At 36.7% G+C, this 72,089-nt stretch overlaps 4 protein-coding genes and 1 long non-coding RNA gene across 5 annotated transcripts in view; 2 read left to right on the top strand and 3 right to left on the bottom strand.

Moving 5' to 3' along the window:
- The first annotated feature begins 12,674 nt into the window (after nt 1-12,674).
- On the top strand, nt 12,675-13,928 carry LOC125498813 (uncharacterized). The gene has a single exon (XM_048647101.1). The coding sequence runs from the start codon at nt 12,675-12,677 to the stop codon at nt 13,926-13,928; it is 1,254 nt and encodes a 417-aa protein (XP_048503058.1).
- A 3,840-nt stretch (nt 13,929-17,768) lies between these two features.
- On the top strand, nt 17,769-18,498 carry LOC125498440 (uncharacterized). Its single transcript, XR_007275430.2, has 2 exons — nt 17,769-18,073; nt 18,207-18,498. It is a non-coding gene; the product is annotated as an uncharacterized LOC125498440 (long non-coding RNA).
- Nucleotides 18,499-27,879: 9,381 nt separating this feature from the next.
- Nucleotides 27,880-29,738, bottom strand: LOC125498932 (jasmonate-induced protein homolog). Its single transcript, XM_048647269.2, has 3 exons — nt 29,715-29,738; nt 28,457-28,862; nt 27,880-28,262 (listed from the first exon to the last, which is right to left on the bottom strand). Exons 2-3 carry the CDS (start codon nt 28,856-28,858, stop codon nt 28,065-28,067), a joined length of 600 nt encoding a protein of 199 aa, XP_048503226.2. The 5' UTR covers nt 28,859-28,862; nt 29,715-29,738; the 3' UTR covers nt 27,880-28,064.
- Nucleotides 29,739-37,095: 7,357 nt separating this feature from the next.
- LOC125498419 (jasmonate-induced protein homolog) lies at nt 37,096-39,031 on the bottom strand. Its single transcript, XM_048646598.2, has 3 exons — nt 38,958-39,031; nt 37,696-38,108; nt 37,096-37,502 (listed from the first exon to the last, which is right to left on the bottom strand). Exons 2-3 carry the CDS (start codon nt 38,095-38,097, stop codon nt 37,338-37,340), a joined length of 567 nt encoding a protein of 188 aa, XP_048502555.2. The 5' UTR covers nt 38,098-38,108; nt 38,958-39,031; the 3' UTR covers nt 37,096-37,337.
- Nucleotides 39,032-58,145: 19,114 nt separating this feature from the next.
- The window catches only part of LOC125498366 (uncharacterized), a 13,968-nt gene continuing 24 nt past the window's right edge, over nt 58,146-72,089 (bottom strand). The window contains exons 1-4 of the mRNA XM_048646521.2: nt 71,834-72,089; nt 70,940-70,996; nt 58,744-59,092; nt 58,146-58,549 (exon numbers count right to left, since the gene is read on the bottom strand). The exon at nt 71,834-72,089 is cut by the window's right edge and continues 24 nt beyond it. Of these exons, the coding sequence (XP_048502478.2) occupies nt 58,352-58,549; nt 58,744-59,092; nt 70,940-70,996; nt 71,834-71,994 (765 nt within the window). The 5' untranslated portion in view covers nt 71,995-72,089 and the 3' untranslated portion in view covers nt 58,146-58,351. The remainder of the gene's footprint in view (nt 58,550-58,743; nt 59,093-70,939; nt 70,997-71,833) is intronic.

Raw genomic sequence — 72,089 nt, 5'->3', positions numbered from 1 at the left:
TTTTTTCTTTATTCAAATTTTCAATCTCAGATCTGTATCCTTTCAAAGGGTTGATCTTATATCAAAGGAACTCAGAAAGGGACAAACTCCTTCAAGTGTGAAATCTCTAAATTAATTAGATAATTTTCATTTTTCAAACTTTCATAATATTCTTTGATTTTTAAGTTTTTCAAATAAATCAAAGAATCTTGTTTCAACATCTGTTCTCATTTTCTTAAGCCATTCTATGTGTTCTTGCAGACCTTTGGCTTGTTCGTTTGTTCACGTTTTTCACGTTCATCTCTACATTCAAGAATTGCATCATAAAGAAGATCATATATTTCAGGCCTAGTTTTACAATCTAAGTCTGACTCAAGACCATGTTGACTTACCTCAACTTTTTCATCTTCTTTTTCATCATGTTTGCCATGAGGCAAAGGTTTGCTTTTTTTCAGTTTGTTGTTCCTCTTCTTCTTCCGTCTCTGAATCTCCCCAAGCAGCTATCATAGCTTTGCGACATTTGCCTTAGAGAAAGGTGCTTTGATTCTTTGTTCCTTTCAGCAAAGCGTTCCTTGTTCCTTTCTTTGGTTTTTCATTTTCCCAAAGGGACATTCCTTGATGAAGTGATCTGTACTACCACATTTATGACAAGCAGCTTTGTTAGAAAATTTCTTAGTTTTACCTTTGAAGTTTCCTTCTTCATGTTCCTATACATCTTTCGAAATTTTCGAACCATGAGGGCTTCTTCTTCTTCTTCTAAGTCCGAATCATCTTCATCATCTGCTTTGAGAGCAATTGATTTTGATTTGGAGCTTTCACCATATTAGTATCAAGGTGAAGCTCATGAGTCATAAGTGACCCGCCAGCTGTTCTAAGTTGAACTTAGTGAAGTCTTTTGTTTCTTGAAAAGCAGTGACTTTAGCCATCCATCTGTCCTTAGGAAGACTCCTAAGAACCTTTCGAACCTGTTCCTCAGATGAAATAAACTTTCCAAGAGAAGCCAACTCATTAATAATGTTAGTAAAACGAGTAAACATTCTCGAATGCTTTCCTTAGTTTCATGCAGAACAGTTCATATTGATTCATAAGTAAATCAATTTTGATCTTTTGACTTCATTAGTTCCTTCATGGGTTACTTCTAGTAAATCCCATATTTGCTTTGCGATTTGCATCCCATGATCCTATTATGTTCATGGGGTCCAAGTCCACAATGCAACAGTTTAATAGCCATGGCATTTACTTCCATTTTTTCAAAATCAGATTTGTCATAATCAGAGAGGGGTTTTAGAGTTACCTCATTTTTGTCATTTGTAGTTGTGACTTCGAAATCACCAACTTCAATGACTCTCCATACCTGATAGTTTTCAGCTTTGATGAATATCTCCATGCGGTTCTTCCAGTAGTTGTAGTACTTCCCATTGAACATAGGAGGCCTTTGAGTGGAATAACCTTCTTCAAGTTTCTCGGGGGTATTCATTGTTCCTTGGATCTTTTTCTCAATAGGGTTTCCTATCTTCGTGAGTTCTGCTCTGATACCAATTGTTATTTCCCTAGGAACACTACAAGAGGGGGGTGAATTGTAGTGTAGAAATAAATGTAACTTTTTGCGGAAATTAAAACTTAAAGAATAAACAAGCTAGAGGAACACAAGGGATTTTTACGAGGAAAAACTTCTTGGGCCCAACAAGAAGAAACAACCTCGACCACTAGGGATTTTAAACTCAACTCTTTCACTAATTAGGCCAAACAACTTTGTTACAACCTAATTCTAACTCGAGCCACACCTTGAGTTCCTAAACTCAAGTTCCTGAGCCACTGTTCCCTTAACAGCAGTTCCTCTCAACTTCACTCGAAGTTTTCTCACTCTACTAGCTTCTCAAAGCTCTCTCTTACAGAACTTCACTCAAAGTTCCCTTACCCAAAAACCAAAATACAATTGATCGAAATAAGCTTAGTGGAATTAGAGTAAGAAGCAAAGAACAAATGGCTATTATGAGAGAATGAAGGCACTGACACTTAATTAGTTAAACTCACTTAATTACTTAGTCAGACACACTTTGGAACTTATTTAGACTTCAATATTTATAGTGACAATCATGTAGAACATGGGAATTAAAATCGTGTTCATGTCAAAAACCATTTTCCCATGATGTTCCTTCCCTAAAGGAACACGTTTCTTAACACATCCCATGATCCCATAATCACTGCTTGGACGTGGACATGTTGTAGTTACTGCTCCTAGATTATAGGAGTCACTTGAGCTTTATCCGAAAACCAGTTTAATTTAAAACAAATTTAATATTAAAACTAAAATTAAATCTCTAAGAAAAATATTATCTTTTAAATAAAATCCTTTATGTATATAAAGAAACCGAATAATATTTTTCTTATCTTTTTCGAAAAACAAAATCTTTTCCTTAAAAAGATTTTCCATAAAACGGAATTTTCTTTTAGATTGAAAAACGGTTACCTATTATTTAGGCATGACTTACACATTTATTTAGTGCCAATTTGTCTAGTTCCTTACAGATTGTTTAGTGAACCATTATAGTGCTTCAAGCCTAAGTGTAGTTCCTTACAAATTGTTAAGTTCCTTTAACTCATTATAGTGCCAATTCGTCTGTTCCTTAGAAAGGAACAAACTATCATTCTCAAATAAAACTGCCAATGTTCCTTTCCAGCATTACTTGTTCCTTTACAATGGAACTAGAAAATAAAAACGCCTTGCTTTGTTCTTCTTGTTCCAATCACTACAAAAAAAATTGGCTATAGAGGCACATCATATAAACATGGTTGCCTCTAAATTATATGATTTTTAGTGTCAAGTATATTCAGGTACCTCTAAAGATACATTTCAGCATCAGATGAATGTTGGTTGCCTCTAAAATCATGTTTTTAGCATCACATGAATATTGGTTGTCTCTAAATCCATATTTTTAGCATCACATGAATTTTGTTGTCTCTAAAGCCATTTGTTTTAGCATCGATTGTAGTTAGTTGTCTCTAAAGCCATGTATTTAGCGTCACATGACTTTAGTTGTCTCTAAAGCCATTTCTTTTCAGCATCAACTGTAGTTAGTTGTCTCTAAAGCGATGTATTTAACGTCACATGAATTTAGTTGTCTCTAAAGCCAATTTTTTTAGCATCAAATTTAGTTAGTTGTCTCTAAAGCCATGTATTTAGTGTCATATAATATTTCATAGCGATACACTCACAAGTTCCACAAATAAACAATAGTGTATTCTAGATATTAAAATTCCAATAATAATCTACCGTTTTTTTATTAAAAATTTAATAATGTAAGGTTAAAAAAAAATATGTTAAATTCACCCATTTACATTGACGGGTCTTATTGTATAAACGATTGTTACGAGTTGATATTATTTTGATTTCGGATAGTCTTTTTTCTGGCAACTCGGATTTCGGATCTTTCAATATCAGATTGTGGCGGATTCTGATTATATCAGATGTCGGGTGTAGGTACTATTGGAATTATATCAAGTTGAATCAGATTGGTTTTAGATTAAAATATCTGAACTGAATTGAATTGAACTGAACTAAATGAGTTGAAAATAATTTTTTATGAGAACATAAAATTGAGAACTAATAAACTGAATTTTCATAAAAGACAATTTTCACAATTTCACTACTATAAAAGTCAGAGAAAAGAAATTGAAGAAAGTTGAATCTTCCATAAAATTCAAGGTTAGGTAACGACTAATTTCACTACTATAAGTTTATAAATTTCAATTTTGTAGCTTACACATACTTTAATTTGAGTTCGAATATAATTTTTTAGGCATTTGATGAATTACTTAAGTTTTTTTTTTTTGAAATTTAAATATTACATTAATTCTTAACAAAAATTACAACACAAAAATAACTCCAATAAACTATCCATTAAATTCATATATTCAATAAACATCATAGTCTTACAATAATTACCAAAAAATACAACAAACTTAAAAGAAATGACAAATAACAATCTGAAACAACTCCTAACAAATCTAAAAACCAAAACAAAACAATCTGAAAACCAAAACAAAAAATTCTGAAAGAACTCCAAAAAAACAAAAATTCCGACCTCCTAAAAAAAATTTTGAAAAACAAAACAATGGAAAATTCTGAAAACCAATACAGCAATAGGTGCAAGCAAAACAAAAAAACCAAAAAATCTGAAGAAACTCCTAAAATCTGAAGAACAAAAAAATCTGAACTTCTGAAAATCTGACCGCTGACCTCACCAACGTACAAAATCGAACTGTCGACTTGACCAACCAAATCGAACCTCCAACCTCACCATGGAAATCCTCGAAAATCCTTCTCAAAATCCTTCTCAAAATCGAACTTCAGGTGCGGCGGCGTTTGTCATTACCTTTTGAAACGTCGTTGATACGGTCAACTTCAATTTTTTTCCCAAGAAAAAACTATGAAACCCATATTCCCCTTCATCCCTTCTGACGACAGTGCCAACTGCCACAATTAGACTCCGCACACCATAGAAGGTCAGTGCTGGTAACTCAATGATTTTACGACATCAATAGACACCCAGCTATAGCAGCCCAACCCCAGTATCTAATCCCAAAGATCAGAAGAAAATATCCGAGACAGTGTCACTTAAAAAATTCAAACCTTTTCCTCGACATTTTCAAGTTGATCCTTAATAGCATCCACTTTAGCTGAAAGCCGAAGTAGGGTGCATCCACCGCCAACAACAATTCCTTCTTCAACAGCTGCCTGAAATACTATAAGATAAATAGATGTTACACAATCCTAAATGCCAATTCATCCAAGCCCAGCCTTCTTTTAACGGGATGCATCAAAATAAAAATATTAGCTTTCTTAATAGAAAAACTAATATGATACCTTTGTGGCATTAAGAGCATCTTCTACTCTCAGATTCTTTTCCTTTAGCTTTGTTCCAGTTTGGGCTCCAACCTGACTCAGCAAATAGAACAGATTATACGTAATAAAAAAAGCTCAAAATATATTGCACACTATGTAATTGTGCATCCTATCTAATACATAGAATATGATGAGAGGAAAAGGAAGACAGCATACCTGAATCACAGCTACTCCACCAGAAAGTTTTGCAATTCTCTCATTAAGCTTTTCCTTTTCATACTCTTGCTCAGCAACCTGCACCAACATGAGTGAAAATCATAAAACAACACTCACAAAGAAACCATGTCATTGATAAAAAAAACTATGGCATCGTTGAAGGTCATCTTTTGATTCAATTATGGCATCGTTGTTCGACCACCATCATCATCACTGAAGAAACATCGGGCCTACGTGGTGGTGGATAAAATCCGACGGTGGCAGTGGCAGGGAAGCAGCGAGAGAAGACTGTCGGTGGTGGTGGTGTAGAAAGAGGAGAAGACAAGAGAGATTGAAGAGGATTGAGGATGATGGTGAAGGAGGCTATTACTGAAGAATGAGGTTGGGAGGAAAGTGTGTAGGTCTAGGGATAGAGAGGGATTTAATTCAATGGTTGGATTTTGATCTTTCTTAAATCAATGGACTTAATTCATAATCTTTGATATTATATTTTGACCAATGAGAATTGAGAGTGGTCAGTTACATGGTTTGCTAACTTAATCAATGGTTGGATATTCATCTTTCTAAAATTAATGGTCTTTTCCTCAAAAAAAATACATAGCCTAAACTACTAATAAACTAATATTGTATTTTGATATTATTATGGTTTGAGTATTCTAATTTCTAGTTGTAATATATTAGTTTAGTAACTTTAGAAATTTGTAGTATTACTAGAAATTAATAGAAATTAGAAACTTTCGAAATTAAATTAGTATTATTGATTTTTAAGAAATTATTATTCTAAATTTATAAAATCAAAAATATGTGAACATGTTACATGCGGTGATTAAGGATTAATATAATGCTAACATGTAACACGTAACACAGTAGCAATTAGTCGATTATTGTCGATGGCCCGATATTATGATCTAGGACTTATTGTCTTAATAATTACATTTACAATTTGACTTATGTCTTATTGTTGACACTTGTTAACCCAAAATAAATAGCAGATTTACTTATATAGCCAATAATCGAGTCATTTACGTGAAATATAATATAACAGTATACTTATATTGATGTATTATTGTATCAATGAGGTTTAAGCCATAGGTTTTCTTGATCGATACTTATAGGCTTCATATCAAGATCTTGTTAATAAGCAATAAGATTTAATCAATTAAGATAGAAAAATGACGATTTGCGTCGCACTGAAACGGAAACGATGCAATAACGTAATTTGCGTCGCACATAGAGAGGAGTGCGACACACAACATGAGTACATAAGCACTAGATACGCCCCATTTGCGTTGTACATGCCTTAGGTGCGTTGCAAAAGCCTAATGTGCGTCGGATTCCCTGACTCATGCGACGCAAATTGTCTCTAGCTTGAAAAAAAAAATCAAACTATCTGCGTCGCACATGTTTTAGGTGCGTTGCGAAAGACCCAATTTGCATCACTCCCTATTTACTTATTTAGTATGCGACGCATATATTAAGGAGGCCCACAGCACACTACCTTTTTTTTCAGAAACTCTATACACGCACATTTCATTTCTCCCTCTCTCTCCCTCACTCAACCCTAATTTTGCTGAACACACCTTTCATTTCTTAGTCGCTTCTCTTCAATACAATCCATGTTTCTTCACTTCTCCATAACCATAATAACGCTAATGCATGAAGAGGTCCCGGCGAACGAAAGACGATGGCAACGAACGAAAACGAAAAAAACTTCGCTGCTTCTCACTCTCACTCTCAAATTCTCCTCTCTCACTCCTTTTCGTTCGAGAGAGACAGAGAGAGATTCATCAGTAAGCTTTTTCCACCCTAAAATTTCAACTTTTTTATACTATGCGTTTTCGGCTTTTTTTTTGCTGTTATTTGTTTCATGTTTCCAGAAATCTTGCCATTTGGTTTCTCCTTCACTTTAAATCTAACGCCCATCTTCGATCTGTTCGTTCTCTCAGGCAACTCCCGATCTCCATTCTTCTCTCCGACGCGCCTCTCAAACACGAAAATTCACTCTTAACGCCGACGGTGATTGCATGGCGGTATACGGTAATTTGGCCGACGATGCTTCTATTTTGGTGAATGTCTCGATTGTTCTTTTTTTTGAATCCCAGGTAGTAAGTTCTCGAATATTTTTGTATATTTTACATTTTTTTAGATATTTCTTCAATACAATCCATGTAAGATCTTGTGTATTTTCATTTTCAATTTTAGATCTGGAAACTTAGAGGATTTTTTCTTTTTTTTTTTTAAGTTGTAAATTCTAAATAGATAATAGTGGTTTGTTCTCTGTAAAATTAGTTTGTTCTCTTTGTCTCTCTTAGTTTTCTTGATAATAGAACTTTCCGCCATTGTTTTTTGTTTGTGTTTGTAGATTTTGTGAGTTATTTGAGTGTGAGTTCCGTTGATAAGATGATTATTTGAGGTTTTGGGTATCTGTTTGCTTCAGATCTATTAATAAATGATTCGACATTTGTTCTATATGTATTGATGCTTATGAATTTATATTTTTTTTAATAAAAAAGCGACAATTTGCTTCGAATGATGAGTTACATGCGATGCATATGGTTGCTCATATGCGTCGCATGTAGCTCAGGATACGACGCAAAAGACAAAATGTTGGTGCTGTTTTGGCGCCTTGTGCGTCGCACTTCGTGTTTCACGCGACGCAAATATCTTAAATCTGCGTCGTGTTCTTGTCCGACGCATATGCTAACTCTTAAATTTGCGTCGAGACCTGTGCCGTCGGACCGATGTCCGATGCAAATGGTGGTCCAAGGTCCGACGCAAATCACTAATTTTGTACTAGTGATTGTTAATGTGCAAAATGATACAGGAATTTAACAAACCTCCTTATATGTTATGATTAACTTAAATGGAGCATTGTTATGTTGAACTAATCTATTAAGTTACAATGTTCTACATCTGTTGCAACTGAATTAGATGTTTTTGGTTCCATGACGAATTTAACTTAAATATGGTATTGTTATTATCTTGAATTAAACGTAGGGTACTGTCAAAGTAGTCGTTTTGAGTTTCAATATAAATTCAACTTAGAGACGACTAACGTAAACGGAGTATTGTTATATTGAACCGATCTGCTAAGTTACATTGTTCCACATTTGTTGCAATTGAATTAGATGCTTTCGTTCCGAAATGAATGCAACTTAAAGATGATTAACTTAAGTATAAAACTGCTGTTATTATCTTGAAATAGTTTATCGCTTTACATGTTGATACATCTAATGTAACATCAATTTCTTTCAATTTGACTAAGACACATGAGTTTCAAATTGAATATAACTTGTTAACGATTAACTTAAATGGAGTATTGTTGTCTTGATTTAACTTATCGATTCACATAGATCACTACAAGAATCTGTGTAATTACCTACAGAAATTACCTACCGCATTGCAATCGGTAGGTAATTTTTAGTGTAGCTACTGCACCGTAAAATTACCTACTGCTTATTAGTCGGTAGATAATTTACCTACTGCTCATATATTTTACCTACAGTTTTTAATAATCGGTAGGTAATTTACGTACTGTTAATGTATAATACCTACCGTTTTCAATAATTGGTAGATAATTTACCTACTGTTCATATTTAATACCTACTGGTTTTAATAATACTCCCTCCGTCCCATAATATAGTGCTTATATTCCTTTTTTGGTGTCCCAAATGTTGTGCCTATTTTCTTTTTTGTCAATTTATTTGGACTAAATTATCCTGAATTTCTACACAAACTTTCCAAAATACCCCTACTACTCTCAAAACATGTGACCCCATTTGTTGCTTTACACCATTCCAAGGAACATTTATTGTCTTTTGATTTTATTAAAAGGAAAAAGAAAATAAATAACTAGTTTCAATACAAAAGTATCAAAACAACACTTTATTAAATATATTTTTTTGGAAATCCTACCACTCATTTCATTTTCCTTAATTCCCGTGAAAAATGAGAAGTAAGCACTATATTATGGGACGGAGGGAGTAGAAGCTATTGACCTACCACTTATCTCCTATTACCTACCCTTTACTTCGTATTAAAGTTGAACCCCAACCCATTAGAAACCCTACCAATTTGAGCCTTACACTATCGCTTTTTGAACCTCCGCCAAGCCATCACACCGGCCATTACACCGGCGTTAAGCCAGCCCGTCGCTTTCCTATTTTCAGCCAACAATCGCCACTACCAACAGGCCCTCCTTTTTAATTCTCCTACCACCCCTCTCTATCTCCTCCTAATCTAACCTTCTCAATCTCTCTCAAATCTGGAATTGGTATTTATGTCTTCCCTCATGATTGCCCTTTCTCATTCGCTGCTAATTTCAAACCTAACTCGTTGACAAACTTGACACCCACTTTTTCTCCAATCGTAAAACCCCAAATTGGGAATTTTTCGCCTTTAAAATCGGCTTCTTTTGGTGACAATGGGGGAATTAAGCTTGATGGGGTATCACAAAATGGGAAATTTTCAAATGGGTCAGTTCCAGATTTTGAAACTAAGGCTGGTTTGGGTTATGTCTAGGGTTAGAGGGGTATGGGTAAGGGGTTAGGTTAGTGTGGAGGGATTTGAAGAGGGACGTGTCGATTTTGTCCGAGGTTTTGGTTGCAACGAGGATGTCGGTGTCGGTTACGAAGAGGGCGGTGGTTAATATGCCGTAAAGGGGTTGTGCTGTTGCGGACTGCTAGACCATACGAGCTGCTGCCAGCGTTGCTTGCTTCCACCGCCCTTGCTGCCGCCGTTCAGGTGTGAGGTACTGTTATTTTCCTTTTCTTTTCTTTAAAATCTATGAATTATTGTTTGCTGTGAACGAATTATTATTGGAATTATTTAATGTTGAGTGAATTAATTGTAGTTGTTATGATTTAACTATTGATATGATTCAATTGTTGTGGTTGTGAAATTAAGTATAGCAACTGTAAATTGTTGTTGAGTAAATTATTGAAGTATTTTTTATGGACTTTCCTCCATCTATATCATCTCCTCATTAAGGGAGAGAGCAGAGAGCTAATTTCGCTAAAGTATGAGCACAATTATTACAATAACGTGGCAAGTAGTTGAAGTAACAATAACTTAAAAAGTTTAGCTCTTTTCTTACTTTTGCTATTAACTTAAAAGCCTTTCTAATGATCCACGTCAATGCTCTATGGCATACCTACACAAAACAACATATATTTGATACCTTGTTCGGGCATTCTGACTTATGTAGGTATCTTATTCTGCTTGATTGTATTCGAGGTCAGTTCTTGATCTGAAGATACTTGGTTGCAAAGTTGTGTAAGTTGTGACTATCAGTTAATATCTTAGTTAAGCCATGTCTTTGTAACTTGTTATTTGTTATTGACTTATTACAAAGGAAATTGGAAATGAAGGACTTGTCCTGTTATGACTATATTAAAGCGCGCTACTATATTTAGCGACTTAGGACTAAATGTAGTCAATTTGGCTTTCTTCTCAAATATATAAATTGTTTTGGTTGAGCTCCATTAGGTTGCGTAGTTTAGACCTAAAGACCGTGAGATAATTATAGAGCTAGATTTAGTGTGTCAGTGTGGCAGTGTGTACATGTGTGTTATAATACATATATATATATATATATATATATATATATATATATATATCTATATATATATACATATATATATATATATTTATATATCTATATATATATACATATATATATATATATTATATATATATATATCTATATATACATATATATATGTATATATACATATATATATATGTATATATGTATACATATATACATATATAGATATATATATATATGTATATATGTATATATATGTGTATATATATGTGTATATATATACATATACATATGTGTATATATATACATATATATATGTATATATATATATATATATGTATATATGTATATATATGTGTATATATATATGTATATATATGTGTATATATATATATATATATATATATATATATATATATATATATATATATATATATGTATATATGTATATATATATATTATATATATATGTATATATGTTATATTATATGTATATATATATATAAATATATATATATATATATATATATATATATATAAAGTTTTTTTAGTATTAACATGTTATAAATTTTGATCGGAGGGTTTCCCGCGGTTTTTGATTTCTCTCTCGGCGCACGATAAGAGACCCTCTCTTATCTAGCACCGTCGCCATGGCAGGACGATCAAAAGCAAAAAGGAAGGCCTCTCAGATGAAAAGCAAGGATGGACCTACAAGTGAAATTGAAGGTCAGAAACATAAATCAATGGCGGAACTCCACGGAATTGCGGATTTGGTGATTCAAACCCCCGAACTGAATACTCATCTTTCACCACGAAGCTCTTTATTGGAGTTACAACAACAACAGAAGGACAAACATCAGTTGTCGGAATGGCTTACGATCATGGAGCAGAACAAAAATCCAGGAATTGAAACCTCAGGAGGTAAACTCTCTTCTCGGAACCTTTTGCGTGATTTTGAGAATGTGCAAACATCTGTGAATACTGAACCTAAGGTTTCAATTAAAATTGACATTGATGATGTTAGAGATGAGATTACATATTGGGAATCTGCAATAGTATGCTATGTTCTTGGCTCGAATCCACCATTTCCAGTGCTGGATGGTTATGTGCGTAGGATTTGGGATAAAAAAGGAATAGATAAAGTGGTAATGGCGAATAGAGGTGTTTTTCTTGTTAGATTTCATAACAATGAACAGAGGGATGCTATACTAGCTGAAGGACACCAATTCTTTGATCGAAAACCATTCATTGTGAAGAAATGGCATGCTGATATGGATTTCACGAAAGAGGAGGTGAAATGTGTACCAATATGGGTTCAATTGCGAGGGCTTGAACTCAAATACTGGGGTGAACGATGCTTGTTTAAGTTGGTGGCAGGGATAGGGACACCGATTAAACTAGATCAATACACTCAACCCAAGGAACGTTTGATGTATGCTAGAATAATGGTAGAATGCAGTATACAGGGAGAGCTTCCTAATCAGATTGAATTTGAAAATGAAAAAGGGGATCTAAAACAGCAGAAGATAGTCTATGAATGGCGCCCTACATTTTGTAATAAGTGTAAAGGATTTGGCCATAACATAGATGAATGTAAGAAAGAGACTCAGAAAATAGTGAAGAAGAAATGGATACCTAAAGGACCAATTCCTAAGGATGATGAGGGTTTTCAATTGGTCCAGGGAGGTGCTACTGAGGGTAATGGTCCCAATAGTGCAAAAAGACAAGAAATCTTAATCCAGAATGGGTTTGAAATACTAGGTGAACTGCAGAATGAAGGAGGGAAAGAAGACAAGGATGTGAGTCCAAAATTGGGTGTTCATGGTGAGGAGGGGGAGCCTCCTACCATGAATGGATAATATGGTGTGTTGGAATGTGAGGGGGCTGAATAGCAGGAAAAAACAACAAGAGGTGAGGAACTTCTTAGTTTCCCACAACATAAGGCTGTTCAGTTTCCTAGAAACAAAGGTTAAAGCTCACTCCTTAGGTGAGTTTTACCTTAATGTATGCCCTGGATGGTGTATTACAACTAATAACCCTTGGCATGGCAAAGGAAGGATTATTTTGGGATGGTACCCTACTGCTATGGCTGTGAATATTATCAAGTGTTCAAGTCAGTTGATACATACTGAGGTAGAGGTGCTTAATGGTGGAAAGAAGTTCTTCTGCTCTTTCATTTATGGCTTAAATAGTATACAGGAGAGAATGGACTTATGGAAGGATTTGAAGGATATAAAAATAGATGATGCTCCATGGATGATTATGGGAGACTTCAACTCAATAATGAGAACAGATGAAAGAGTAGGGCAACCTGTTAGAACAAGAGAGATCATGGATATGCTGCAATGTATGGAAGAATGTAATTTGAATGAACTGAAAACTTCTGGACAATTCTATACCTGGAACAATAAACAAGAGGGAATTGACAGAGTGTTCTGCAAACTGGATAGAGCTTTGGGGAATGATAGCTGGTTTGATCAGTGGCCTAACACTGAAATCATCACTATGCCTAAAGGGGAATATGACCATTGTCCACTCTTGGTCAAATCATTTCAGAATGAGCTAAAGAAGAAACCCTTTAGATTTTTTAATATGTGGTGTCAAGCTCCTGAGTTTCAGGACATTGTGAAGAAGGTGTGGCAGCAACCAGTGAGGGGGTGTAAAATGTATCAAATTGTGAGTAAGCTTAAAGCTTTGAAGAAGGATCTGAGGGTGTTAAATAGCACTCAGTTTGGTGATGTTTCAGTAAAGCATACTCAAGCTTATCACAATATGACCAACTGGCAGAAAGAATTACAGCTCAATCCTCATGATCTTGAACTGAGGCATAAAGAACAAGAAGCAAGGAAGGACTATAATGCAGCTCACAAGCATTACAGTGCTTTCCTCAGTCAGAAAGCAAAGCTGAGATGGATAACTGAGGGAGATGATAATACTAGAGCTTTCCATCAGAGTATTAAACAAAGAAGAATGCAGAATAGAATAAATACAATAAGAAGAGTAGATGGAACTTGGGCTACAAATTCTGGGGAAGTTGTGGAGGCTATCCTAGAATTTTATCAAGGTTTATTGGGGAGCAATAGTGCTACCAGGAAGATAGAACCTAGCATAATTGCTAAAGGAAAAATTCTGGATAACAGACAACAGCAAGCTCTCAACATGAAGTTTAACAATGAGGAAATCAAGGCAGCTCTCTTTTCTATTCCTGATGATAAGGTGCCTGGGTTAGATGGGTATTCAAGTTGCTTCTATAAGAAGAGCTGGGATATAGTTGGGAGAGACATTGTGGAAGCTGTGCAAGATTTTTTTCAGAAATGGGAAGATTCTAAAAGAAATTAATGTGACTGCCATCACATTGATCCCAAAGAGTTCAAGCCCTGCAGATGTGGGTGACTATAGACCAATTGCTTGTTGCTCTATCCTCTATAAGATCATCACTAAGCTTATTTGCACACAGCTTGGGAATATCTTACCAGAAATAGTGTCACATACACAGAGTGCCTTTATTACTGGAAGGAATATCATAAGCAACATCCTCTTGTGCCAAGACTTGGTTAAAAGATTTGGCAATAAACATAACCAAGTGAAGGGTTTGATGATGAAGATTGATTTAAAAAAGGCATATGACTCTGTTGAGTGGACATTTGTCAAAGAGCTTCTGGAGGCTCTGAACTTTCCTCTTCAGTTCATCAAGTGTGTCATGGCTTGTATAACAACCCCAAAGTTTACACTATTGATGAATGGCAGTGCAGAAGGGTTCTTTGAAGCAAAATGGGGGTTAAGACAGGGTGACCCTATGTCACCCATGCTCTTTGTACTATGCATGGACTACTTGTCAAGGATCCTTGACTATGTAGGAGAGCAACCAGATTTCAAATACTTTAAGGGTTGTGCTGATCTGAAGATAAATCATCTATGCTTTGCAGATGATTTAATCCTCTTCTGCAAAGGAGAAGCCAAATCTGCTTACCTCATGATGCAAGGGTTGAAGTTATTTACTGAGTCTTCTGGATTACAAGCAAATAAACACAAATCATCCTTGTATTGCTCAGCAGTAGAGGAGAGTGAAGTCAACAGAATAGCAAGCTTTTCAGGGTTTGTTAAGGAAGAACTTCCTTTTAGGTACCTTGGGGTACCTATAAGCACTAAGAAGCTAAAAATAGCTGATTGTGAAAAGCTGATTGAGAAAATGGTGCTTAAAATCAGATGGTGGAGCACTAGAAATTTGTCTTTTGCAGGAAGAGCTCAGTTGGTGAATGTTGTCTTGATGAGCTTGCATAGTTATTGGGCACAAATCTTTATTTTGCCCAAGGCTATTCTGAATAGAGTGAATGATATTTGCAGGAATTATCTTTGGTGTGGAAATGCAGTGGGTGGGAAGAGTGGCCATATTAAATGGTCCACTGTTTGTACACAAAAGAAGTATGGGGGTCTGAGTTTCAGGAATATCAATGTGTGGAATAAAGCAGCAGTAGGCAAGCTTGTGTGGCATATTGGGTGTAAAAAAGAGGAGCTATGGGTTAAGTGGGTTCACTCAATATATATTAAAGATGGCAGCTGGTGGGATTACAAAGCACCAGCAAGTGCCAGTTGGATCATGAAATGTCTATGCAAGGTGAAGGATCAAATGCAGCAAATTGCAATGAGGACATGGATAGCTGATCACAAATATGTCATAAGTAATGTCTATGACATGCTGATGGAGGAACCTAGCAGAGTTCATTGGGCTACAGGTGTTTGGAATAGGATGTCTCTTCCTAAACACAGGTTTATTACATGGATCTGTATCCAGAATAAACTCAGAACCAAGGATAGGCTATACCAGTATGGTGTCAGTAATGACAATCTATGCTGCCTATGTGGAATTGAAGTTGAAACTCATGGGCACTTATTCTTCCTGTGTGAATTTAGCAAGCAACTCTTGACTAAGATATGTGGCTGGCTCGGAATAACAGCACATAACAAGACACTTCAGCAATGGATGCAATGGATTAGAAGAAGCTACAATGGCACAAAAATGAGAAGGCAGGTTCTATACACAGTGATGGCTGCTGTAGTTTACCATATATGGAGGGCTAGAAATGATGCTTTATGGCAGTTAAAAGTCAATAGAATAGAAAGTGTATATAAGGAGATACAATGTATAGTACATTACAGGAGCAACATGTGTCAGTCCACCAAGTGGAGTGACAGAGATAGGGCTTGGTTAGCTAATCTGTAAGTAGAGGCTTTTCTGGCCTGTGTTTCTTTTCCCTATTTGGGAAGATAGGTTGTATGGAGTGAAGCATCAATATACTTTCTTTACTTACCAAAATATATATATATATATATATATATATATATATATATTATATATATATATATATATATATTATATATATATATATATATATATATATATATAATGTATCAAAGATATTGAAGCAGCTCTAGTTCAAGGTTAATTAATTCTCACAGCCAAGGTGTGTAAGGGGCTTGAAGATTCACTGAAGGTTGAATATCGGTTGAAGATGGAATTTCTACATATTTTTTATTTTTTATATTTCCTGTTTTGAATGTTTGTATCAATTCGTCAAAATTGTTAGTAATAAGATTATACTTCTAGTTTCCTTTATTAATTTATAATGTTATTTTTTTTGTTGATGTAAGAATGTGCTTGTAACTGTTACTGTACTAATAACACAATGTTGACGCTTACAAGTGTCTATATAGTAGCTTCAAATTGCAACATTTTCAAATTGCAATGATGCTAAAAAGCCTCAACATTTTCGAAGCCTATGAGTGTCGTTAATTATTGGTGGCTAAATGTTCGCTGCTCCTTTAGGGAGTCGATAATTTTTTATTTCGATGGTTATAAACGTCAAAAAATCCCAAAAAAATGTCGAAAATGTGGAAATATAGTTGTGATTGCATCTAAAAACATCCTTTAGCGACATACTTATGGTTGCATTAGATGCAACTTAAAATTAGAGACGAACTTATGGTTGCCTCTAAATATAAATGGCCTTATCACCAATGTAACATGTGTGCCCCAAAAAAGTGGCATTAGGGGTAACCTATAATTACCGACTGGCTTATGGTCGCCTCTAAATGTAAGTGGCTTTAGCAGCACTATAAGTTTTGTGCCTAAAACAGGTGGCATTAGGGGTAACCAACAATTAGCGACAGCATATGGTTGCCTCTAAATAGAAGTGTCTTTAGCGGAACCATAACTTGTCTGCCTCTAAAAGGTGGCATTAGGGGCAACCTATAATTAGCGACGGACTAATTAGAGGCAGCGAGAAAATTGCTTCTAATCACCATTAGAGGCTACAAATATATATTTAGATTCAATTTTAGATTGCCTCTATATGTAGTTTTTTTTTGTAGTGAATGTTGCTCCAGTATCAACTTTGGGAAACATCTTCACTTAGTCTTCGAAATCCTCACTTGACTTCTTCCTTGACTTAGTATTCTCTTTGTTCCTTTCAATGATACCTTAAAAATCATACACTTAAATAACTCATTAGTTCACTACTTAGTTTGCATATTTGTTCCTTTGTCATCATCAAAACTAGGGTTCAACAAAGATTTACCCCATATACAACTTCAAATGGTGAGTGTTTGGTTGCAAAAGTTGGAGTTCTATTGTATGCAAACTCCGCATGACATAGCTTCACGTCCCAATCTTTTCCTGTCTTGCTTACTAAGCCCCTTAATAAGGTGCCTAGTGTTCAATTGGTCATTTCTGTTTGACCATCAGTTTGCGGGTGGTCTGAAGTACTAAACAGCAACTTAGTACCCATCATCCTCCATAAGGACCTCCAAAAGTGACTCAAAAACTTACTATCACTAGTAGAAAAAGGTCAATTTGCGTCGCCCCATTTGCGTCGCACAAACACGGAAACGATGCAAATATACTATTTGCGTCGCATGCAACAATGAATCGACGCATAAGACGAATTATGTGCGTCGTATCTAAATAACGTGCGATGCAAATCATCTATGTGCGTCGCATGAAGCCCATCATGCGACGCACATAACAAAGTAATCTGCGTCGCATGAAGCCCATGGTGCGACGCAGTATACAAGCCCACCCGTGTTTTATATCTTCAAACCCTAAAAAACTTCATTTGCAGCGAAGAAACCAGCGCCTCTTTCTCATCACCCTCTCTTTCTCTCTCACCCTCACACCTCTCTCTCTCTCTCTCACCCTCAACCTCACCCTTTCTCTCTCTTAACCTTCATCTCTCTTTCGAATCTCAATAACGAAAGCATAAATCTTCTTAATTTCGTGTTTTCGGGTCTCTGGCATACAAATTTCGACAAGTTCTTCTTCAATTCTTCTTAATTTCGTGTTTTCGGATCTCTGGCATACAAATTTCGACAAGTTCTTCTTCAATTTCGAAGAGTTCTTCAATTCCGACAAGTTATTCTTCAATTTCGAAGAGTTCTTCAATTTCGACAAGTTCTTCTTCAATTTCGAAGAGTTCTTCGATTTTCAGGTATTTTTATATTTCTGTTGTTTAAGCATAAATCTCCTTCAATTCTGTACTAGTGTTTGCTAAAGATGAATTCTTGGTTTTTTTTCTTTTTAATTTCTCGTATATATTATAATGAAATTCATTGAATTTCCAGATCTGAAGGAGGAAGAGAAGAAATTGCAGACAAGATCTTACATTTCGGTTGTTTCATTATTTTCAGATTTTTATATTTCTGTTGTTTAAGCGTAGGATTTTCAGATTTTTTTATATTTCGATTGTTTTAGGATTTCGCTGAACACTTCATATTATTCCAGATTTTTTTCATTCTATACTGGATGTACAAGTGATATAATTTTTTGGTTCGTTTCATCGACCTCGCTGTATAATTTCATTGTTTAATTTCAGATTTTTATATTTCGATTGTTTAATTTATTTTATTTTGATGATTTGTACTGTATAATTTTCATTTTGAGATTTTCGTCATGTTAATTGCAATATTCATGTCCCATAACTTAAATTATGGTTCACGAAATAAATTTCTTTGTTAGTTTCATCGACCTCGCTGAACAATTCAATTCCCCTCCTCATACACTCGAAAGGTTCACCTTCATTCCAAGTTTTTTTAATTTTAAAAAAAAAAAATTTTTTTTTTTTTAAAAATTGCAATTTGCGTCGCACGTAGCCCAAGGTGCGACGCAAATCACTCATATGCGTCGCACCCTAGGCGATGTGCGACGCACATTACCCTTTGAACTTGGTGTTGGGTTGTGGTAGCCATCTGCGTCGCACCGTATACAACGTGCGACGCAAATAACTAACTAATCTGCGTCGTTTCCAAACGACGCAGATTGTTTCTGAGTCATTTGCGTCGAGGGCTTTGGCGTCGCACCATAGTCCGACGCAAATAGGCGCCTCACATCCGACGCAAATTGCCTTTTTTGTACTAGTGTATCTTGATCTGAGACAATAGTTCTTTGTACTCCATGTAAACGCACAATTTCCCTGAAATACTAACATGAAACATTAATAGCATCTTCTGTTTTATGGCAAGGCACAAAGTGTGCCATCTTTGAGAAACGGTCCACCACCACCATGATTGAGTCTTTCCCTCTTTGTGTTCTAGGAAGTGCTACAATGAAATCCATGCTAATATCCTCCCATGGTCTCTCCGGCACCGGTAAAGGAGTGTATAACCCCTTATGGAATGTACTCTTTGCTCTTTGACAAACACCACAACGAGCCAAAACATCATGTACTTCCTTGATCATATGAGGCCATGAAAAGTGTTCTTGTAATAGCTCCATGGTTTTGCTAACACCAAAATGACCAGCCAACCCACCTCCATGAGCTTCTCTAATCAACAAGTCACGAATAGGACACTTAGAAACACAAAGTTTGTTCCCCTTGAATAAGAACCCCTCCATTTGATGATAATGGTCTTTTGGACCATCTTTGGTAGCCACGAACAGTTCACGCATTTCTTCATCAAGAACATAGAACTGTTTAATCAACTCGAACCCAAGTACCTTGGAATCCTCCATGTTAAGCAATAGGTGCCTCCGAGATAGTGCATCTGCTATAATGTTAGCTTTTCCAGCTTTGTATTTAGTAACAAAATTGAATTATTGCAAGAATTCTACCCACTTAGCATGACGAGCACTAAGCTTATGTTGTCCATGAATGTATTTAAATGATTCATGATCAGAATCAAGAACAAAATCTTGTGGTCGTAAATAATGACTCCAATGCTTAAGAGCTCTAACCATAGCATAAAACTCTTTATTATAGGTAGAATAGTTCAATTTGGCATTGTTAAGCTTTTCGCTAAAATAAGCAATAGGCTTGCCACATTGAATCAAAACAGCTCCAATACCTGTTCCACTTGCATCACACTTAGCTTCAAATAGTTTAGTAAAATCAGGTAAAGCTAGAATAGGTGTGTTACACATCTTTTCTTTTACAAGTTCAAACGCCCTTTGAGCTGCATAACTCCATACAAATCTTCCATGTTTAGTGCATTCAGTTATAGGAGCTAATAAAGTACTGAAATTATTTATAAACCTCCTATAAAATGAAGCTAAACCATGAAAAGATCTCACCTCGGTGATAGTCTTTGGAACCGGCCAAGAGGAAATGTCTTCCACTTTGGATGGATCCACCTTCACACCTTCATCTGAAATAATGAAACCAAGAAAGCCAATCTCCCTTTGCATAAACGTGCACTTCTCAATCTTTCCATAGAGCTTTTGCATTCTTAGAACCTCGAACAATTGTTGCAAATGATTCAAATGAACATCATTGTTAGAACTATAAACAAGAATGTCATCCAAATAAACAACCACGAACATTCCCAATAATGCCTAAGTACTTCATTCATCAATGTCATGAACGTACTAGGGGCATTTGTGAGACCAAATGGCATAACCAGCCATTCATTCAACCCATACTTCGTTTTGAAAGTCGTCTTCCACTCATCTCCTTCTCTCATGCATATTTGATGATACCCACTCCTCAAATCAATCTTCGAAAACACCTTGGAGCCACTCAACTCATCGAACATGTCATCTAATAAGGATGGGAAATCTGTATTTTATGGTGATGTTATTCACAACACGACTATCAATACACATTCTCCAAGTTCCATCCTTTTTTGGAACAAGTAGAGCCGGAACAGCACATGGGCTCTTACTCTCCCTCACGTAGCCTCTTCTCATCAACTCACTGATTTCTTCTCATCAACTCACTGATTTGGCTTTGTAATTCCTCACTTTCCTTGGGATTGCATCTATAGGAAGGCTTATTTGGAATTGGTGCTCCGGGAATGAGATCAATTTGATGCTCAATTCCATGTTTTGGGGGTAGGCCAGTTAGTAGTTCACAAGGAAACACATCCTTAAACTCCTCCTACAACTCCCTCAAATTCGGATCTTCCACCTCCATTCCTTCATTCACCTCCTTAACAACCAGTACATACACAACATGATTAGCCTCTAACTCCCTCTTGAATCTTTTTCTCCCCAAAAACACACTTCCGCACACTAGGTTCTCCTTTGGTTTAGGTTTTGTGTTTCGGATTTTTGAAGGGGGTAATGGTAGTAGGGTTTTGATTTTTTCATCCTTATTCACCTTGTACACATTAGTAGCACCATCATGCATAACTTTTCGATCAAATTGCCAAGGTCTACCAAGTAAAATGTGACAAGCAGTCATAGGGATTACATCACATAGAATTCATCTTCATAATTTCCAATTGAAAACGTGAGTAAAACTCTATTTTTCACCCTTACTTCACTATCATCATCTAACCATTTAAGTTTATAAGGATGTGGATGTTTAGTAGTAGGTAGTGCTAATTTCTCTACAAGTTCAGTTGAAGCAACATTAGTACAACTACCACCATCTATGATCAAAGTGCATAGCTTTTCATTCACTAAGCATTTAGATTGAAAAAGGGTTTCTCTTTGTTCCTAATTTTCAGCCACATCATTAGAATACAAGGACCTTCTAAGAACCAAAGTTTCACCCTCCATTTCTGGATTACATACATCCTCCTCTTCACTTTTGGTTTTATCATGTTCCATCTCTAAAAGAGATGCTTTTTCCAATTCATCTATCTCCTCTACATCCCTTATAGTCATGACTCTTTTAGTAGGACAAGCAGATTGGTAATGACCATAACCTTGACACTTAAAACACTTCACTTTTAAGGTTTTAATATCTACAATCTTCTCCTTATCTTTCTTAGTGAAATCTGATTTTTTGTTCTTATCGAAGTTGCCAGTACTAGGATTAGCTTTAAAAGTACTAAATGGCTTTGAATAAGACTTACTTACAACTGATTTCTTCTTTTGGCCATCAATTTTGAGAGCCACTTTGCAAGCTTCATCGAAAGTAAGGTATGGATACACCACCACTTTCTCTCTTACATCCTCATTTAGGCCTCCTATAGGAATCGACCTAGCTTTTGCTCCTCCATCTCTTCTATTTCACACACAATGGAAAGCTTCTCAAACTCCTTGATATACTCCTCCATAGACATGGGGCCTTGCTTGAGTGTAGACCATCTAACATACTGATATTTTGCTTGTAGTTAGTTGGTACAAAACGTTTACTCAATTGCTTCTTTAATTTCTCCCATGTAGCAATCTTGGATTTGTTCTCCTTCACCCTTTGCCTCTTCACACCTTCTAACCATATTGATGCATATTTGGTTAACTTCAAAACAGTTACCTTATATTTCTTCTCATTTGGAGTATCTTTGTATTCAAAGAAACGTTCTAATGATCGTTCCCATTCAAGGTATACTTCTGGATCACTTGTTCGATCAAACTCCAGAACTTCTATCTTTAACCCTCTATCATCAGCCTTAGAACTCCTTTATTCATCAGTACTTTTCTTCTTAAAAATTTATAAGGTAAATTGGGTCATCATCTCTTGTAATGCTTTATTTTGCCTAGCTAGAGCTTCTAATAACATGGCATCTCTCCTAGCATCATTATTCAACTTGTCTCCCATTTCAGAACTAAGCTCTGATACCACTTGAAACAAACACACCTCTTATGAAGAGTAGTGTTTAGAATAGAATGAATCACAATCTAAAAGACTCCTCTTTAAGCTTATAATTCGGTTTTAGCTAAGGAAGTGAATCTCCACTCTCTACCTTAACTACGATTTTAATTAACAAAATAAGTGAATCACTCTCAAATATTGTTGATTGGATTGAACACTTGTAGTTTTACCTCCCAAGTAATTCGTGCAAGTTAGATTAAAAACACTCGATTTTTAGTCTTTAAACACAACGGTTTTTCTAAGCTTGTTTGCAACTTCAAATATGGTTTTGTTTCATGTCTCAAGTTACATATATATAGTACATGGACTAAAAGACTTAACACAAAAGAAACTAAGTCTAATACACTAAGGAGATTAAACAAAGTACAAATATTACAAAACATCTCCTAAGTAGTCGAAATCAGCACACCTGGGACTAGGGTGCTTCATTACTCCTTGGTACGTGCTTTCATGGAAAGGAACCAATGAAAACCTTTACTTCATATGAATATATCTCCAACTTGCAAAGAGCTCATCATTTGGCTGCCCAAAACATCAGATGTGGCGCCTAAAAAGAGTTAAACCAATAAGGATTCTTAGCTAGGAGGGAAAGCTTGTAATTGGCTTCAATGCTGCAAGTGGGGTTAAGCTTCTTCATGAATGAGCTAAGAGCTTGATGTATCACATGTTGCATGTCTATTACAACCTAAGCTAAGAAAAATAATACTAGAACCGGTTTACAACAAAATGTTACAAAAATCGATTTTAAAGCGAAGTACTTTAACTAATACAATTAGTGAACATAAAGCATGTTTAGGACTTAATTAAAGCTAATCAATCATAAGCACCTTAAGCACACACCTCACTAACACCCTTGGGCAGCTGCTTGCTTCCTTACTTAGCTTCTCCTCCTTCGTTGCTTAGCATGATCACGTTAGCACTAATCTTTAAACCATGAATCTCTCCTTTGTTGTAATTGAGATTAGTACTTAGTAATACCTCTTAGAAATAAATGAAGTCTGTCACATATCACCTTATCTTTATATGTTGACATGACGCTACGTTATATATATATAAGATACTTTATTTTAAAAATGTTTTTCCATTTTAAACAAGTTAATTAAAGCTACCAGCCTCCTTCAATAGTATTGTCTTGAATTCTTTTTATAGATTTTTTGTTTAGAGGGTACTACTTTCTGCACATATATGTCATGTTGGTGAAATTAATCTTAATTAGATTTTTCAATGTAGTTAACTATAATAGTAATTAGTAAAAAGGTCCTAATAAGTTTTATAAATCTTCATAATACTTTACAATGATAATGTTATAATCACAGTCAAAAGAAATAAGAATAAGAATAATTCAGAGCTATAGCAAAGTTAGATTTGTTTAATAAATAGGTTGAATATCCTAATCATTAAGAAAAGTGATATGAACTTTAATTTCTCCCAATTTTACTTTCTTTCTTTTTTAATTTTTGGGATGTAATCCTATTTAACTTTTGAAAGAATGGAATCACTTTCTCTTGATGGGAAAGTACAGAACCATATAATTTTGTTTGCGTACGTGGAATGACCTTCTTTAAAGGAATATATGCAATTACTTTAAGAAAAGTTTGGAATATATTTTTTTTAAACATTAATTCTTCATGTGATGCTCTTGGTCCAAGTCAATTCTTCCATTATTGACACTTTGAAATTGGCCCTAAATATATAATCTCTACTCTCAATTATACACGCTAAAATAATATACATAAAAAGTGATTGTGAAATAAATATTGAGTGCCTCATATTTGAACAAGAAATTGAACTTTTATATATTCCCTTAGTTCTTTCTTTTTTGAATGTTAGCGGTCAATATCTAAAGTTTTATTTTATCTTATATCGTGACCACTCAAGTTTAAGAATCGATTGGCTCCTGAATAAGTGTTAATGGAATTTTCGATTAAATCTTCAAACCTATTCCAGTTTTTACTAGAATAATGGAGTTAATGAATTAATTCACATCACAGTCTCTAAAAAGGTACTATGTTGAGTAAATAGACACTATTCTTGAACTAATTGTGAATCCATTTGCTCACTGTTACATAAAGATTAAAAAATGGTCAACTAGAATAGATGTGGTTAGCATTGTCTCAATGCATGCCTTCAAAATTATCAACTTCTTGTAATTTTACTTGTGCACCATTAAAGATATTAATGACCCTATAGGAGTATTAGGTTACGTAAAAAGTGAATCTAATACTTATTTAGGAAAGAGAAAGTATAAAATCTTAAGAAAATTAGTAATTGCAAAACATTTACTTGTGTCAAATCATTAAGAATGGCAAAAAGGATAGTATTTTTTTATATTTTTTTTTGGGGTGGGACACTATCTAAAAATTGATAATATAGAATCACTTTCTCTTTATTAGATAACCAGTTCACTTTGCGTGTATGTGGAATGACCTTTATTAGACGATTATATGGAATTATTTCATCAAAAGTGCAAAATAATTTTTTTTATGATTAGCAATTAACTCTTCATATGATTTTCTTGGTCTAAGTGAGACCTTCCATGAAAACAGTTGGATAGTGAGCCTACGTATATCTTTTTTTATTATTAATTATACATTGTAATTTAATATACATAAATTGTGATGTGACATATAGATTGAGTGCCTTATGATTTAAACAAGAAATTGAAGTTTTAAATATCGACTAGTCATATTCTTTTTTTTTAATGCTACTCCATCCATTTCCTAAAGATATTCCTTGTTACCGTTCCTACAAATATCAAAGAGGATGCACTTGTGTGGGATGGGTAATATAGAAGAGAAAAAGGGTTTAAGATAAATAAACAAATAAAAATGGGTTAAAGTAGGAGAGAGAAGGGGAGTAAAATTGAATTAATAATGTAATGGTGGACCATATGATAGCGACATGAGAGGGTAAAAAGGGGAAAACAAATTCCAACTAAGGAATAAAGTAAAAGAGGGAAGATCATTTAGAAACGCACTTAAACGGAAAGCAGGAAGATCTTTAGGAAACTGAGGGAGTATTGGTCAATATTCTAAATTTTATTTTACTCTATATCTCGACAATTACCCAATATTTGTTAAAAAAGTTAATTGATATCATAAGTTCGTTTACCCTATATCCTCAAGCTTTGATATTTCCTCTTTTTTCTAGAATAACGTAACTATTTAATTAATGTATTTCCTTCGTTCCTAAGTAAATAAGTATTACGTTGAGTTAATCGACAATATTCAACCCTTTTTAATTCCCATTTTTATTTTATTTTTTAAATTCTAAGATCTACTAAGTATGTGTTTTGTTATATTTCGATTTATCTCTCTTCAATTTGGTATTAGTCCCTTTTTTTGTCTCATGCAAATGTTTTAACTAAAGTGCTTTCCAGATATGTCAATTGCAAATCCTCGATAGAATTTTTCGTAAGATTTTAATCTTCTATTTAAGTTTTCCATAGACATAGATTTTATGATCTCATTCTCTAGTTTTTCTCTATTTTTGATTGCTAATATTTGAGTGGCACATGTTCGTCAAAACCTGAAACTATTAAATTTTGATATCCTTATTTTTTATGTATTTAAAATTTTCGACTGGTTTTATGAGATTATTTTTTGATATTAAGTATTAAATAGAGAAGCCTAATACGAGGACTATTAACTTCCTTTAACTAGTTGTAATTTTTAGCATTATATTTTAATGTATTTTTAGTTAGTGGGACATTTAATGATAATGGTTGCAGCAATTGCATCCTAATTCTTAAAAGGCCACACATGTTGAATTAAAGCCTTTTGTGTCCTAGAATGTTCCACTTGGAGGTTCTCCAATAAGCATTTGTTACCTGTGGGGCATATATTGTTGCATTTAAACTTTATTTTAAAGACTATTCTAAACTAGACTTAAGATTGTACTTATTATCGTATTAAGGAATTCCTTATATTAAATTTTTGACACACATTGTTACTACAAGAAGCCAATGTTTTGAGGCCTAGGTAATGATGATTGTTCAAAAACATTTTAGCTTAACTCGTGGAGCGATGTATACTCACACAAAATTGTAGGTTCAAGTCCCATATAAATTGAACTATAAATTAAAGGAAAAAGCTATATGCAGCCCTAAGGGCTGTATATAAGAAGCTACTAATGAAAATAAGTTACATTAATTGATCATTTATTAGATCGATTAATGCAAATTTTTTTCATATATTCACAACTTATTTCCATTTTAACTAGTGTATTTATGTCTTATATGTAACCCTAAGGCCTGCATATAGCATAAGCCTAAATTAAAAGTAAAGAGGGATATAATTAACAAAAGAAGGGGTAAGTTATTCTTAAATGAGTTCAAAATTTAAAAAATCTAGTTAAAACCGTCTTTAAAACATATAAAGTTATTCTTTGATTATTAACTTTAAACTATTATGAGCTACTCTGAAAATCATTGAACCATATATTTTTTTTTTTTGCGAACAATCCCAGGACAATAGAAAGTTTAGACGAGAGCAAAAAAATAACCTTATAAATCCTAATGCGTCAAAATTGAAACCAATATAGATGATGTTCAAACAACCGACCCAAACTATTATTTTACTACTAGTTCTATACATGATCTATATTGTATTAACTTATATATTTATAGAAAAATATTTAGCATCAAAACTATAGAAATTTTTGAACATGAGACTTCCTCTCATTAATTAATTACCTTTGTTTTCTTTAGTTGCGCTATGGAAAAGGGTGAAATATATCAACTATATTTTACATGTGGTAATTATAATTAATATATTTTACCAGTTGCTTAGCATTTGGTTATGAGGAAAGGTTATGGCAAGGTTATAGCGGAATGTTATCTAAAATTCCTGGTATTCACACGTAAACGATTGTCCAAGTGTTCAACTGGTCTACCTTGTAGAAAACAGTAAACTCTTTTGTTTAAAATAAAGTATCTAAGTGTTGTGTCCTGTCATATCGTGACGGACACAACACGATAAACAATCGATGAGGAAAATAATGTAGGTGTCAAAGTAACATAGGTTTTACTCCACAATTACCTACGACTATCTTTATGCAATACATATAACTCCTGCTCATCTTTTACCTAATAATTATGACATACACCAAGGTAGGAACTTATTATGTGGTATTGACTGATTTTTATCATCAGCATTGTAATCGATGTTGAAGAATCAAATTTATAAATGAAAAGAAATAAAAACTTGTAGACTTTAAGAAACAATGACACAAAAATATAATTGTATACAAGTAGTATATAGATTAAAAACTCGAAGTGACGAGCATAAGTTACAAGCTCATGAACTAAGGGTATTAAATCCTTATTATTTTATTGCGTGGTTATAAGAAATAGAAAAAAAAAAGTGGTTGCATGCACCCAAGTTTACCTCTGTGCATGTAAGGAGCTGGACCTTAGTTCTTAAGATGATTCATTATTAGTAATTTAAACAAGGGTGACATCAAAGATTGCAGCAGCTACAGGATTATTGCCATTTTTCGCAATTTGAGCTGACACCTCACTTTGGCTGTCTTCGTCAAAATAATGACTTTCATTGCTTGAGTTTTGCAGACTAGATTTGATTGTGTCCCAATCAATAGAGCCAGAAGGATACTTGGTACTAGGTCCAGTTTCTACATAGATCTGAAACGCATAGAATTACATTAACATTCTTTAATCTAAAAACTTAAGCATACATGTAACTATTAAGCATGCGTGTATTATACACTTGGGCAAATATATTTTTGATTGGATTAGGAATATCCTAAGTTACGCGATGACAGTGACTATAATTAAGATGAAATATGATAACACAAAGATCGATGAAAAGAATTTGCCTTGTTTTCGGTGCCATCACCAGGAGTGCTCCAAGCCATGATCCAGGCACAATTATCCGGCCCACCTTGCACATTGGGACCAACGTACACCACAGCTCCCATGGATCCATTTGAGTCCTTAGGAGGGCTGCCTCTGTGAGAAAACTTACCAGACCTGTTTCTTTGAATAGTCGAAGGGATAGATCCGACGATCGAACCAGACCAATCTTTCTTCTCCTGGAATTTTATGGTTCCCACGCCATTATTCAACATAGAGGCCTTTGTGGTAGCCTGAGTTTTTGCATTTCGCGCATCGCTTAAGGGGCTTTCATTCGCCCCGAGCTCCTTCTTCAGCTCATCTATTGCAGCCCTGTGCTTCTCATTGATTCGTGATGATGATTTTGGTGCTTGGTAGGATGCCATTTTCCTAACAACTAAGAAAAGTAAGCGAAAGGATAATCCAATAATAATATAAGTAATTTTTCCCTATCATTGATAAGAATTTGGACAGACTTACTTTGATCCGGTTTTATGGTGGCTTTCATAATATATACACACGAATATTAAGACAACAAACATGGGAGGCAGTGTAAACCTATTGTGCACGTTATAAGGACAAATATAGTATTGTGTAGATAGAAAAATAGAGATATAATAATGACAGTGATGTACAAGATTTAGCTAATCAACTAATTATTAATAAAAGACTGCAAATATTTTGGAAAAAATATACTTTCTCTGTATTTTTTTTATTTTTCCTAATTTGACAATTTTTCCAATACACTTATTCAACCTTAAATATCTTTCACTACATATTAGTAAAAATTATGATGATTATATATTAATAAAATACTCATTAAGACGAATCAAATAACACCCGACATTACGATAATTTTTTCCTTAAACATTAAAAAAATTTAAAAGATTATCTCTAATTGTTAATAGTGTCAAGATCTCAATTTTAAAAGATAAAAGATATAGATAGAGTTTAAGTGTAATCATAAGAATACGGTAGTACATAATTAGAATGTACCCATTTACCGTTAAACGAAACTAAATTCTTACTTTGCACTATGATTATGTACCATATATGCCAATCATTTTGCTTATTAAAGAAACTCAATGGTAAATATTTATTATGACACTTCAATTTGGACTAGTATCAACGAATAAGAATACTTGTAAAAGATATGAGCAATATTATGAGAGACAAGTCATTTGAATATCATTTCATGGTACGACAGAATTACAAATATTAATTTAAATATTATATACTTACCTTATTCTGGTGATACCGAGCCTATAAAATGATGTTGCAGTTGATGATTCAAAAATATCCTCCTACTCTTTCCTTATTTATAGGACACCAAAGTAGCAAATAAGGGGACACATAGTCGATCCATGTGGCCATGCTCATCCTCAATTCAACCATTAGCATCTGATGCTTTCAAATTTCTGGTTTTCTTTTTCTTTGTGAAATTCACATGTGATGCTTTCTTATCCGTATTTTCTTTTTCTTTCTATCAAAGTATGCTTAGAGACCAATTACAATGTATAAAATATAAAAGCTAACAAAGCTTAGAATCTTTGTGGCGTATTATATTGAAAGATAGTGGAGTAATACTATAGTAACAAGTCCATAAAAAATATGTCTATAACTATTATTAAAACGTGTAAGAAATAAATGAAGTCCGCACATTCACCTTATCTTATATGTTGACATGGCGCTACGTCAGATAAGATACCTTATTTTAGAAATGTTTTAGCAATTTTAAACAAGTTAATTAAGCTACCAATCTCCTTCAATAGTATTGTCTTAAATTCTTATAGATTTTTGGTTTAGAGGGTATTGCTTTTCTGCACATATATGTCATGTTGGAGAAATTAATCTTAATTAGATTTTTCAATGTAATTAACTATTGTAGTAATTAGTAAAAAGGTCCTAAAAAGTTTTATAAATCTTCATAATACTTTACAATTATAATATTATAGTCAGAAACAAAAGAAATAATAGTAAGAAAATTTAGACTAGATTTCTTTAATAATAGGTTGAATATGCTAATTATTAAGAAAAGTGGTACGAACTTTAATTTTTCCCTATTTTACTTTTGTTCTTATTTAATTTGTTGGGGTGTAACCCTATTTTACTTTTGAGAGAATGGAATCACTTTCTCTTGATGGAAAAGTACAGAACCATTTCATTCTTTTGTGTATGTGGAATGACCTTTTTTAAAAGGAATATATGCAATTACTTTATGAAAAGTTTAGAATAATAATTTTTTTAATTATTAATTAATTCTTCATGTGATGCTCTTGCTCCAAGTCAATTCTCCCATTAGGGACAGTTGGAAAGCGGCCCTAAATATATACTCTACTATTAATTATACACGTTGAAATAATATACATCAAATGTGATTGTGAAATAAATATTTTGTGCCTCATATTTGAAAAAGAGATTGAAGTTTTATATATTGGTCCTTATATATATAATCTCTATTATTAATTATACACGCTAAAATAAAAAATGTCTTTCTCTTTAGAGAAAATACATAACCATTTCATTTCTGTGTGTATGTTGAATGACCTTTATTAGACAATCATATGAAATTATTTCATCAAAAATGCGAAATAATTTTTTTATGATTAATAATTAATTCGTCATATGATTTTCTTGGTCCAAGTGAGACTTTCCACCAAAAAAGTTAGAGTGAACCTAAGTATATCTTTTTTACTATAATTATACTTGGTAAGTTGATATACACGAATTGTGATGTGACACATAGATTGAGTGCGTTGAGATTTAAAAAAGAAATTAGACTTTTAAATATCGACCATTCATATTCTTTTTTTTAAATGTAATTGGTCAATATCCTAAATGTTATTTTACCCTATATCTCCGCAATTACTCAATAAGTATTAATAAAGTTAATTGATATCATAAATTTTCTTCTATCCTATATCCTCAAGCTTTTTTATTTACTCTTTTTTCAGAACAATGTAGTTATTTAATTAATTTACTTCCCTCATTCCTAAGTAAATAAGTATTAAAGTTTAGTTGATCGACAATATTCAACCCTTTTTAATTCCCATTTTTATTTTATTTTTTCAATTCAAAGATGTACTGAGCATTTTTATACTTTGATTTATCTCTTTTCAATTAGGTATTAGTCCCTTTTTTCTGATCATGCGAAATTTTAGCTAAAGTACTTTCCAGATATGTGAAAATGCAAATCCTTGATAGAATATTTCGTAAGATTTAAATCTTCTATTAAAGTTATTCATAGACATAGATATTATGATCTCATTCTCTTATTTTCTCTGTTTTTGATTGCTAATATTTGAGTGGCATATGTTCGTAAAAACACGAAACAATCAAATTTTGATATCCTTATTTTTTATGTATCGCAAAATTTGGATTATCTTTATTAGATGATTTTTTGATACTAAGTATTAAATAGAGAAGCCTAAGACAAGGACTATTACCTTGCTTTAACTAGTCTTAATTTTTACCATTACATATTTTTTTATTTTTAGTTAGTGGGACATTAAATGATAATGGTTGCAGTTGCATCCTAATTCCTAACAGGCCACTCATGTTGATTGAAAGCCTTCCATGTCCCAGAATGTTCCACTTTGAGGTTGCCCAATAAGCTCTTGTTACCTATAGGGCTTGCATTGTTGCATTTAAACTTTATTTTAAAGACTATTCTAAACTAGACTTAAGTTTGTACTTGTTATTGTATTAAGAAATTCCTTATATTAATTATTTGACATACATTGTTACTACAAGAAGCCCAATTTTGAGGCCTAGGTAAGATGATTGTTCAAAAACTTAATATCTCAACACGTGGACCACTCTATACTAGCACAAAAACTTAGGTTCAAATCTCATGTACGCTGAACTACATATTTAAAGTTAATTAAAAGGGATCTAATTAACAAAACAAGGGGTAAGTTATTCTTAAATGAGTTAAAGTTACACAAAATCTAGTTAAAATCACCTTTAGAACATATAAAGTTATTCTTTGATTAGTAACTTTAAACTATTACGAGCTACTTTTAAAATATCGAACCCTTTTTTTTTTGCAAATGATCCCTTGGGCAAACAACCGACCCAAACTATTATTTTGCTACTAGTTCTATAGATGATCTATATTGTATTAACATATATATGTTTTTATAGGAAAACATTTAGCATCACAACTATCGAAAATTTTGAACATGAGACTTCCTCTCATTAATTAATTCCTTTTGTTACGTTAGCTGCACTATGAAATTCACCATGTGATGCTTTCTTATATGTATTATCTTTTCCTTTCTATCAAAGTATGCTCAGAGGACCAATTATAATGTATAGAAAATGGTAATAGGCTAATAGCTAACGGAGCTTAGAATCTTTGTGGCGTATTATATTCAAAGATAAATGAGAAATACTCTAGTATATAAGTCCCATCAAATAAGATGTCTGTAACTATTATTAAAACGTGTAAGAAATAAATGAAGTTCGTCACATATCACCTTATCTTTATATGTTGACATGACGCTACGTCATATAAGATACTTTATTTTAAAAATGTTTTCGCATTTGAAACAAGTTAATTAAAGCTACCAGCCTCCTTCAATAGTATTGTCTTGAATTCTTTTTATAGATTCTTCATTTAGAGGGTACTACTTTCTGCACATATATGTCATGTTGGTGAAATTAATCTTAATTAGATTTTTCAATGTAATTAACTATAGTAGTAATTAGTAAAAAGGTCCTAATAAGTTTTATAAATCTTCATAATACTTTACAATTATAATGTTATAATCACAGTCAAAAGAAAAAAGAATAAGAATAATTTAGAGCTATGGAAAAGTAAGATTTGTTTAATAAATAGGTTGAATATGCTAATCATTAAGAAAAGTGATATAACTTAATTTTTCCCTATTTTACTTTCTTTCTTTTTTAATTTTTGGGATGTAATCCTATTTTACTTTTGAGAGAATGGAATCACTTTCTCTTGATGGGAAAGTATGGAACCATATCATTTTGTTTGCGTATATGGAATGACCTTTTTTAAAGGAATATATGCAATTACTTTATGAAAAGTTTGGAATATATTTTTTAAAACATTAATTCTTCATGTGATGCTCTGGGTCCAAGTCAATTCTTCCATTATGGACTTTTTGAAACTGGCCCTAAATATATAATATCTACTATCAATTATACACGCTAAGATAATATACATAAAAAGTGATTGTGAAATAAATATTGAGTGCCTCATATTTGAACAAGAAATTGAATTTTTATATATTGGTCGCTTATGTTCTTTCTTTTTTGAATGTTAGCGGTCAATATCTAAAGTTTTTTTATATTTATATCGTGACCACTCAAGTTTAAGAATCGATTGGCTCCTGAATACTCCCTCCGTTTCCTAAAGATCTTCCCTTTTCCGTTTAAGTGTGTTTCCAAAAGATCTTCCCTCTTTTACTTTATTCCTTATTTGGAATATTTTTTCCCCTTTTTACCCTCTCATGTCGCTATCATATGGTCCACCATTACATTTTTAATTCAATTTTACTCCCTTTCCCTCTCCTACTTTAACCCCTTTTGTTTTGTTTATTTATCTTAGCCCCTTTATCTCTCCTACTTTACCCACCCCACACAAATGGATCCTCCATGGTATCTGTATGAATAGTAACAAGGAAGATCTTTAGGAAATGTGGAGTAAGTTTAATGGAATTTTGATTAAATCTTAAAGCCTATTCCTGTTTTTGCTAGAATAATGGAGTTAATGAATTAATTTACATCACAGTCTTAAAAAGATACTATGTTGAGTAAATAGACACTATTCTTCAACTAATTGTGAATCCATTTGCTCACTGTTACATAAAGATAAAAAAATGTCAAGTGGAATAGATGTGGTTAGCTTTGTCTCACTGCATGCTTTCAAAATTATCAACTTCTTGTAATTTTACTTGTGCACCATTAAAGATATTAATGACCCTATAGGAGTATTAGGTTACGTAAAAAGTGAATCTAATCTATTAGGAAAGAGAAAGTATAAAATCTTAAGAAAATTAATAATTGCAAAACATTTACAAGTATCAAATCACTAAGAATTGCAAAAAGGATGGTTACCTTTTTTTATTTTCTTTTTGGGGGTGGGACACTATCTAAAAATTGATAATATAGAATCACTTTCTCTTTATGAGAAAATAAATAACCAGTTCATTTTGTGTGTATGTGAAATGACCTTTATTAGACGATTATATGGAATTATTTAATCAAAAGTGAAAAACAATTTTGTTTTATGATTAGTAATTAACTCTTCATATGATTTTCTTTGTCCAAGTGAGACCTTCCATGAAAAAAGTTGGATAGTGACCCTCAGTATATCTTTTTTTATTATTAATTATACATGGTAATTTAATATACATAAATTGTGATGTGACATATAGATTGAGTGCCTTATGATTTGAATAAGAAATTGAAGTTTTAAATATCGACTAGTCATATTCTTTTTTTTTAATGCTATTGGTCAATATTATAAATTTTATTTTACTCTATATCTCAACAGTTACTCAATAAGTGTTAATAAAACATTGATATCAAAAGTTATTTTACCCTATATCGTCAAGCTTTGATATTTCCTATTTTTTCTAGAATAACATAATTATTATTTAATTAATTTATTTCCCTCATTCCTAAGTAAATAAGTATTACGTTGCATTAATCGACAATATTCAACCCTTTTTAATTCCCATTTTTATTTTATTTTTTAAATTCTAAGATCTATTAAGTATGTTTTTTGTTATTCTTTGATTTATCTCTCTTTAGTTTAGTATTAGTCCCTTTTTTTCTCTCATACAAATGTTATAACTAAAGTGCTTTCCAGATATCTCAATTGCAAATCCTCGCTAGAAATTTTCGTAAGATTTTAATCTTCTATTTAAGTTTTCCATAGACATAGATCTTATGATCGCATTATCTAGTTTTCTCTATTTTTGATTGTTAATATTTGAGTGGCATATGAATTTTGATATCCTTATTTTTTATGTACTTAAAATTTTGGATTGGTTTTATTAGATTATTTTTGGATATTAAGTATTAAATAGAGAAGCTAATAGGAGGACTATTAACTTCCTTTAACTAGTTGTAACTTTTAGCATTATATTTTAATGAATTTTTAGTTAGTGGGACATTTAATGATAATGGTTGCAATTGCATCCTATTTCTTAAAAGACCACACATCTGGAATTCAAGCCTTCCGTGTCCTAGAATGTTCCACTTGGAGGTTGCCCAATAAGCACTTGTTACCTGTGGGGCTTGTATTGTTGCATTTAAACTTTATTTTAAAGACTATTCTAATCTAGACTTAAGATTGTACTTATTATCATATTAAGGAATTCCTTATATTATATTTTTGACACAAATTGTTACTACAAGGAGCCAATGTTTTGAGGCCTAGGTAATGATGATTGTTCAAAAACATTTTAGCTCAACTCGTGGAGCTATGTATACTAGCACAAAATTGTAGGTTCAAGTCCCATATAGGTTGAACTATAAATTAAAGGAAAAAGCTATATACAGCTCTAAGGGCTGTATATAAGAAGCTCAAAATGAAAATAAGTTACATTAATTGATCATTTATTACATCGATTGATGCAAATTTTTTTCATATATTCACAACTTATTTCCATTTCAACTAGTGTATTTATGTCTTATATGCAACCCTAAGGGTTGCATATAGCATAAGCCTAAATTAAAAGTAAAGAGGGATATAATTAACAAAATAAGGGGTAAGTTATTCTTAAATGAGTTGAAATTAAAAAAATCTAGTTCAAACGGTCTTTAAAACATATAAAGTTATTCTTTGATTAGTAACTTAAAACTATTATGAGCTACTCTGAAAATCATCGAACCATTTTTTTTTGCGAACGATCCCAGGGCAATAGAAAGTTCGGACGAGAGAAAAAAAATAACCTTATAAATCCTAATGCGTTGAAATTGAAACCAATATAGATGATGTTCAAACAACCGACCAAACTATTATTTTACTACTAGTTCTATAGATGATCTATATTGTATTAACATATATTTTTATAGAAAAACATTTAGCATCAAAACTATAGAAATTTTGAACATGAGACTTCCTCTCATGGAAAAGGGGTGAAATATATCAACTATATTTTACATGTGGTAATGATAATTAATACATTTTACCAGCTGCTTAGCATTTGGCTATGAGGTAAGGTTATTGCAAGGTTATAGTGTGATATTATCTAAAATTCATGGTATTCACAGATATACGATTGTCCAAGTGTGCAACTGGCCTACCTTGTAGAAAACAGTAAAATCTTTTGTTTAAATTGAAGTATCCAAGTGTTGTGTCCTGTTATATCGTAATGGACACAACACAACAAACAATCGATGAGGAAAATAATGTAGGTGTGAAAGTAACACATGTTTTACTCCACAATTACTTATGACTATCTTTATGCAATACATATAACTCTTGCTCATCTTCTACCTAATTAATTATGACATACACCTAGGTAGGAACTTATTCTGTGGTATTGGCTGATTTTTATCATCAGCATTGTAATCGAGCTGAAGAATCAAATTTATAAATGAAAAGAAATAAAAATTATAGACTTTAAGAAACAATGACACAAAAATATAACTGCATACAAGTAGTATATAGATTAAAAACTCGAAGTGACGAGCATAAGTTACAAGCTCATGAACTAAGGGTATCAAGTCCTTATTTATTTTATTGCGTGGTTATAAGAAATAGAAAAAAAAAAGTGGTTGCATGCACCCAACCTTACCTCTGTGCAAGTAAGGAGCTGGACCTTAGTTCTTAAGATGATACATTAGTAATTTAAACAAGGGTGACATCAAAGACTGCAGCAGCTAGAGGATTATTGCCATTTTTAGCAATTTGAGCTGACACCTCAGTTTGGCTGTCTTCGTCAAAATAATGACTTTCTTGCTTGAGTTTTGCAGACTAGATTTGATTGTGTCCCAATTAATAGAGCCAGAAGGATACTTAGTACTAGGTCCAGTTTCTACATAGATCTGAAACACATAGAATTACATTAACATTCTTTAATCTAAAAAGTTGACATACGTGTAAATATTAAGCATGTTTGTATTATACACTTGGGCACATATATTTATGATTGGATTTGGAATACCTTATGTTATGCGATGACAGTGACTATAATTAAGATGAAATATGATAACACAAAGATGGATGAAGAGAATTTGCCTTGTTTTCGGTGCCATCACCAGGAGTGCTCCAAGCCATGATCCAGGCACAATTATCTGGCCCACCTTGCACATTGGGACCAACGTACACCACAGCTCCCATGGATCCATTTGAGTCCTTAGGAGGGGTGCCTCTGTGAGAAAACTTACCAGACTTGTTTATTTGAATAGTAGGAGGGATAGATCCGACGATCGAACCAGACCAATCTTTCTTCTCCTGGAATTTTATGGTTCCCACGCCATTATTCAACATAGAGGCCTTTGTGGTAGCCTGAGCTTTTGCATTTCGCGCATCGCTTAAGGGGCTTTCATTTGCCCCGAGCTCCTTCTTCAGCTCATCTATTGCAGCCCTGTGCTTCTCATTGATTCGTGATAATGATTTTGGTGCTTGGTAGGATGCCATTTTCCTAACAACTAGGAAAGGTAAAAGAGAGATAATCAAATAATAATATAAGTAATTTTTCCCTATCATTGATTTGAATTTGGACAGACTTACTTTGATCCGCTTTTATGGTGGCTTTCATAATATATAGACACGAATATTAAGACAACAAACATGGGAGGCAGTGTGAACCTATTGTGCATGTTATAAGGAAAAATGTAGTGTTGTGTAGATAGAAAAATAGAGACATATTAATGACAGTGATGTACAAGATTTAGCTAATCAACTAATTATTAACAAAAGTTTGCAAATATTTTGGAAAAAAATTACTTTTTCTTTATTTTTTTTTATTTTTCCTAATTTGACTATTTTTCCAATACACTTATTCAACCTTAAATATCATTCACTACATATTAGTAAAAATTATGATGATTATATATTAATAAAATACTCATTACGGCAAATCAAATAAGACCCGACATTACTATAATTTTTCCTTAAACATTAAAGAAAATTAAAAGATTCTCTCTAATTGTTAATAGTGTCAAGATCTCATTTATAAAAGATAAAAGATATAGATAGAGTTCAAGTGTAATCAAAAGAATACGGTAGTACATAATTAGAATGTACCCATTTACCGTTAAACGAAACTAAATTCTTACTTTGCACTATGATTATATACCATATATATATGCCAATCATTTTGCTTATTAAAGAAACTCAATGGTAAATATTTATTATGACACTTCAATTTGGACTAGTATTAACGAATAAGAATACTTGTAAAAGATATGAGACAATATTATGAGAGACAAGTCATTTGAATATCATTTCTTGGTATGGAAAAATTACAAATATTAATTTAAATATTATAGACTTACCTTATTCTAGTGATACTGAGCCTATAAAATTGATGTTGCAGTTGATGATTGAAAAAATATCCTCCTACTCTTTCCTTATTTATAGGACACCAAAGTAGCAAATAAGGGGACACATAGTCGATCCATGTGGCCATGCTCATCCTCAATTCAACCATTAGCATCTGATGCTTTCAAATTTCTGGTTTTCTTTTTCTTTATGAAATTCGCATGTGATGCTTTCTTATCCGTATTCTCTTTTTCTTTCTATTAAAGTATGCTCAGAGACCAATTACAATGTATAGAATATGATAAAAGCTAATAAAGCTTAGAATCTTTGTGGCATATTATATTGAAAGATAGTGGTAGTGATACTATAGTATACAAGTCCCATAAAAAAAGATGTCTATAACTATTATTAAAACGTGTAAGAGATAAATGAAGTCCTTCACATATCACCTTATCTTTATATGTTGACATGGCGCTACGTCAGATAAGATACCTTATTTTAGAAATGTTTTAGCAATTTTAAATAAGTTAATTAAGCTACCAATCTCCTTCAATAGTATTGTCTTGAATTCTTATAGATTTTTGGTTTAGAGGGTACTGCTTTTCTACACATATATGTCATGTTGGAGAAATTAATCTTAATTAGATTTTTAAATGTAATTAACTATTATAGTAATTAGTAAAAAGCTCCTAATAAGTTTTATAAATCTTCATAATACTTTACAATTATAATATTATAATCAGAAATAATAGTAAGAATAATTTAGAGCTAGATTTCTTTAATAAATAGGTTGAATATGCTAATTATTAAGAAAAGTGATACGAACATTAATTTTTCCCTATTTATTTCTTTCTTATTTAATTTTTTGGGGTGTAACCCTATTTTACTTTTGAGAGAATGGAATCACTTTCTCTTGATGGGAAAGTACAAAACCATTTCATTTTTTTGTGTATGTAGAATGACCTTTTTTAAATGGAATATATGCAATTACTTTATGAAAAGTTTATAATAACAATTTATTAATTATTAATTAATTCTTCATGTGATGCTCTTGGCCCAAGTCAATTCTCCCATTAGGGACGGTTGGAAAGCGGCCCTAAATATATAATCTCTACTATTAATTAAACACGCTGAAATAATATACATAAAATGTGATTGTGAAATAAATGTTTTGTGCCTCATATTTGAACAAGAAATTGAAGTTTTATATATTGGTCCTTAAATATATAATCTCTATTATTAATTATACACGCTAAATTATAAAATCTCTTTCTCTTTATGAGAAATTACATAAAAATATCATTTTTGTGTGTATGTTGAATGACCTTTATTAGACAATCATATGAAATTATTTTCGCAAAATAATTTTTTTATAATTAATAATTAATTCGTCATATGATTTTCTTCGTCCAAGTGAGACTTTCCACCAAAAAAGTTAGACTGTGAACCTAAGTATATCTTTTTTACTATTAATTATACTTAGTAAGTTGATATACACGAATTGTGATGTGACACATAGATTGAGTGTGTAGAGATTTAAAAAAGAAATTAGACTTTTAAATATCGACCATTCATATTCTTTTTTTTTTTTATGTAATTGGTCAATATCCTAAATGTTATTTTACCCTATATCTCGGCAATTACTCAATTAGTATTAATAAAGTTAATTGATATCATAATTTTTCTTCTATCCTATATCCTCATGCTTTTTTATTTACTCTTTTTTCAGAATAATGTAGTTATTTAATTAATTTACTTCCCTCGTTGCTAACTGAATAACTATTAAAGTTTAGTTGATCGAGAATATTCAACCCTTTTTAATTTCCATTTTTATTTTATTTTTTAATTCAAAGATGTACTGAGTATTTTTATACTTTGATTTATCTCATTTCAATTAGGTATTAGTCCCTTTTTTCTCTCGATCCTGCAAAAGTTTTAGCTAAAGTACTTTCCAGATATGCCAAAATGCAAATCCTTGATAGAATATTTCGTAAGATTTTAATCTTCTATTAAAGTTATTCATAGACATAGATATTATGATCATTCTCTTATTTTCTCTGGTTTTTATTGCTAATTTTTGAGTGGCATATGTTCGTCAAAACACGAAACAATCAAATTTTGATATCCTTATTTTTTATGTATCGCAATATTTGGATTAACTTTATTAGATGATTTTTTGATACTAAGTATTAAATAGAGAAGCCTAAGACAAGGACTATTACCTTGCTTTAACTAGTCTTAATTTTTAGCATTACATAATATTTTATTTTTAGTTAGTGGGACATTTAATGATAATGGTTGCAGTTGCATCCTAATTCCTAAAAGGCCACACATGTTGACTGAAAGCCTTCCATATTCCAGAATGTTCCACTTGGAGGTTGCCCAATAAGCACTTGTTACCTATAGGACTTGCATTGTTGCATTTAAACTTTATTTTAAAGACTATTCTAAACCAGACTTAAGTTTGTACTTTTTATTGTATTAAGAAATTGCATTTAAACTTTATTTTAAAGACTATTCTAAACCAGACTTAAGTTTGTACTTTTTATTGTATTAAGAAATTCCTTATATTAATTATTTGACATACATTGTTACTACAAGAAGCCAATTTTTGAGGCCTAGGTAAAGATGATTGTCCAAAAACTTATTATCTCAACGTACACGTGGAGCACTCTATACTAGCACAAAAATGTAGGTTCAAATCTCATATACGCTGAACTATATATTAAAAGTTAATTAAAAGGGATCTAATTAACAAAACAAGGTGTAAGTTATTCTTAAACTAGTTAACGTTACACAAAATCTAGTTTAAATCGCCTTTCGAACATATAAAGTTATTCTTTGATTAGTAACTTTAAACTATTACGAGCTGCTTTTAAAATAATCGAACGCTTTTTTTTTGCAAATGATCCCTTGGGCAAACAACCGACCCAAACTATTATTTTACTACTAGTTCTATAGATGATCTATATTGTATTAACATATATATGTTTTTATAGGAAAACATTTAACATCACAACTATCGAAAATTTTAAACATGAGACTTCCTCTCATTAATTAATTCCATTTGTTTCTGTTGTAGCCTAAAAATCAAGGGCTACCAAGATGACATGTGGCTTCATCCTAGCCATACATGTGGCACATGTTTATGAAAGTAAAGTACATGGGTAAGAAGATTATGTGGGCTAAAGTACACTTTTCTGAGGAAAAAGTTGTAATAAAACCACTCTTATGGCCCAAATCTGTACTTAGGCCCAACTAAAACCTCTTATACTCCTGTATAAAGGAGAGGTGTACTAACTAATCAGTACTTGTCACCATTTTACTGCTCAGCCAATCAGATGCTCTCAAATTAGGGTGACATCAAGGTACAACAATCATTTCAAACAGTATAAATAGTTCTTGAAATCAGGGGAAAGGTACGTTTTTTCAGAGCATAGTACTGTTATTCTGCCATAAATTCTCTCTCTCTACTTTCTCTCTCTAAAAGTTCCTTCATATCCCTGATATCTGACTTAAGCATCGGAGGGGGAAATACCACCCAAACCTCCATGGTGGTCCCTTTTTGCAGGTTGTTGATCGGAGTTCAGAATCCGGATCCGGGTCCAATCATTGTTGCACAATGCAAGCCTCCAAATTAAGAACCTGAAGTTGGGAGTTGTTGTATTTAATTACTAGTTTCATACTACGTAACATTGGGCGCCATCTGTGGGGAGACGCAACAATGATGGATTGTCACTCATCAAACGTGGCAAGGAATAGAAGTTTCAGGATTCAAGTAGAGGATACTATGGATGACGAGAGGCCACCCCGAGGACGGGACATGCATCATGCTGCCGTTCATCTTGAGGGAAGGACTATGACACCTATCATCCAGGAAAACTTTGATCGTCCAGTGACAGCTGGTCACTTGGAGAATGTCTTAAACGACTTCCAGACCAGAATGGCCGCTATCATGGAAGAGCAGATTAAGAACAATATGTTGTTCTTTCAGATAAGTCCAGGAGGAGAGGCTGCAGAGCCGCTCAAAGGAAGGTCTCAAGACGGTCTTCCAGGGACTAGCCGGCCACCTTGGCCAGAGTTGTCCAGGCCGCCTTCTAAAGGAAAGCAACTAGTTGTTATTGAGTCAAGGAAGAAGATGGACTGGAAGCTAGTTGTCCGTCCATGAGATAATATTCCTCCCATTGGTCACAAGATGGAGACAGACGCTAGAGAGTACCTGGAGGCCAAGAGAGCTGCCGCTCTTCAGCGTTCAGCCTCCGGGTCTACTCCTTACATGAAGGATCCGTCATTAAGAATTCCATCCAAAACAGCAGGAAGAAGTCATGGACCTTCGGCTTTTCAGCCAAGGCAAGAGAAGACAGTTTTCCAACCAATGGTGTATAGGCGTCAGGCCTTAGCTAACACCTCTTCAAATCCAGTATTGAAGGAGTACCGCAGGGAGTTCATACCCATTGAGGGTCAGGCTGGGGCACTCCAGATTAATTGCCCGACTCCCTTTTCGGTCAGCATCATGGTGTCTCCTCCGTTCCCAATGGTTAAACTACCGACTATTGAGCCTTTTGATGGTACAACAGATCAAAATGATCATTTGTCAGCTTACAAGCACCAGATATATGTTCAGGGTGTTGACGATGCTACTTGGTGTAAGAACTTTCCAGCGACATTGAAGGGCGTGGCATAGAAGTGGTTCAATAATTTACCTCCTAACTTAGTGAACAATTTCACTGAGCTTAGTATCTTGTTCACCAGCCATTTTGTAGCAAACCGTCAAGAGCAATAGAGAAGCATGCATTTAGGGAAAGTGGTGCAGGGGCCTAAGGAAGCCTTGAGAATTTATGTGAAGAGGTTCAACCTGGAAGCATTGCAGATCCAAGATCTGAATGTTGGAGTGGTGTTTGACGCCTTCATCCGAGGTTTAAGACCAGGCAGCTTCAAGTTTGATTTGGTGAAGAAGAAAATAACAACCTTAATAGAAGCTTTGAAGGAAGCCGGAGCATTCATTCATGCCACGGAAGTTTGTGCAGAAGTAAAATAGCCGGAGGTAAAGAAAGCTAAAGAGGCAGTTCAGCCAAAAAAGAGTCTCCCTAAGAAAGCTGAAACTTGGGCGATGACTTCAGTGACCACCTCATCCAAGAGGAGCAGGAGGACAGAGCCGGCAGCCTTAGTTGAGCCCATAGAGTTCAACAAAGATCAGTATTCCATTCTCATGGATATTAAAGATCAGCATGAATTGAAGGCGCCGGCGGAGATGAAGACACCCTACAAAAATAGGGACAAAAGTAAACATTGTCATTTCCACAAGGATTGTGGTCATGAGACGAATGAGTGCAAGAATTTGAAGAGAGCATTAAAAGATCTGGCCCGAAAGGGAAAAATGAACTCTTATCTACCTTTGTCAGGAAGGAAATTCCAAAAGAAATATAACTATTAGGCAAGAAGGAAGGATGATGAAAGCACAGATGATGATGTAGTAATGGTCATCTCAGGGGGATTCGCAGCCGGAGGTCCAACAAATCGCGGCCACAAGAACTATTTAAGGGAACTCAATCAAGTTATGCTCACTAACCAGGACGAGTCTGATCCTTTCCCTAAAATAGTGGTCAGCGAGTTGGACCGAGGAAAGATAAGAACGCCGCATGATGACCCTCTAGTTGTGGAAATGAAGATTGCCAACCTCAGGGTTAGGCGAATTCTGATTGATACCGAAAGCTATACTGATATAATCAGTGCTGTTTGTTTATCTCGGTTGAAGTTTGATGAAAATGATCTGGTGCCTGTAAATCATCCTATAATTGGGTTCGGCGGAGGAATCATCCATCCCATGGGGACCGTCACCCTACCCGTCAGAGTCCGGGAAAAAGATGCTGCTCGGACGCTTTTTGTGAAATTTATGGTACTACGGGACTTGACTGCTTATAATGTCATTCTCGGACGACCTACCTTAAATCACATCAAGGCTGTTATTGTGACGCATCTAATGCTGATGAAGTTTGAGTGTGATGGGGGGAAGATTGGATCTCTTTATGAAGACCAGCAAGCCGCTAGAGAATGCTACCTTACCACCCTCAAACCATCATCATGGAAAGAAAAGGCAAAGCGTCCGAAGATCAGGGAAGATGATTCGGCCGAGAAGGTGAAGGGTCAGAGAACTGAGTTGAAGCACGAGCTAGAGAAAGCACAGGCAAAGCCTCTTCAAGAGGGCAAGCCGTCAATGCTCTTACCCAGCAAGAAAAGGAGGTGTTTGGCTATTAAAGAAGAAAGAATTCATCTGACAAGTTATGGCAATTATGAGCTTGGGACTAGAACGTCCAGAGCCAGTAGAAAGCCCGGTGGAAATCTGTTAAGCCTGAGCGTCCGGAGAGGACATTGAAGATTGGGTCCGTCCTGAATTCTGAAATCAAGGAGGCCTTTGTCGCATTGCTAAAAGAATTTGAAGATGATTTTGCCTATACGGTGGAGGAAATGCCAGGGATAGATCCTGAAGTTGCGGTGCATAAGCTGAACATTGAGCCGGGGCAGAAGCCAGTCCGGCAAAAGAGGAGGCATCTTGGGCCGGCCAGGAATCAGGCCGTTGACCAAGAGGTCCACAAGCTGCTCAAATCTAAGTTTATCCGTGAAACCTATTATCCAGATTGGGTGGCAAATGTAGTAATGGTTCCCAAGCCGAATGGTTCTTGGAGGATGTGTGTTGATTACACGGATTTGAACAAGGCTTGTCCTAAAGACAGCTTTCCACTGCCCAAGATTGACTGGCTGGTTGATTCTACTATAGGGCATGCACTGCTTAGTTTCATGGACGCCTACTCAGGCTTCCACCAGATTCCATGTGGCCGGACGATCAGGATAAAACCTCTTCATTACGAAAAAGGGTTATATGGCTGGCTTCGGATGCCCTTCGGCTTAGGAAACGCCGCCACCTTTCAAAGGCTCATCAACACTGTTTTTCAGCCGCAGCTTGGCAAAATATGGAGGCTTATATTGACGATATGATCGTCAAAAGGCGAGAAGAAAAGGATCACTTGGAAGATTTAAGAGAAACCTTCTCACTTTGAGAAAGTACAAGTTAAAGCTCAATCCGCAGAAATGCGTATTCGGCGTAGTGCGGGAAGTTTCTAGGGTTTTTGGTGATCAACGAGGGATTGAGGCCAACCCTAACAAGATTCAAGCAATTTTAGATATGACCTCGCCGTCCAAGGTCAAGGAGGTTCAGCGTCTGACGGGATGTCTGGCTACCCTTGGACGGTTTCTTTCAAAATCAGGAGATAAGTGTCATCACTTCTTTACGACTATAAAAAAGAATGCAAAGTTTGAATGGACGGAGGAAACTGAGAAAGCACTTCAGCAAGTTAAAGACTATCTTCGGCAATTGCCTAGGCTAATCAGCCCGGTCGAGGGAGAAAAACTGTATGTTTACCTGGCCATGTCCCCATTCGCGGTAAGCGTTGTTCTCCTCGCTGAGAGAGATTCTGTACAAATACCCTTTTATTTTGTTAGCCATGTGCTAAAGGACGCAGAAGTCAGGTATTCGTCCATTGAGAAGTTTGGCCTGGCGCTGTTAATGGCCAGTCGAAGCTTGAGGCCTTATTTTCTTGTTCACAGTATTCTTGTCTACACGAATCAGCCGTTGAGGCAGGTATTGCATAAGATGGACGCATCCGGCCGAATGTTGAAGTGGGTCGTTGAGCTCAATATGTTTGACATGACGTTCGAGCCCCGAAAAGCAATCAAGGGGCAAGCTCTAGCGGACTTTATTGTAGAGCTCACCCGGCCTACAGTAGAATGCGTCCAGGACCCAGCAGAGGAAAAGAGACATTGGACTCTAATGGTGGACGGATCATCCACTGCTAATGGATGTGGTGCCGAGATCATTTTCCAGTCGCCAAAAGGGGACAAGTTTGAGTATGCAATAAAGTTCCAATTCCAGGCTTCAAACAAAGAAGCAGAGTATGAAGCTCTCTTAGCCGGCATTAGGATGTGCAAAGCGGCTGGAGCCCTGGAAATTGAAGTTAAAACTGATTCTCTGCTGGTAGTCAACCAAGTGAATGGAGACTTCGAATGCAAGGAGCCCTGGAAATATGAACTTGATAAAAGAGGAGATCAAGTCTTTGAAACATTTCGTCCTAGATCAAGTGCCAAGATCTGAAAACCATCAGGCTGATGCCCTCTCTAAGCTAGCCAGTTCGGCTAAAGGGGATGTACCTAGAACAGTCTTCTGGGAGGTCAATGCGGCCAAGAGCATTGATGCCGAGGAAGTTCTGTTTCTTAGCCGAGAAGATAAGTGGATGAGCCCATTATTGAGTACAGGAAGACATGCCGGTTGCCTCTTGATCCTTTAGAAGCTAAGTATGTGAAGGCTAGGGACAAGTGGTTCGAGTTGTGGAATGAAACTCTGTACAAAAAATCCTTCAACCGGCCTCTTCTTAAGTGCATCAGCAGGAAGGATAGATTGGACGTTTTGAAAGAGCTGCATGAAGGAGCTTGTGCTTTCCACATTGGAGGGAGGGCATTAAGAGAAAAAGCTCTAAGGACTGGCTATTTTTGGCCGACCTTGAAGGAGGATGTCTTGCTTTACGCAAAGAAATGTGATAGCTGTCAGAAGCATGGCAACATCTATCAGAAGCCGTCCAAATACTGAACTCGAATCCTCTTTCCTCTTCCATTTGCTAAATGGGGAATGGATATTCTTGGCCCTTTTCCTATTGCTGCCGGCCAGAAAAAATTTGTAATAGTAGCCGTCGACTACTTTACAAAATGGCTGGAGGCTGAAGCATTGAGAGGCATTACCATCAACGACATCAAAGGGTTCATCTGGAAGAACCTCATCACAAGGTTTGGTATGCCCCAGTCCATTGTGTTTGACAACGGACCACAATTTGAAACACCCAAGCTTCGTCAATGGCTGGCCGATCAAGGAATAGGGCTCACTTAGCTGCAGTGGCTCATCCACAAGCTAATGGGCAAGTCGAAGCTTTTAATAAGATCTTGTCGGCCGGAATCAAAAAGAAGTTAGATAATGCAAAGGGATTATGGGTTGAGGAATTGCAGTTGGTCTTGTGGTCAATAAGAACAACAACCAAGAACTCAACTAGAGAAACCCCGTTTATGCTAGTATATGGCTCAGAGGCCGTTCTTCTCATTGAAGTTGAGGAACCAACACTAAGAGTGATGATGTATTCAGAGGACGCCAATTGGGCTGCTCTTCGGACGACCTTAGATCTAGTTCCTGAAGTCAGGGGCAATGCGCTTCTAAGGATGCAACTCTACAAGCTAAGAATGGCTAGGGAGTTTAACAAAAGAGTTGCAAGGCGGCCACTGAAGCAGGGAGATCTCGTCCTGAGAAAGATGGAAGCCGTCGGCCGAGCTAAGGAACTGGGAAAGCTCACTCCAAATTTGGAGGGACCCTACAAATCATCGAAGTAGTTCAGAATGGCACATTTCGTCTGGAAGGCATGGACGGACATTCTATTCTTAGGACGCGGAATTCTGATACTTTAAAAAAATACTATGTTTAAGATATCTTGTGTAATCTTTCCTTAGTGCCTGACAACGAAAAAAGTAGAAATGTATACATGTACCTTGGCTCTTCGTCAAGCAAAATTCATATAATACAATTCTACTTCCCTTCTATGACTGTCTTTATGTTTGATTCATTTGCTTAAGTTACATACTATCCTCCAAAGCTAACTAATAAAACAGTGCAGCAAGTAAACACACCTTCTATTAGGAGATCGGCCACCATGTTATCATCCTAATATGGATAAGTACATAAAATCGGCCGTTTGTTTACTGAAAGAGTTAAACATCTCCTAAACAAGGTCGGCTGGAATTAGGACGCCTTAGTAAAGGTATCCTACTTTCCGTCCAAAAGCCCAAACTTAGAAATAACAACCTTAGTCAAGGAACAAGTTATTTCACAATTCAACAAAGATGGACGGGTTGCAATCACCTTCATAAAAAAGTCCAAGTTACTTAAGCAAATTATGGTTTTTTTCCTTCTTGACGCAAAGGAAGGTTACCAGAACCTCCTCGTCCAAGAAGGGGGCATATAGGGACATAATTTATTAAAAATAACTAAGTCTTTGTTCAATGATGAATGATTGTCAAAATTCAGGCCGAACAAGTTATTAACTTAGCAGTTTTTAAGCTCACAAGTTTTTACTTAGGCAACTGATAAATGTCTTGATCTACTCGGCCAAAAAGACCTATTGGATCAGACGAATTATGTTAAGACGAATTGCTTTTGTAATTAGGCATAAATGTTTGATCATAAAACAAGGCGTCCATTGCATGAAAGTGTAAAGCATTGGAAATGGAAAAATATAACTTTAATAGATGATAGAGGAAATTACAAACTAATCTAAAAATTACAAAAACATAACTAAAAAACTGAAAAAACTACAAAATACAATTGGCCTGCGGCCAGCATTGGGGAAGGAGAATAGCAAGGAAATCAAGTTCCTGGAGTTTCATCCTCGGCCTGGGCTTCAGGGTCAACTTCCTCATCATCAGAGGATTCTTGGAAGACAGGAAGTTCTTCCCCGGCCACAGAAGCTTTATGAAGGCTCCCCTGAAAATTAAGCCGTCGGACGTATCTGGGAACATCGTCCTCCTCGGCCAGCATCTCGAAAGCCTTCACTGCTGCCCAGTCCTTGGTCGTATCAATTACTCCATTCAGAGCCTCTTTAGCCGACTCAAAGGTTGCCGTGACCTCTTCCTTTAGCACGTTGTTCTTGGCTCGAAGATAATGATTTTCTCTTCTAAGCTCCGCGGCCGCAAGAAGGGTTGTATCTCTTTCAGCCTTCAGAGAGCGTTCCAAAGAGGCCTTCTCGTCCAAAAGCTCCGTCAAACGAAGCAAGTAGGCCAGGTTTTGGGCCTCCATCTCGGCCCATCTTAGCTCCCAGGCCTCCCTGGACTGACGATGCAACACTTCCTGTTCAGCCATTGAATACTAAGCTAGGTTAGCCGCATTCGTCACATCCTGGACGAGTTGCTTGTTCTCTTTCCTCAGCAATCTTGCATAGTCTTCGGTTATCATGCTGCGAGCAAAAAGCTGGAAAACGAAGGACGAAGATATGTCAGGACGATTGCATAAACAAATGAAAATGTAACAAGTATAAAGCTCAAACGTCCAAAGAAGAAGAAGGGTATACCTCGGCAGCAAGTTGAGACATGTAGCCTACATGTCCAGACGATGCTCCCTTCAACCCTTTGATGTAAGGTTCAGGAAAGCACTTGAAAAGCTCCAGCTTGAGCCTCTCACGATCAACCGATGTTATCTTCGCAAAGGCAGCAGAAGATTCATCGTCTGAAAGGACGGGAGGGCCATCAGGAGCCTGCCCTTTCCCTTTATCTGAAAGAGGAGACTCGTCAATATTTCGCACCGGGATAACCACGGCTTGTTTCTTGGACGGACTCATCGGACGCCCGCCAACCCGCAGTGTTCTAACTATATTTTAGTAATAAGACTCACCAGAAGAACGGGAGGTTGTCCTATAAGCCTCCGGCATCTGGCCTACCAGTTTGGCGAATGATCCAGTGAAAGCAGACCCGTCCAAAGCCGTGTCCGGCTGAGATGGCTTAACCTCTGATCCGTCCATTTGAGCAACCGCTTCTGGTTGCTCAGATTGATTGATGGGGCCGGTGTAGGTAACCATAGCCCTCTCCTCGACGATCGGAGGATCATCCTCAGCCGGGATGGTAATCTCGACTTTGGGAATCGGCCGGGAAGGCTTCTTCTTCTTGGCCGTAAAGCCTTTGGATTTCTTGGGAGGAGGAGCGTCGCCAGTTGAGGCTGGCCTTTTCTTAGACGCCGCCTTTTCCGCCAACGCTTTGGACGTAGGGGCATTTTTCTGAAATAATAACAAGTTAATAAGAGTAGCGGCAAGGGATATTTTATTTCTCTTGGACGAGGCACGCTCAAAGGAGGAGCTCGTCCAGTAAAAAACTGAGGCATGTTCAAGAGAATTGACGAAATAACTCGTCCAAAAGTATCGTAAGATGTTCTGCTTCATGCAGAAGGAGACCGTCCAAAGATAATCTAGGACGCTCTACTCCTTGAAGCATGAGCTCGTCCTAAGGCATATAAGATTATCTGCGTTTTGCAGAAGGAGATCGTCCAAAGATACCCTAGGACTTTCTGCTCTTCGAAGAAATAGTTCGTCCAAAGACATCTAAGACTCTGCCTCTTGCAGAAGAAGACCGTCCAAGGATACCCTAGGACGTTCATGTTTCAAAAAACAAAAAAAAAGCTACTTTACCAGCGTCTCTGTTCTTTTCTCAGCACCGGTCTTGTTGAACTCTTTCTAGAGGGAGTCTGTGGACTTGGACGAACTCATATCTCCCCTCCAAGATTTTCTGAGCTTTGCGTTGGCCGAGTCTACATAAGAAAAGAAAGCATGGTTAAGATCCTAAACTTAGGACGAAGACATTTACTTAGAGTTATTGCAGGGTATACCTCTATCCTCGGTCCGCCGCAAACCGGCCGCGACCAAGAAATCGTCGATGTAAACATCTCTTGAAAGGGATCCAGTTTGACGGACCCTTGAAGGAGACGTCGTTGATGGAATACTCCGAGATTCTAAAGTATTCCACAAACTCTACAACCGAGCTGTTTTCCAGCTCCAGAAAGGACGATGTTCCTCCAGCGTTGGTAGCAGCCCGGCTAGTATAGCGATATCGTCTGGCTACCGCCTCGTTGGGAGCTTGGACGAACAGGAACTCGCCTTCCAAGCATGCATCTTGACTTCTTGTCCCAAGACGTCATGAAGCCTTGTCGATTACAAACACTAAACCAGGCCCATCAACAGTTTTGGAACCTTGGAGACGTAGTGTATTTGTGAGAAGGCCGCCATGGACGGATCCGCCCTTAAATTCACAGACGGCTATGAAAGTCAGGATGTTTTGCCATGAATTCGGGGCATGTTGGTTAAGTCCTATGTTGTAGTAATAGAGGAGTCGGCTGATGAAGGGGTGCAAAGGAAAACGCAGTTTGGCATCTAAGGCCAGACGATAAATAGCGAAATGGCCAGCAGGAGCACTAAGTATAGTGTCCTCGCTGCCAGGAAGAACAAACCGATACCCCGGCATGGGTATGGCTGAAGAAAGGTGGTCAAGGTGGGAACCTACTCGTCCTAGCCAACCGCTTTCGGCCAAGATGTATCTACGGTCAGACAAGGGGCCAAGACGCCGCCTTATTTCAGAACAAGTGGTGGATGGCTCGTCTGAGTCGCTAGCCGGGTTAGAAGAGGTTTCAGCCTCGTTCAACTCATCTGAGGCCGCCCTTGGATTGGACGGGTTGGGGTCTGGAGAGCCCCGAACTTCAGATTCCTCCTGGACGAGTTCAGGAGACGGACTTGGGTTTGCAGGACGAGCGCTCTGGACTTCTCGCTCTCCATCAGCGGGAATCCGTCCAGTTGATGCCTCCATTTCCGAGCTGGAGGCCCGCATGTTAACCCCTCGTCTGATACTAGTCGTTTGCTTGACGCGCACCAGACTACCTTGCACAGGTAAAGACTGGGTCGTCTGACTGTGCCGTCCATGACTAAAGAAAAAGAATGCATGTCCGGCCGAGATAGGTCCAACTCTAGAAGATGCCGAGGAAGACAGTCCCGCTGTTCTAGGGTTAGTACCAACCCTTGAGCGGCCAGGATTGTTCAATGAAGAGGACGAATCCATTTTCTTAAAATATGCTTGAAAATATAAAAGAAATGAATGAACAAATACCTGTAGAAAAATTTCGGACGAGTGTCAAAGACGAATGAATCTTCAGACGAACGGAGTAGCAAAATTCAAGAGCTCGGACGGGAGTCACTTCTCTCTCTAAAAAACTCAGTAAAAATTGCAGAGTCTCTCTCTCTAGAAATTTTCTCAGCGGTGTTAAAATGATTTCAGAAACGACAAAGTCACGTATTTATAGAGGGGTGAAAGTGACCCCCTCATCCGGTAAAAGTACGTTGCCATTGAAAGTTGACCTGTGGAGACCGGCAAAATGGCGCCTCTTTTTGAAAAAAGAGAAGGGCAGTTTCAGGTCGGTTAAAAGAGGAAGATCAACCGTCTTGGCGCCTAAAAAGTAACTTACTCTTTTAAAGGGCAAATGTTGTAGCCTAAAAATCAAGGGCTACAAGATGACACGTGGCTTCATCCTAGCCATACATGTGGCACATGTTTATGAAAGTAAAGTACATGGGTCAGAAGATTATGTGGGCTAAAGTACACTTTTCTGAGGAAAAAGTTGTACTAAAACCACTCTTATGGCCCAAATCTGTACTTAAGCCCAGCTAAAACCTCTTATACTCCTGTATAAAGGAGAGGTGTACTAACCAATCAGTACTTGCCACGTGTCACCATTTTACTGCTCAGCCAATCAGATGCTCTCAAATTAGGGTGACATCAAGGTACAACAGTCATTTCAAACAGTATAAATAGTCCTTGAAATCAGGGGAAAGATACGTTTTTTCAGAGCATAGTACTGTTATTCTGCCATAAATTCTCTCTTTCTCTCTACTTTCTCTCTCTAAAAGTTCCTTCATATCCCTAATATCTAACTTAAGCATCGGAGGGGGAAATACCACCCAAACCTCCAGGGTGGTCCCTTTTTGCAAGTTGCTGATTAGAGTTCAGAATCGGGATCCGGGTCCAATCATTTTTGCACAAGTCTCCAAATTAAGAATCTGAAGTTGGGAGTTGTTGTATTTAATTACTAGTTTCATACTATGTAACAGTTTCGTTAGCTGCACTATGAAATTCACATATGATACTTTCTTATATGTATTATCTTTTCCTTTCTATCAAAGTATGCTCAGAGGACCAATTATAATGTGTAGAAATTGGTAATAGCTAACGGAGCTTAGAATCTTTGTGGCGTATTATATTCAAAGATAAATGTAGTAATATTCTAGTATATAAGTCCCATCAAATACGATGTTTATAACTATTATTAAAACGTGTAAGAAATAAATGAAGACCGTCACATATCACCTTATCTTTATATGTTGACATGACGCTACGTCATATAAATACTTTATTTTAAAATGTTTTCGCATTTGAAACACGTAATTATAGCTACCACTCCTTCAATAGTATGTCTTGAATTCTTTTCATAGATTCTTCATTTAGAGGTACACTTCTGCACATATATGTCATGTTGGTGAAATTAATCTTAATTAGATTTTTCAATGTAATTAACTATAGTAGTAATAAGTAAAAAGGTCCTAATAAGTTTTATAAATCTTCATAATACTTTAAAATTATAATGTTATAATCACAGTCAAAAGAAAAAAGAATAAGAGTAATTTAGTGCTATGGAAAAGTAAGATTTGTTTAATAAATAGGTTGAATATGCTAATCATTAAGAAAAGTGATATGAACTTTAATTTTTCCCTATTTTACTTTCTTTCTTTTTTTAATTTTTGGCATGTAATCCTATTTTACTTTTGAGAGAATGGAATCACTTTCTCTTGATGGGAAAGTATGGAACCATATCATTTTGTTTGCGTATATGGAATGACCTTTTTTAAAGGAATATATGCAATTACTTTATGAAAAATTTGGAATATATTTTTTTAAACATTAATTCTTCATGTGATGCTCTTGGTCCAAGTCAATTCTTCCATTATGGATACTTTGAAACTGGCCCTAAATATATAATATCTACTATCAATTATACACGCTAAAATAATATACATAAAAAGTGATTGTGAAATAAATATTGAGTGCCTCATATTTGAACAAGAAATTGAACTTTTATATATTGGTCGCTTATGTTCTTTCTTTTTTGAATGTTAGCGGTCATATCTAAAGTTTTATTTTATCTTATATCGTGACCACTCAAGTTTAAGAATGGATTGGCTCCTGAATACTCCCTCCATTTCCTAAAGATCTTCCCTCTTTCCGTTTAAGTGCGTTTCCAAAAGATCTTCCCTCTATCCGTTTAAGTGCGTTTCCAAAAGATCTTCCCTCTTTTACTTTATTCCTTATTTGGAATATTTTTTCCCTTTTTTAACCTCTTGTGTCCCTATCATATGGTCCACCATTACATTATTAATTCAATTTTACTCCCTTTCCCTCTCCTACTTTAACCCCTTTTTATTTGTTTATTTATCTTAACCCCTTTCCCTCTCCTACTTTACCCACCCCACACAAATGGATCCTCCTTGGTATCTGTAGGAATAGTAACAAGGAAGATCTTTAGGAAATGTAGGGAGTAAGTGTTAATGAAATTTTCAATTAAATCTTAAAGCCTATTCCTGTTTTTGCTAGAATAATGAAGTTAATGAATTAATTTACATCACAGTCGCTAAAAAGATACTATGTTGAGTAAATAGACACTATTCTTCAACTAATTGTGAATCCATTTGCTCACTTTTACATAAAGATAAAAAAATGGTCAAGTGGAATAGATGTGGTTAGCTTTGTCTCACTGCATGCTTTCAAAATTATCAACTTCTTGTAATTTTACTTGTGCACCATTAAAGATATTAATGACCCTATAGGAGTATTAGGTTACATAAAAAGTGAATCTAATACTTATTTAGGAAAGAGAAAGTATAAAATCTTAAGAAAATTAATAATTGCAAAACATTTACAAGTGTCAAATCACTAAGAATTTTAAAAAAATAGTTACTTTTTTTTATTTTCTTTTTTGGGTGGGACACTATCTAAAAATTGATAATATGGAATCACTTTCTCTTTATGAGAAAATAAATAACCAGTTCATTTTGTGTGTATGTGAAATGACCTTTATTAGACGATTATATGGAATTATTTAATCAAAAGTGAAAAATAGTTTTGTTTTATGATTAGTAATTAACTCTTCATATGATTTTCTTTGTCCAAGTGAGACCTTCCATGAAAAAAGTTGGATAGTGACCCTGAGTATATATTTTTTTATTATTAATTATACATGGTAATTTAATATACTTAAATTGTGTTGTGGCATATAGATTGAGTGCCTTATGATTTAAACAAGAAATTGAAGTTTTAAATATCGACTAGTCATATTCTTTTTTTAATTGCTATTGGTCAATATTCTAAATTTTATTTTACTCTATATCTCGACAGTTACTTAATAAGTGTTAATAAAGTTAATTGATATCATAAGTTATTTTACCCCATATCGTCAAGCTTTGATATTTCCTTTTTTTCTAGAATAATGTAATTATTATTTAATTAATTTATTTCCCTCGTTCCTAAGTAAATAAGTATTACGTTGAGTTAATCGACAATATTCAACCCTTTTTAATTTCCATTTTTGTTTTATTTTTTAAATTCTAAGATCTACTAAGTATGTTTTTTGTTATACTTCGATTTATCTCTCTTCAGTTTGGTATTAGTCCCTTTTTTTTCTCTCATGCGAATATTATAACTAAAGTGCTTTCCAAATATCTGAATTGCAAATCCTCGCTAGAATTTTTCGAAAGATTTTAATCTTCTATTTAAGTTTTCCATAGACATAGATTTTATGATCTCATTATCTTGTTTTTCTTTATTTTTGATTGTTAATATTTGAGTGGCATATCAATTTTGATATCCTTATTTTTTTATGTATTTAAAATATTGGATTGGTTTATTAGATTATTTTTGGATATTAAGTATTAAATAGAGAAGCCTAATACGAGGACTATTAACTTCCTTTAACTAGTTGTAACTTTTAGCATTATATTTTAATGTATTTTTAGTTAGTGGGACATTTAATGATAATGGTTGCAATTGCATCCTATTTCTTAAAAGACCACACATGTTGAATTCAAGCCTTCCGTGTCCTAGAATGTTCCACATAGAGGTTGCCCAATAAGCACTTGTTACCTGTGGGGCTTGCATTGTTGCATTTAAACTTTATTTTTAAGACTATTCTAATCTAGACTTAAGATTGTACTTATTATCGTATTAAGGAATTCCTTATATTAAATATTTGGCACACATTGTTACTACAAGAAGCCAATATTTTGAGGCCTAGGTAATGATGATTGTTCAAAATCATTTTAGCTCAACTCGTGGAGTGATGTATACTAGCACAAAATGTAGGTTCAAGTCCCATATAGTTGAACTATAAATTAAAGCAAAAAGCTATATGCAGCCCTAAGGGCTGTATATAAGAAGCTAAAAATAAAAATAAGTTACATTAATTGATCATTTATTACATCGATTGATGCAAATTTTTTTCATATATTCACAACTTATTTCCATTTTAACTAGTGTATTTATGTCTTATATGCAACCCTAAGGGTTGCATATAGCATAAGTCTAAATTAAAAGTAAAGAGGGATATAATTAACAAAACAAGGGGTAAGTTATTCTTAAATGAGTTGAAATTAAAAAAATCTAGTTAAAACGGTCTTTAAAACATATAAAGTTATTCTTTGATTAGTAATTTTAAACTATTATGAGCTACTCTGAAAATCATCGAACCATTTTTTTGCGAACGATCCCAGGGCAATAGAAAGTTCGGACGAGAGAAAAAAAATAACCTTATAAATCCTAATGCGTCGAAATTGAAACCAATATAGATGATGTTCAAACAACCGACCCAAACTATTATTTTACTACTAGTTCTATAGATGATCTATATTGTATTAACATATATTTTTATAAAAAAACATTTAGCATCAAAACTATAGAAATTTTTAATATGAGACTTCCTCTCATTAATTAATTCCCTTTGTTTTGTTTAGTTGTGGTATGGAAAAGGGGTGAAATATATCAACTATATTTTACATGTGGTAATGATAATTAATATATTTTACCAGCTGCTTAGCATTTGGTTATGAGATAAGGTTATTGCAAGGTTATAGTGTGATGTTATCTAAAATTCATGGTATTCACACATATACGATTGTCCAAGTGTGCAACTGGTCTACCTTGTAGAAAACAGTAAAATCTTTTGTTTAAAATGAAGTATCCAAGTGTTGTGTCCTGTCATATCGTAATGGACACAACACGACAAACAATCGATGAGGAAAATAATGTAGGTGTGAAAGTAACACATGTTTTACTCCACAATTACTTATGACTATCTTTATGCAATACATATAACTCTTGCTCATCTTTTACCTAATTTATTATGACATACACCTAGGTAGGAACTAATTCTATGGTATTGGTTGATTTTTATCATCAGCATTGTAATCGATGCAGGAGAATAAAATTTATAAATGAAAAGAAATAAAAACTTATAGACTTTAGGAAACAATGACACAACAATATAACTGCATACAAGTAGTATATAGATTAAAAACTCGAAGTGACGAGCATAAGTTACAAGTTCATGAACTAAGGGTATCAAGTCCTTATTTATTTTATTGCGTGGTTATAAGAAATAGAAGAAAAAAAAAGAGGTTGCATGCACCCAAGCTTACCTCTATGCATGTAAGGAGCTGGACCTTAGTTCTTAAGATGATACATTAGTAATTTAAACAAGGGTGACATCAAAGACTGCAGCAGCTAGAGGATTATTGCCATTTTTAGCAATTTGAGATGACACCTCAGTTTGGCTGTCTTCGTAAAAATAATGGCTTTCATTGCTTGAGTTTTGCAGACTAGATTTGATTGTGTCCCAATCAATAGAGCCAGAAGGATACTTGGTACTAGGTCCAGTTTCTACATAGATCTGAAACACATAGAATTACATTAACATTCTTTAATCTAAGAAGTTGAACATACGTGTAAATATTAAGCATGCTTGTCTTATACACTTGGACACATATATTTATGATTGGATTAGGAATACCCTAAGTTATGTGATGACAGTGACTATAATTAAGATGAAATATGATAACACAAAGATGGATGAAGAGAATTTGCCTTGTTTTCGGTGCCATCACCAAGAGTGCTCCAAGCCATGATCCAGGCACAATTATCTGGCCCACCTTGCACATTGGGACCAACGTACACCACAGCTCCCATGGATCCATTTGAGTCCTTAGGAGGGGTGCCTCTATGAGAAAACTTACTAGACTTGTTTATTTGAATAGTAGGAGGGATAGATCCGACGATCGAACCAGACCAATCTTTCTTCTCCTGGAATTTTATGGTTCCCACGCCATTATTCAACATAGAAGCCATTGTGGTAGCCTGAGCTTTTGCATTTCGCGCATCGCTTAAGGGGCTTTCATTTGCCCCGAGCTCCTTCTTCAGCTCATCTATTGCAGCCCTGTTGTTATGCCACTTAAAACTAGCAAACTTATCACACTCCCAAACATGAGTTCTCAAAATTAGAGACTTGTGCAACAATGATTGATTCAAATCCCGGAGCAAACTCCTCACCAGCTACCTTTACAAAAGGGACCCACCCTGGAGGTTTGGGTGGTATTTCCCCCTCCGAAGCTTAAGTCAGATGTCAGGGATGTAAAGGAACTTTTAGAGAGGGAAAGTAGAGAGAGAGAGAGAAGAATTTATGACAGAGTAACAGTACTATCCTCTGAAAAACGTACCTTTCACCCTGAAATCAAGGACTATTTATACTGCTTGAAATGACTGCGGTGCCTTGATGTCACCCTAATTTGGAGCATCTGATTGGCTAATCAAAGTAGCGGGACACGTGGCAGCGATTGATTGGTCAGCACACCTCATTTTCATAAAAAGGTGTAGATCATTCTTAGTGGGCCTAAGTACAATTTTTGGGGCCAGAAGAGAGGCCTCGGGTACACTTTCTTCAGAGAAATGTACTTTTAGGCCTGCCACTTCCAGACCCTTCGTACTTTTACCTCTCTGCATGCAGGCCACATGTAGGGCTCCGATGGGGCCACGTGGCAGCACGATAGCCGTTGATTGTTTAGGCTACAACATTTGCCCCTTAAAAGAGGGAGTTATTGTCCTTTAGGCGCCAAGACGGTTAATCTTCCTCTTTTAACCGACCTGGAACTGCCCTTCCCCTTCTTTCAAAAAAGAGGCGCGATTTTGCCGGTCTCCACAGGTCAACCCTAGGCATAACGGTTACTTTTCACCGGATGAAGAGGTCATTTTCACCCCTCTATAAATACATGCCTTAGTCGCTCCTGAAATCATTTTTACAGTGCTGAGAGATTTTCTAGAGAGAGAAACTCTGCGAATTTTTACTGAACTTTTAGAGAGAAGAATTACTCTCGTCCAAGTCCGTGAAACTGCTTCTTTGTTCGTCCGAGGTCTCAAGTTATCTTTGTCGCTCGTCCGAAGTCCTCTCTACAGGTATATTCTCAACTCTCTTTCTTGTTTTCACACATATTTTAAGAAAATGAGCTCGTCTTCTTCATCGAACACACCCGGCCGCTCAAGGGTTGGTACTAGCCCTAGAACAGAGGGCCTATCTTCTTCGGCATCTTCTAGAGTTGGACCCATCTTGGCCGGACATGCATTCTTTTTTTTTTTCTCATGGCCGGCTAAGTCAGACGACCCAGTCTTTACCTGTGCAGAGTAATCTGGCTCGCGTTAAGCAAACAGCTCGTGTCAGACGAGGAGTTATCCTGCCGGCCTCCAGCTCTGAAATGGAGGGATCTACTGGACGAATTCCCAACGAGGGTGAGCGCGAAGTACAGAGCCCTCGTCCAGCGAACCCGAGTCCTCCCCCTGAATACGTCCAGGAGGAACAAGAAATTGGAGGTTCCCCTGACCCCAGCCCGTCCATACGCGAGACGGTCTCGGATGAGCCAAGGACGGCCAGCTCGTCCAATCCTGCTAGTAGCTCAGAGGAACCGTCAACAACCTCGTCTGAAATAAGACGACGGTTAGGTCCCCTTTCTGACCCTAGATTCATTTTGGCTGATAATACATGGCTAGGGCGAATAGGTTCGGACCTTAGACCTTGTTCTTTGGCTATGCCCATGCCTGGTTACCAATTCGTTCTCCCTGGCCGGGAGGATACCATACTTAGCGCCCCCTCAGGCCATTTTGCCGTTTATCGCCTGGCCTTAGATGCCGGCTTGCGATTTCCTCTTCATCCCTTCATCAGCCAAGTTCTTCATTACTACGGCATAGGACACAATCAACTTGCCCCCAATTCTTGGCAAAACATTCTCACCTTTTTGGCCGTTTGCAATCTAAAGGGGAAAGACCCTTCTTTGGCCGCCTTTACCCATATTCATTATGTTTCAAAGGTTCCCAGAACCATTGAGGGAAGCTGGCTGAGCGTTTGCAATCGTCAAGGATTCTTGACGTCCTGGGACAAGACGTCCAAGATACACTCTTTGAAGGGTGAGTTTTTATTCGTCCAAGCTCCCGATAAAGCGGTTGCTAAAAGGCTTCGTTATTTTAGCCAGGCCAATACCAATACTGGACGTATGGCTTCATATCTAGAGTTAGAGAGTAACTCGGCTGAGGAGATGGTGGAATACTTCCGGATTTCGGAGTATTCCATGGGAGACGTCTCCTTCAAGGGTCCGTCCAACTGGATCCCCTTTAAAGAGATGTTCTACCATGATAACTTCTTAGTCGCTGCCGGTTTGCGGCAGGACGAGGACAGAGGTATAACTACTGAATATTTTCAAGTAAGCTTCTCGTCCAAACTATCATTCGTCTAACATTTCTTCTTTTTGCAGATTCAGCCAGAAGTAAGCTGAAAAAATCTTGGATAGGAGACATGAGCTCGTCCAGATTTGCAGACAATCTCTGGAAAGAATACAGCAAGTCGGGCGCTGAAAAGCGGGCCGACACACTGGTAAAATTTTTTTTTATTTTTTTTTTTTTTTTTTTTTTTGACGACTTGCTTTTACGAAGAGGAAACCGTCCTGCATCCTAATCTGGACGCTTTGCTTCTTCAAAGAGGAGAACGTCCTGACTGGACAATGGACGGTTTGCTTCTTTGAAAGGCAAACCGTCTTGAACACCATTTGGACGCCTGGCTCCTTCAAAGAGCAAATCGTCCTTATTGGAACCTTGACGCCTTGCTCCTTCCAGGAGCAAATCGTCCTTACTGAAACCCGGACGCCTTGCTCCTTCAAAGAGCAGATCGTCCTTGTTGAAACCCGGACGCCTTGCTCCTTCAGGGAGCAAGTCGTCCTTACTGAAACCCGGACGCCTTGCTTCTTTGGAGGGGAATCCGTCTGGAATCAATCTTGGACGATTTGCTTCCTGGAGAAGCAGGTCGTCCAAATAATATTTAAACACCTCGCTTCTCAAAGAGTATCACGAGGTTTTTTCAGGACGAGCTTCATCTCTAACTTGTTCTCTCTTTTTTCAGAAAAATGCCCCAACATCTAGGGCTTTGGCCGAGAAGGCACCAGCCAAGAAACGGTCGGCTGGGACTAGTGAAGCTCCTCCCCCTAAGAAGGCAATGGGCTTCACCGCTATGAAAAAGAAGTCGACACGGCCCGCTCCTAAGGTCGTGATCGATCTACCAGCCAAGGAGGAGGCCAAAGAAGAGCCAGCTGAAGTTGACTCCCGGGCCCTCGTGGCCTATACCGGTCCGGCCGAGCAACCCACTCCTTCGCAACCTGACGAGGTTGTCGTCTTGGACGATGCTTTACAATCTTCTCAGCCGGACGCGGCTGTGGACGAGTCCGCCTTCTATGGGCCAGTGGCCCAACTGGTAGGCCAGATGCCGGCTGCTTATAGGACGGCTTCCCGCTCTTCTAGTGAGTCTTACTATTCCAACGTAGTTATAACACTACGGGTTGGCGGGCGTCCGATAAGTCCGTCCAACAAACAGACCGTGGTCATTCCCATCAGGTGTATTGACGAGTCTAAACTTTCAGATAAAGGGAAGGGTCCAGCTGCTGATGGGTCTCCTATTCTTTCTGATGACGAATCTTCTCCGGCCTTCGGAAAGATGTCATCAGCCGATCGGGAGAAGCTCAAGACGGAGCTTTTCAAGTGTTTCCCTGAGCCCTATATCAAGGGGTTGAGGGGAGCATCGTCTGGGCATGTGGGATACATGTCTCAGCTTGCTGCCGAGGTACATCCTTCTTTCTTTAGACGTTTTATGCTTTTTACTTAAGACATTTACTCCTTTCTTTCTCAACCGTCCTGATATATCTCTTCCTTTCATATTTTCAGCTGTTTGCTCGCAGCATGTTAACTGAGGACTGGGCGAAAGCGCTTCGAAAAGAAAATAAGAAGCTCGTCCAGGACGTAACTGCGGCCGCTGACCATGCTCAGTTCGTCATATCCGAGCAAGAGGTGTTGCACCAGCAAACCAAAATTGCTTTGGAAAAAAGATCGGCTGAGCTGGAATCTCAGATCAAAGTCTACCTTCTTCGGTTGACGGAGATGCTGGACGAACGGGCATCCTTGGAACGTGCCCTGACGGACGAAAGGAACTCAGCCATGGCCATGGCTGCTGATTTTTATAGAGAGAACCTCGTCCTGAGGGTAAAGAACCAAGCCCTTCGTGCTGAGGTGGCGGACACAGTTGCTGCGGCTAAAGAGGCTATGAACACCGTCATAGATACCTCAAAAGAATGGGCAGTGCAGGCCTTTGGTATGATGGCCGAGGAAGAGGATATCCCCAGATATGCTCGTCGGCTGGAGTTCCAAGAAGCCTTACACAAGGCCACCATATCTGGAGCAGACCCTCCCGTCTTTGAGGAATCTTCTGAGGACGAGGAAGGGGAAGAAGATGTGGAGGCCCAGGACGAAGAGGACAATGATCCTCCTGCTGCCTAGTCTTTTGTTATATCTTGGCCGTGGGCCACATGTACCTCTTTTGTACTTAGACAAACTAAATTGTAATCATCTTCTTTACATTTATGAAAGGCTATCCTTTTCCATCTCTCTTGTTCTATGCTTTACTGTTTTTGACGCACTGTCTTACAACTCTATGATTATACAAAGTACAAAAGCAACTCGTCATAACATTTTGGCCGATTACATCTACAACATTCATTAATGCCCAAGTATGAAAGTAATTCGTCAATCATTTTTTATTTGACCCAGTAGCTCTTTTCTGGACTTTCATAACTAGATGCTCAAGCAAAGACTTGTTTTTAATTTTTGGATTTCAAAATTACCAAGTATAAAGTTTGCTCGGCCAGAACCTGGGTGCCGTCGTCATTGGACAAAGACTTAGTCAATTTATAAATTATGCCCCCCTTCTTGGACGAAGAGTTTTTATAACTTTTCCCCGTTCAAGAAGGAGTTAAGAAGATAATTTTTAAACAACCAGGACGAGTGGTTTATGCCAGAAGCAACTCGTCCAGGCTACTATTCTGACGGGCTGCCTCTTTGGAGAGCAACTCGTCTGAATGATAGTTGGACGAACTGATTCTTTGGAAAAACTCGTCCATCTTTGTGAAATCATGAAATAACTTGTTCCTTTACTAAGGTTGTTATTTCGAAGTTTTGTGGCTTTTGGACGGACAGTAAGATACCTTTACTAAGGCGTCTTATTTCCAGCCGACCTTGTTCAGGAGATGTTTAACTCTTTAAGTAAACAACGGCCAAATCTGACATGTTTTATCCGTTTAAGAATGATAACATGTTCAGCCGAACTCCTAATGAAAGGTGCATTGTCTTTTTGCTTTGTAAAATTAGTTAGCTTTTGACAGTAGTGTAACTTAAACAATTAAAACAAAGTCATAGAGAAGTAGAATTGTATTATATGAAGTTTGCTTGACGGATAGTCAAGGTACATGTCTACATTCTACTTTTTCATTGTAATGCATTAGAAAAGATTACAATTTAGCTGGATGCTCTAAACAAAGTATTTCTTCAAAGTGTCAGAATTCCACGTCCTAGGAATAGGACGTCCGTCCAATCCTTCAGACGAAAGGTACCATTCTGAACGACTTCGATTATCTTATAGGGCCTTCCCAGTTAGGAGTAAGCTTGCCTAACTCTTTGGCTCGGCCGACCGCTTCCATTTCTTAGGACGAGATCTCCCATCTTTAATGGACGTCTGCAACTCTTTTGTTGAAGTCTCTTGCCATTCTTAACTTATATAGTTGCATCCTCAGCAGAGCATTGCCCCTGACTTCAGGAACTAAGTCCAAAGCCGTCCTAAGAGCTGCCCAGTTAGCATCTTCTGAGTACATCATTACTCTTAAGGTGGGTTCCTCAACTTCAATAGGAAGGACAGCCTTGAGCCATAGACCATCATGAAAGGAGTCTCTCCTGTGGAATTCTTGGTCGTCGTCCTAATTGACCATAAGACCAGCTGCAATTCTTCTACCCAAAGCCCCTTTGCATTGTCTAACTTCTTTTTAATCCGGCCGAAAGGATCTTGTTAAAGCCTCACTTGCCCATTAGCCTGTGGATGAGCTACTGCTGCAAAGTGAGCTTAATTCCTTGGTCGGCCAACCATTGACGAAGCTTGGGTGTTTCAAATTGGCCCATTATCAAAGACGATCGACTGGGGCATGCCAAACCTTGTAATCAAGTTCTTCCAGATGAACCCTTTGACATCATTGGTGGTGATCCCCTTAATGCTTCAGCTTCAACCCATTTTGTAAAGTAGTCTACAGCTACTATTACAAATTTCTTCTGGCCGGCAGCAATAGGAAAAGGCCCAAGAATGTCCATCCCCCATTTAGCAAAGGGAAGAGGAAAGAGAATGGGCGTCAAGTAATTGGACGGCTTTTGATGGATATTACCATGCTTTTGGCAACTATCACACTTCTTGGCATAGAGGAGTGCATCTTCTTTTAAGGACGGCCAAAAGTAGCCCGTCCTGAGAGCCCTTTCTGCCAAAGCTCTTCCTCCAATGTGAGAAGCACAAGCTCCCTCATGCAACTCCTTAAAACGTCCAGACCTTCCTTTCGGCTGATGCACTTGAGAAGAGGCCGATTATAGGATTTTTGTATAGAGTCTCATTCCACAATTCAAACCACTTGTCCCTAGCTTCACATACTTGGCCTTAATGGGATCAAGAGGCAGACGGCCGTTTTCTTGAACTCAATGATTGGACTCATCCACTCATCATCTCGGCTGAGAAACAGCACTTCTCCGGCCTCAATGCTCTTGGCCGCCTTACCTCCCAAAAGACTGTTCTAGGAACATCTCCTTCGCCGAGCTGGCCAGTTTAGAGAGGGCATCAGCTTGATGGTTTTCTGATCTGGGCACCTGATCTAGGACGAACCTCTTTAAAGACTTGATCTCTCCTTGACCAAATTCATATACTTGCTCATGGACGCTTCCTTGCATTCAAACTCACCATTGACTGACTGACAACCAGCAGAGAGTCAGTTTTAGCTTCATTTCCAAGGCCCCAGCCGCTTTACACATTTTTATGCCGGAAGAGAGCTTCATACTCTGCTTCATTATTGGACGCCTGGAATTGAATTTCATAGCATATTCAAACTTATCCCCTTCTGGAGATTGAAAAATGATTCCTGCCCCACATCCGTTGGCAGTTGAGGATCCGTCCACCATAAGGGTCCAATGACGCCTTCCTGCTGCGGATCCTGGACGCTTTCTATCGTAGGCCGAGTAAGCTCTACATGAAATCAGCCAAAGCTTGGCCCTTGATTGCCTTTCTAGGCTCAAATGTTAAATCAAACATATTCAGCTCAACAGCCCATTTTAACATTCGGCCAGAGGCATCCATCTTATGCAACACTTGCCTAAGTGGCTGATCTGTATATACAAGAATGCTGTGAGCTAAGAAGTAAGGTCTTAACTTCCGGCTAGCCATCAACAAAGCCAGGCCGAATTTCTCGATGGAGGAATATCTGTTCTCAGCATCTTTCAGCACATGGCTCACAAAATAGACGGGTATTTGACCGCGTCTCTTTCAGCCAAGAGACTGCACTACTGCGAAGGTGATACAGCCAGGTATACATACAACTTCTCACCTTCGGCCGGACTGATCAACCTAGGCAGCTGCCGAAGATGATCTTTTACTTGCTGAAGCGCACTCAGCTTCTTCCGACCACTCAAACTTGGCATTCTTTGATAGTAGCAAAGAAATGGTGACATTTGTCTCCTGATTTTGAGAGAAACCGTCCAAGAGCAGCCAAACAGCCCGTCAACCTCTGAACTTCTTTGACTTTGGACGGCGAAGACATATTCATAATAGCCTGAATTTTGTCGGGATTTGCCTCAATCCCTCTCTGATCAACCAAAAATCCCAGAAATTTCCCAGCAACTACGCCGAACACACATTTTTGCGGATTAAGCTTCAACTTGAATTTTCTCAAGGTGAGGAAGGTTTCCCTCAGATCGTCCAGATGATCTTTCTCTCTTTACTCTTGACGATCATGTCGTCATATAAGCTTCCATATTTCGGCCGAGCTGCGGCTGAAATACGTATTAATGAGCCTCTGAAATGTAGCCGGAGCATTTCTTAGGCCGAAAGGCATCCTGAGCCATCCATACAGCCCTTTCTCAGTAAGAAGGAAGTCTTATCTTGATCATCCGGCCACATAGGAATCTGATGGAAGCCAGAGTAGGCTCCATAAAGCTCAGCAGGGCATGGCCGGCCGTAGAATCAACCAGACGATCATTTTTGGCAACGGGAAGCTGTCCTTAGGACAAGCCTTGTTCAAATCTGTATAATCAACACACATCCTCCAAGTGCCATTCGGCTTTGGAACCATCACAACATTTGCTACCCAATCTGGGTAGTATGTTTCCCGGATGAATTTAGATTTAAGCAGCTTTTGAACTTCCTCATCAACGGCCTTATTTCTGGCCGGCCCCAGATGCCTCTTCTTCTGCCGAATAGGCTTTTGCCCCGGCTCAATGTTGAGCTTATGGACGGCCACCTCAGGGTCTATCCCAGGCATCTCTTCTACAGCATAGGCAAACACATCTTCAAATTCTCGCAGCAACGCAACTAAGGCGTCCTGAATTTCGATCTCAAAACTGATCCAATTTTCAATGTCCTTTCCGGACGCTCTGGATTCAAGCAAATCTCTACTGGACTTTCCACAGGCTCTGGACGTTCTAGTCCCAGACTCATTATAGCCATTATCTCAGATGAATGCTTTTCTTCCTTAATAGCCAAACACTTTCTCTTCTTGCTAGGCAAAAGCATGGACGGATTGCTTTCAGGAAAAGCGATCTTGAACCTTCTCAATTTCCTCCTTAAGCTCACAATCTGGCCTTTAACTTTTTGGCCGAATCATCTCCTTGTGCCTTGGACACTCTGCTTTTTTCCCAAGATGATGGTTTGAGTGTGGTGAGATAGCATTCTCTGGCAGCTTGCTGGTCTCCATAAAGAGATCCAATCTTCCCACCATCACATTCAAACTTCATCAGCATTAAATGGGTCACAATGACGGCCTTGATGTGATTTAAGGTAGGTCGCCGAGAATGACATTATAAGCTGTCAAGTCTCGTACTACCAAAAATTTCACAAAAAGCTCCTGGCCGCATCTTTTTCTCCAACTCTGACGGGCAAGGTGACGGTTCCCATAGGGTGTATGACCCCCGCCAAAACCAATTATAGGATGATTGACCGGCATCAAATCTTTTTGTCAAACTTTAAACGAGACAAACAATCAGCACTGATATATTCAGTTGAGCTTCCAGTATCAATCAAAATTCGCCTAACCCTAGATTGGCAATCTTCATTTCCACAACCAGCGGATCATCATGAGGCGTCCTAATATTTCCCCGGTCCAACTCGCTGACCACTATTTTTGGAAAAGGATCAGACTCGGCCTGGTTGGTGAGCATAACCTGGCTGAGTTCCCTCAAATAGTTTTTGTGGCCGCGATTTGTTGGACCTCCAGCTGCAAATCCTCCTGAGATGACCATACACATCATCATCCGTGCTATCTCCGTCCATCTTCTTCCTTGACGGTTATCCCTTTTCTGAAACTTCCTTCCTGACGAGGGTAGGTAATTGTTCATCTTTCCTTTTCGAGCCAACTCTTCTAGTGCTCGCTTCAAATGCTTGCATTCATTGGTTTCATGCCCACAATCTTTGTGAAAGTGACAATACTTGCTCTTGTCCCTGTTACGGTAAGGCGTCTTCATCTCGGCCGGCGCCTTTAGCTCATGCTGATCTTTTATTTCCATCAAAATGGAATATTGATCTTTGTTGAACTCTATTGGTTCAACTGAGGCCGCCGGCTCTGACCGCCTACTTCTCTTGGACGAAGTGGTCATAGAAGTCATGGCCCAAGTCTCAGCCTTCTTGGGCGGATTCTTTTTGGCTGAACAGCTTCTTCACTTTCTTCACTTCTGGCTGTTTTGCTTCAGCACAGACCTCTGTGGCATGAATGAATGCTTCAGCCTCCCTCATGCTTCCGTCAAAGTAGTGATTTTCTTCTTCACCAAATCAAACTTAAAACTTCCTGGTCTTAGACCTCTGATGAAGGCGTCAAACGCCACACCCGCATTCAGATCTTGGATCTGCAAGCCTCCAGATTAAACCTCTTCACATAACCTCTCAAGGCTTCCTTAGGACCTTGGATGACTTTCCCAGGTGCATGCTTGTTTTTGTTCTTGCCGATTAGCCACAAAGTGACTGGTGAATAGAATACTAAGTTCAGTAAAAATTCACTGAATTAGGGGTAAGTTGTTAAACCATTTTTGCGCTACTCCTTTCAAAGTAGCTGGGAAATTCTTACACCAAGTAGCATCGTCCACCCCTTGGACATACATCTGATGCTTGTAAGCTGATAGGTGATCGTCCGGATCAGTAGTTCCGTCAAAAGGTCAATGGTTGGGAGCTTAACCTTTGGGAAAGGGGGGACTCCATGATCCTGACCGAGAAAGGAGTGGGCCAATTGATCTGGAGTGCCGCCACCTGCCCCTCAATGGGTATGTGCTCCTGACGGTACTCTTTAAAACCGGATTAGATGAGGTGTTAGCTAAGGTTGACGCCTGTACACCATAGGCTGCAAAACTGTCTTCTCTTGCCTTGGCTGGAAAGCGGATGGACCACGGCTTCGCACCACTGTTCTGGACGGGAGCCTTAAGGACGGATCCTTCATATATGGCGTGGAGCCAGAGGCCGAACGCTGCTGCGCTGCCGCCCTCTTGGCCTCCAAGTACTCCCGGGATCAGTCTCCATCATGTGACCAGTGGAGGGATATTATCTGCTGGACGGACCACCAGTTTCCAGTCCATCTTCCTCCTAGAATCACTGACTGCCTGCTTTCCTTTGGAAGGCGGCTAGTCAATTCTGGCCGAGGTGGCCGACTAGGTCCTGGACGACCCTCTTGAGATCGCCCTTTGAGTGGCGCAGCTGCCTCTTCTCTCGGACTCATCTGAAAAAATAGCATGTTGCTCTTAATATGCTCTTCCATAACAGCGGCCATCCTGGCCTGGAAGTCATTCAATACATTTTCCAAATGACCAGCAGTCACTGGACGGTCAAGATTTTCTTGGATGACTGGAGTTATAGTCCTACCCTCGAGGTGAACGGCAGCATGGCCCTGATCCCTGCCTCGAGGTGGTCTCTCGTCATCAACGGTATCATCCACCTGAACTCTAAAACTTCTGTTCCTTGCCACATTCGAAGAGTGACAGTCCGTCATTGTTGCGTCTCCCCACAGACGGCGCCAAATGTTATGCCTCTTAAAACTAGCAAACTTATCACACTCCCAAAGATGAGTTCTCAAAATTAGAGACTTGTGCAACAATGATTGATTCAAATCCCGGAGCAAACTCCTGACCAGCTACCTGCACAAAAGGGACCCACCCTGGAGGTTTGGGTGGTATTTCCCCCTCCGAAGCATAAGTTAGATGTCAGGGATGTAAAGGAACTTTTAGAGAGGGAAAGTAGAGAGAGAGAGAAGAATTTATGACAGAGTAACAGTACTATCCTCTGAAAAACGTACCTTTCACCCTGAAATCAAGGACTATTTATACTGCTTGAAATGACTGCGGTGCCTTGATGTCACCCTAATTTGGGAGCATCTGATTGGCTAATCAAAGTAGCGGGACACGTGGCAGCGATTGATTGGTCAGCACACCTCATTTTCATAAAAAGGTGTAGATCATTCTTAGTGGGCCTAAGTACAATTTTTGGGGCCAAAAGAGAGGCCTCGGGTACACTTTCTTCAGAGAAATGTACTTTTAGGCCTGCCACTTCCAGACCCTTCGTACTTTTACCTCTCTGCATGCAGGCCACATGTAGGGCTCCGATGGGGCCACGTGGCAGCACGATAGCCGTTGATTTTTTTGGCTACAACACCTGTGCTTCTCATTGATTCGTGATGATGATTTTGGTGCTTGGTAGGATGCCATTTTCCTAACAACTAAGAAAGGTAAAACAAAGGATAATCAAATAATAATATAAGTAATTTTTCCCTATCATTTATTTGAATTTGGACAGACTTACTTTGATCCGCTTTTATGGTGGCTTTCATAATATATAGACACGAATATTAAGACAACAAACATGGGAGGCAGTGTGAACCTATTGTGCACGTTATAAGGAAAAATGTAGTATTGTGTAGTATAATAATGATAGTGATATACAAGATTTAGCTAATCAAATTATTATTAACAAAAGACTACAAATATTTTGGAAAAAAAAAACTTTCTCTGTATTTTTTTTATTTTTCCTAATTTAACTATTTTCCCAATACACTTATTCAACCTTAAATATCTTTCACTACATATTAGTAAAAATTATGATGATTATATATTAATAAAATACTCAATACGACTAATCAAATAAGACCCGACATTACTATAATTTTTCCTTAAACATTAAAAAAATTTAAAAGATTCTCTCTAATTGTTAATAGTGTCAAGATCTCAATTATAAAAGATAAAAGATATAGATAGAGTTCAAGTGTAATCATAAGAATACGGTAGTACATGATTAGAGTGTACCCATTTACCATTAAACGAAACTAAATTCTTACTTTGCACTATGATTATGTACCATATATGCCAATCATTTTGCTTATTAAAGAAACTCAATGGTAAATATTTATTATGACACTTCAATTTGGACTAGTATTAACGAATAAGAATACTTGTAAAAGATATGAGACAATATTATGAGAGACAAGTCATTTGAATATCATTTCATGGTACGACAGAATTACAAATATTAATTTAAATATTATATACTTACCTTATTCTGGTGATACTGAGCCTATAAAATTGATGTTGCAGTTGATGATTGAAAAAATATCCTCCTACTCTTTCCTTATTTATAGGACACCAAAGTAGCAAATAAGGGGACACATAGTCGATCCATGTGGCCATGCTCATCCTCAATTCAACCATTAGCATCTGATGCTTTCAAATTTCTGGTTTTCTTTTTCTTTGTGAAATTCGCATGTGATGCTTTCTTATCCGTATTTTCTTTTTCTTTCTATCAAAGTATG

The sequence above is a fragment of the Beta vulgaris genome, chromosome 6 (genome assembly GCF_026745355.1).
Source record: "Beta vulgaris subsp. vulgaris cultivar EL10 chromosome 6, EL10.2, whole genome shotgun sequence".
Classification (NCBI taxonomy): domain Eukaryota; kingdom Viridiplantae; phylum Streptophyta; class Magnoliopsida; order Caryophyllales; family Amaranthaceae; genus Beta; species Beta vulgaris.
This window is presented reverse-complemented; position numbering and strand designations above follow the sequence as displayed.

What these genes read in the sequence shown, in the direction of transcription:
- LOC125498419 (XM_048646598.2), bottom strand. Translation starts at nt 38,097, where the DNA reads ATGGCATCCTACCAAGCACCAAAATCATTATCACGAATCAATGAGAAG. An exon ending in GTGATGGCACCGAAAACAAG is followed by an intron (nt 37,503 to 37,695) that starts GCAAATTCTCTT and finishes TATGTGTTTCAG; the next exon opens with ATCTATGTAGAAACTGGACC.
- LOC125498813 (XM_048647101.1), top strand. Translation starts at nt 12,675, where the DNA reads ATGGCTGTGAATATTATCAAGTGTTCAAGTCAGTTGATACATACTGAG.
- LOC125498932 (XM_048647269.2), bottom strand. Translation starts at nt 28,858, where the DNA reads ATGGCATCCTACCAAGCACCAAAATCATCATCACGAATCAATGAGAAG. An exon ending in GTGATGGCACCGAAAACAAG is followed by an intron (nt 28,263 to 28,456) that starts GCAAATTCTTTT and finishes TATGCGTTTCAG; the next exon opens with ATCTATGTAGAAACTGGACC.